The sequence below is a fragment of the Macaca fascicularis genome, chromosome 10 (assembly GCF_037993035.2).
Source record: "Macaca fascicularis isolate 582-1 chromosome 10, T2T-MFA8v1.1".
NCBI lineage: Eukaryota > Metazoa > Chordata > Mammalia > Primates > Cercopithecidae > Macaca > Macaca fascicularis.
The window spans coordinates 36,836,877-36,908,965 of record NC_088384.1 but is presented as its reverse complement, the minus strand read 5'-3'; the positions used below and the strand labels follow the sequence as shown (position 1 = coordinate 36,908,965).

Below are 72,089 nucleotides of genomic sequence, written 5' to 3'. Positions count from 1 at the left end.
AAATAATTAAATTACATGCTTATTTTTTTGAAAGGGGTAGATACTTTGGCTTTTCTCATTGAGGTATAAGATGTAAGCCCCTTATAATTTTCTCCCTTCCTCCTTTTCTTTCTTTCTTTTTCTTTCTTCTTTCTTTCTTTCTTTCTTTCTTTCATTCTTTCTTTCTTTCTCTTTCTTTCTTTCTTCTTTCTTTCTTTTCTCCTTCCTTCCTTCCATCCTTCTTTCTTTCTTTTCTTCTTTCTCCCCTTCCTTTCCCTTCCCCTCTCCATCCCCTTCCCTCCCCCTCCCTCTCTCCCTCCCTTCTTTTCTTTCTTTCTCTCTCTCTTTTTCTCTTTCGAGTTTCACTCTTGTTGCCCAGGCTACAGTGCAATGGCATGATCTCTGCCCACTGAAACCTCCACCTCCCAGGTTCAAGTGATTCTCCTGCCTCAGCCTCCCAAGTAGCTGGGATTACAGGAATGTGCCACCATGTCCAGCTAATTTTGTATTTTGAGTAGAGACAGGGTTTCTTCATGTTGATCAGGCTGGTCTCCAACTCCCATCTTCTGGTGATCTGCCTGCCTCGGCCTCCCAAAGTGCTGAGATTACAGGCATGAGCCACCATGACTGGCCATAATTTCTTTTCTTTTAAACCTTAGATTTGAATAATTTTTGTTGGATTCTTCAAACATGAAGTATTTTTTTAAATGAAAACTAAGTGAATGACTCTAACTGGGAAGTGGAAGTCTTAGACCATTGACTAAAAGCTAAGGCCAATCTTGACCCTGCAAAAGGAGGCCACTGAAGGCCCAGTTGATTCTTTCTGGGGGTCTGACCTGCAGGTGTCCAAGCCTGATCACACCAACCATGGAAGGAACCTTTGTTACTGCCAGAAGATGCAGAGCCTTGGAAAGTTGGAAGTTCACAGGCAGATGTAGTTGAGGTTGAGACAGAAAAAATGTTGGGAGACTCTTTCTAGAATGGAATTGTCATTGTCCTGAGACTGTTTCTAGAATTTGTCAAATAAAACTAATTTCGATTTACTTAAGAAGTATTGCAACAAAGAAAAAGTACAAATGATAAGATCTTCTCAAAAGTTAGGTGGGAAAGGGCTTTATTTCATAGGGAGGAGAAAACAAGTGTACCAAGAAAGTTGGAAGGGAAGCACAGGATAGAGGGTAGCAAAATCAGATCCCAGATAAGATAATGTTTCACGTTGAAGTCAGCCTGTTCTTAGAGGGGTATGTATAAATATAGGTAGTAGGTTTGCTCAGGCTGTGAGTGAGTCAAAGTTCAGGGACTGGTGGGAAGAAGAGAAACAAGCAAAGTTTTGTTAACAAGTACTTTGTTTTGACCACTGAAGACTAAATTACTGACCTGGTTGTTCTTTTTTAAAAATGAAAAATTTCAATTTGTGTCCAACTTTGTGATAGGTGAAAAAAAGGGGGCATTCTCAAAGTCATAATGGGAAGCACATTTCTCTTCACTAAGAATGGGAGAATTTCTTCAAATATAGCTATTTCCAGGATTACATTCCCCCACCACTGTTCCTTGCCCTAGACATCTCTTCCATTTGTCTGTTTCTGAGTGGTATTTTTATAATAAATTGGTAAATATAGTTAGAGTTATTTATTGAGTTTTTTTTTTTTTTGAGTAGTTCTATCAAATTATTTAACTTGAAAAGGGGTGTATGGGAGTCTCAGATTTATAGGCAGTAGCTCAGAAGTAAAGACGGGATTCCAGGACATGTGACTCACCTCTGCAGTGAGAGCGGTGATGTGGGACTGAGCCCTGATTTTGTGGGGTCCATGCAAACTCTAAGTTGTGTCAGAATTAAATTTTTGGGCAACATGTAGGTGTTGGAGAATCAGTTGGTTTCCAGGAAACTTTACACATTTCATTTAGAGTCAGAAGTATTGTAAGAAGAAAGACATTATTGGGGCCTGGGCTACAGAGAGACTGCAGATTCCTTGGGAAAGGTAGGCTCTGCTCTGCACACAGGCTGCTACACCTTGCATTGCCCTGTGGTTCCAGCTGTCCTCCCAGGGTGAGAAGGACTGAGGACTCTGAGGGAAGAAGTCCTGAGAACAGATGCCTTCTACCCTCCTGCAACCTGTGGCCACCACATGGTTTTCACCCACTGAACATACCCACTGCTGTTGATGTGGTCAAGTCCCTCCCAGGACAAGGTTTCGGCATCAAGATTGTTGCCCACGCTACCTTTCCTCATAGACTTTCACACCAAAAACCCACACACGTGCCTATAAGACTCCTGGCATATGCTCTACCTCAGACACCGAATCTGCAGTAGCAACCTGTTTTTTTTTCACCATCACAGGCTTCTGTGCCCCCTGATCATAATCTCATCTTCCTGTGTGGATATAGAAATGGCAGAGCAAAGTCTCAGCTGGGTCAGCATCTGTAGCATGAACCAGTCCTTCCACCAACCCTGTACTGTCTCCCACTTGTGAGTTCTTAATAGCACCTTCCCCTCTTTTGCCTTTTAGTTCCCCACAAACCCTTTTTTTATGTGCACACAGTGTTCCCAAAACTGCTTCTCAGTTGCCTGAATCCAGCACCTACTAAAATTCAGTTGTCCAGTAGTTCAAGACCATGGGCCTAGACCTAATTTTTGCAGAACCAAATACAAATTAGAAATGAGAGTCTCTATTCTCCCATTTGAAAATAAGAGAAGAGATTTTTTCTTTTCCCTTTTCTTAAACAATGTACTTTAGAAAACTTTTATTATTAATTAATTTTTTGAGACAGAATCTTACTCTTTTACTTAGCCTGAAGTGCAATGGCACAACCATAGCTCACTGTAACCTTAACCTCTGGGGTTTTAGCAGTCCTCCTGCCTCAACCTCTCAATTACCTAGGACTATAGGTATGCACCACCATGCCTGGCTAACTTTATATATATATACATTTTGAGACAAAATCTTACTCTGTGGGCCAGGCTGGAGTGTAGTGGCATGATCTCGGCTCACCGTAACCTCCACCTCCCAGGTTCAAGCAATTCTCCTGCCTCAGCCTTTTGAGTAGCTGGGATTACAGTCACACACCACCATGCCTGGCTAATTTTTTTTTATTACTATTTTTAGTAGAGACAGGGTTTCACCATTTTGGCCAGGCTGGTCTCAAACTCCTGACATCATTATCCACCTCCCTCAGATTCCCAAAGTGCTGGGATTACAGGCATGAGCCACCTTGCCCAACCAGCTTTATTTTATTTTTTTTGTAGTGACAGAATCTCACCATGTTGCCTGTACTGGGCTTGAACATTTGGTTTCAAGAGACCCTCCTGCCTTGGACTCCCCAAGTGCTGGGATTACAGGCATGAGCCACTGTGCCTGGCCTGAAAAACTTTTATATGTACCTTTTTTCTCTGCTTCTTTGATTTCTTTGAAATCATTTTAACAGCTAAATAGTCTTTTGTCATTATTTGTGACACAAAATTGTCTTTATCTAAGACCTGGAAACTATTGCTTTTTGTTTTTTAATTTGGCAAAGATTTATTTATTTTTTTATTCTCAGTTTTTTAAAGTAGGCGCAGCTAAGCACAGTGGCTCATGCTTTTAATCCTAGTACTTTGGGAGGTTGAGATGAGAGAATTGCTTGGGCCCAGGAATTTCAGACCAGCCTTGGCAGCATAATGAGACTCATTCTTTACAAAAAATTAAAGGCAACTAGCCAGGCATGGTGGCACAGGAGGCTGAGATGAGAGAATCATTTGAGCCAAGAGTTTGAGGCTGCAATGAGCCATGATCACACCACTCTACCACTCTACTCTAGCTTGGGAGACAGAGGGAGCCCCTGTCTCTAAATAAATAAATAAATAAATAAATATATGTGTGTGTGTGTGTATATATATATATATATGTTTTTCCATACATCAAGATAAGTAAACAGAAAAATAAAATAGATAAAATAGACATGGGTTTGCTTACAATAAAGGTAATTATAAGATAACAGAAAAGTGAGCACCAAGGATGGGGTTCACCCTAGCAAATGATTCTAGACTACTAGACATTCACAGAATATTCCCTGCAGCATGATGGACATGAAAGTAGGATGTCATCATCTCAGACTGTACCAGCATCAGAAGGCTAAACACTGTGGGGAAGAATCTCCCTTATGGAAAATTATGAAAAGGTGAGAGCCCAGCTCCTGTCCTGATGGGCTACAGGGAAGAGTTCCTGAGATAACACATTGCAGAAACATGCATAGAGTAGTTCAACCTTTCTTTGTGTGTGTAACCCTTTCTCCATTTTCATGCAAAATCCTCTCTAGTAATAGAGTTAGATTTTAAGTTTTGAGGGTCTGGTAGGACTGGAGCTGTATGCTGCAGGGGATACCTGGGGCAGGAAACTAATACAAACTCCAGCCACATGTATAAATACGAACTAATATAAAGTGAAAACAACACAAAAGTCTTGACTGTTATTCGCACAAGTATGTGAACAGAGACACCACTGAGACTAATGAAGGTCAGATTCCATTGGAACAAGACTATGAGTTACTTATGGGAAGGCCGTAGGACAAAGCCCAGAGAGTTTTCATATTTGAGTCTGGTTCCTGGGTCTGTCCTGGTCTTCTTGGGTTTCTGTCTATAGAGACCCCTATGTGACTGCTCTCACCACAGCTCAGTGCTGACTGTGGTTGCTGGTGGAGTGCACCTGCTCTTTTTCCAAAAACAGGGAGGAGTTGGCCTCATCAAACAGCTCCTTATTAATCTGAATGCAGCTCTGTAAAAAGTGTCTAGAAGCCACGCAAAGAAAAAGCAGTGGTCTGCCTTGTTTTCATCATATGTGACACCTCCATTAGAAATTCTGCTTTTCTCTGCACTCCAGCCTGGGTGACAGAGTGAGACTCCATCTCAAATAAATAAATAAATAAAAATAAGTAAAATAAAGAAAGAAAAGAAATTTTGCTTTTCAGATTAGGCACATAAGGAGAATCTGTATAAAGTCTCTAGTAAGGAAGGAAACCAGAGGACAAGTTAAAGTCTTGAAATTCACATCTGAGTACACAGACTTAGTCTCCAACTCTCTTCTTTTTATTCTGCCAGCTATGACCTGGGTATAAATATGACAGATACACAAGAGTTCCAGCACCTGACAATCTGCTTCAGTCCAAGAAGAGTGTCCTCCCTCTTGTTCCCCCTACTACTCATGGTACTAAGATGTGGCATGAGACTGCCCAGATGAGTTGACAAGAGAGGCCTGGCCTGGAGGGGCCTGGCCTGGGCTGCCCTGTGTTATCTGTAAGTGCACCCGGCCAATAGCTGGGGCATCAGAGATGAGGGCTGAGTTGATATCTGTGTTATCAGATAAGGCTTTTACATTAAGCCTTTGTAAGGCTAAACTCAGAAATGTCAAGGCACAATGAAAGAACACCTTACTCTCTTGAGCACCTCTCATCAATGTAGGTGGATACAGAGCTGTCTCAAGAATGTGGGTTCCTGGTTTCTTAACTGCTGTTGGGTTCTGTCACCAAGGAAGTGTGTTAAACTCTTCAAGGTTCCATCCACTGGGCCCCTTCTTTTTATAAGACTTACCCAAAGGCCCTACTATGCTACTGATTACTAGTCTCCTCTCCTACATCAATTCTTTATTTGTACACAATTATGAAAACACAACTTCCCCTTAATTCCCTGGAAAGACCTGAATGCAGCCTGGGTTCCAGGATAGAAGAGATAGCTAAGCCATAACCCGTTTTTCTGACCATCTCTGGGACCCAAGGAAAGCCATTGTGTATTTGAGGCTTCCCCAGCCTCCTAGTAGGCACAGTGGGGATGATGCTAACATCTGCTTCCTAGGGAATGTATCAGGTGTATATAAGATAAAACATAAAAACCATGGTGTGGTGTCACCTGTAGATAATGCACACCCTTAGAGATGGAAGCATTAGGAGAATAGGTGGGAGGTAGCCTGGACCACAACTCAAACAGGCCTGAGGTCTGGCAAGGTGATCTTGGGAAAGTCACTTCTCCACTGGGCCTCACTTTCATTCTGCTCCAGTAAGAAGTTGAAAGTAAATGTAGATATTGTCCTCTGGCATTCATATAGTTTAGCTGTGTGTCCCCACCCAGACCTCATTTTGTATTATAACCCCCAGATGTTAAGGGACAAACTTGAGAGGAGATGATTGGATTATGGGGATGGGTTTTCCTCATGCTGTTCTTGTGATAGTAAGTTCTCACGATATCTGACGGTTTCATAAGCATCTGGTATATCCCCTACTCTCACTCACTTTACTTGTCAGCCACCATAATTGGAAGGTTTCTGAGGTGCCCCCTCATTATGCGGAACTGTGAGTCAATTAAACCTCTTTTCTTTATAAATTACCCAGTCTCAGGTACTTTATCATTGCAGTATGAGAATGGACTAAAACAGGCATTCACCTTTCTAGTGCTTTCTCTTTATATTTAGAATCATATCCATGCGCCTTATCTCACCTATGTCAGGGGAAGTCTTCACAAAGTCTCTCAGCACTAGGTGGTTAGTGACTCTGTTTGTTATTGAACAAAAAGTGCCTATTGCCTGATGGCAGTAGTATGGCACTTGGGTTTTGAGGAAAATATCATCTTGTGGGTTGGCCAACAAGGAGATAGGAGTCCAGCTCAAATTTGTTTTCTTATACTGACTTTAAGGCAGTGATTAGAAAAGGCATAAGAGGTGGGTTCTGTAGGGGATTGCTGGAAGGAAAGTAGGAATATAAAAAGTCATAAGACATGCACAGTCACCTCTTCTTGCTTCCTCACAAGTCACATTCAAATTCAGGGAGAGTTAGTATGAGACACACAATGGAAATTTGGGGTCTAACATCAGCAAACTCATTCTTCATGGACTTCAGTTGGCCATATTGGTTCCAACCAATTTCAGCCAATTTTTAAAAATCTTATAAGCAGAGAAAATTTTAGTGTTTCAACAAGCCATTTCTTATTTTTCATTCTGAAAATCCATTTTTAAGTCATTTTTTAACAGTGTAGGGACACAAATTCAGCTTCCGTCCAATGAAATACAGAAAAAGGTATCACTTTTGTATTAGTTCAGGATGCTATACCAAAGAACCATGGATAGGCAGCTTGTAGACAACAGGACTTAATTTCTCACACTTCTAGAGATTCAAAATTTGAGATCAGGGTTTCAGAATGGTTGAGTTCTTGTGATGACTCTCTTCTGAATTTCAGACTGCACACTTCAGAATTTATCCTTATTTTGCAGAAGGAGGATGAGAGCCCTCTGCAGTTTCTTGTGTAAAGCCAGTAATCTGCATTATGAAGGCACCACCCTCAGGAGTTAATTACATCCTACCTTCTTATAGCATTACACTGGAGGTTACAATTTTAACACAAATACAGGAGAAAATTTATTGTAACTCTCAAGTTTTTGTTTGTTTGTTTGTTTTTTGAGATAGAGTTTCACTCTTATTTCCCAGGTTGGAGTGCAGTGGCACGATCTCAGCTCACTGCAACCTCCACCTTCCAGGTTCAAGTGATTTTCCTGCCTCAGCCTCCCAAGTAGCTGGGATTACAGGAATGCACCACCACACCTGGATCATTTTGTATTTTCAGTAGAGATGGGGTTCACCATGTTGGCCAGGTTGGTTTTGAACCCCTGGCCTCAGGCTGTCCACCCGTCACGGCATCCCAGTGCTGGGATTACAGACATGAGCCACGACGCCAGGCCAAGATTTTTTTTAAAGCTGTAATTTTTCTCCTTGTTGGGAAAAGCTGAGTGGAGAAGCTGAGGCAGGGCGTGCATGTCTGACATAATGTAAAAGTCTTGGAACATGTCCGGGGTCCAGGATCTAAAACCCCTTGTGGCCTTTGTAACACCAAGCTTTGTGCTAAAGGGTAGAGGGCTACCCTGATGCACCATAATGTAAGCCCAGGGCATAAAATCCCTCATGGCTTGGATAGAATCCAGGGCTGGTGGCTCTGGAATGTGTCTAGACTGGCTGGCTCCTTCCTCCTTGCTCTCCCAGGATCCATTGTATCTTGAGTTTAAAGAACCTGCTCTCCATTATCTCAAGTAGCAGAGCAAATGCTAAACCGTCACAGCTGTAAATCATATGCTTAAGGCAATGCGCCCATTTGACTTCCACATTCTCACCACCTGTTTCTTTGTTGGGCTACCAATAAATAGCATGGGCGCCCAGAGCTCGGGGCCTTGGCAGCTTCCATAATCGTGATGACCCCCTAGTCCCTCTTTACTTCTCAAATTATCTTTTTCTCAATCCTTTGACTCCACCAGACTTTGTTGCCCCCACGACCTGGTGTTGGGTCTGATCACCACAACATTCCTGACACCCAACGTGGGGTGACAAAGACCCCAGTGAAGGAACGCTAGAGTGTGTGAAAGCGGAGGGCCCATCACCAAAGGACACTCAAGGACGTCTAAAAGAAGCTAGGTAGGAAAGCTGAGAGCTCGGAAGAACCAGGGTAACAATGGGACTAAGTGAAAGCAGACATCCTGCTTATTTAAATTTCTTTTTTTATTTATTTATTTTTATTTTTATTTTTATTTATTTATTTTTTTATTATTATACTTTGAGTTCTAGGGTACATGTGCATAACGTGCAGGTTTGTTACATATGTATACTTGTGCCATGTTGGTGTGCTGCACCCATCAACTCGTCAGCACCCATCAACTCGTCATTTACATCAGGTATAACTCCCAATGCAATCCCTCCCCCTCCCCCCTCCCCATGATAGGCCCCGGTGTGTGATGTTCCCCTTCCCGAGTCCAAGTGATCTCATTGTTCAGTTCCCACCTATGAGTGAGAACATGCGGTGTTTGGTTTTCTGTTCTTGTGATAGTTTGCTAAGAATGATGGTTTCCAGCTGCATCCATGTCCCTACAAAGGACACAAACTCATCCTTTTTTATGGCTGCATAGTATTCCATGGTGTATATGTGCCACATTTTCTTAATCCAGTCTGTCCCTGATGGACATTTGGGTTGATTCCAAGTCTTTGCTATTGTGAATAGTGCCGCAATAAACATACGTGTGCATGTGTCTTTATAGCAGCATGATTTAGAATCCTTTGGGTATATACCCAGTAATGGGATGGCTGGGTCATATGGTACATCTAGTTCTAGATCCTTGAGGAATCGCCATACTGTTTTCCATAATGGTTGAACTAGTTTACAATCCCACCAACAGTGTAAAAGTGTTCCTATTTCTCCACATCCTCTCCAGCTCCTGTTGTTTCCTGACTTTTGAATGATCGCCATTCTAACTGGTGTGAGATGGTATCTCATTGTGGTTTTGATTTGCATTTCTCTGATGGCCAGTGATGATGAGCATTTTTTCATGTGTCTGTTGGCTGTATGAATGTCTTCTTTTGAGAAATGTCTGTTCATATCCTTTGCCCACTTTTTGATGGGGTTGTTTGTTTTTTTCTTGTAAATTTGTTTGAGTCTTCTTAAGGTGCTTATTACAAAGAGGGGGAGTGAAAGTTAGTACTCAAAATTTGTTATCACTCACTCTTTAGTGCAATAAAGCAGTTTTGCCCATGGTTCCCAGAACAAGGGACTATGGTGTTAGATGAATGGGAGGGAATTAGCGGAGATTTTAAAAAGCATATAAAGATGGAGCAAAAATTCCAGTCTAAGTTTGGTCAATGTAGCCGCTAATAAAAGCAGTTCTGGAGCCATTTCAAACAGATGAGGAGGCAGACTCAGATGAGGAAGAGGAGGACGAGTGTAAAAAACTAACTTCAGATTCTGAATGTGAGGAACAGAAACCAGAGGAAATTAAAGAAAGGGAAACTGAAAGAAGTATGTTTTACTAGCCTGTTGGTTCCACCTGCTGAACTAAGTGAATGGCCACTTCCTCCTTCTCCCCTTACTGGGTGAGAATATGAATTAGCTACAAAACTTACCACTCCTGTAGTTGCAACATTAAAACCTGGAGCAATTGGTAGTACTTAGACCTAGTGGAATTTGAGACTTGTTTATTGAGAGACACCTCAACAAACTGAGGTATACCTGGCACACACAGTGCCCTTAAAAACACAACAATTGTCCTCTGCCACAGCAGGCAGTGCTGCTGTAGACCTCTGCAGCACAATTCCCATCTCCTTACTTCCTGGGCAGTCCCCCAAAAATGTCCCTACGAGAGTTACGGGACTCTTGCCCTCAGGAACAGTCTATTACTTGAAAGATCTAGAGATGTCACTCTGCATATGGGAATCATTGGTTCTAATTATACCAGAGAAATTCAATTATTAGCTCCTCAACTCCGTGGTCTGCTTCCCTAGGAGAAAGAATTGCTCAGTTGTTGATATAAAGCTGGGAAGCAGCACAGTGAAAAGAACAGGAGGCTTTGGCAGTACTAATCCAACAGGAAAGGCAGTATATTGGGTTAAGTGTCTGCCAAAAGACCTATTTGTACAGTAGACCTGCTGTTGCATGCTTACAGATTGACACACAGGCCTGATTGGCAGTAGTCCCCAGAAAAATCATGGGCTGCTTTACATGGGGCATGTAAAGTCATTTTGAAGCTTCAGTTTCATGGTTAACTTGCCTCTGCTAGAGAAAAACAGATATAATGAGCACACAGGCATGACATGGGCTGAATGTGTTCATTGTGGTGTTTGTGGCTTTTATGATGGGAATGTTCAACCTCTACTACTACATTGGTGCAAAAAAAAAAAAAAAAAAAATGAAGACTTCACGACAGAGTTGTAAGACACTGTTCTGCGAAGAACAATTCTTTCTCCTAGGGAAGCAGACCATGGAGTTGAACTAATAATTGAACTTTTCTGGTATAATCAGAACCAATCATTCCCATATGCAGAGTGACACCTCTAGATCTTTCAAGTAATAGACCAACTGTTCCTGAGGGCAAGGGTCCCCTAACTCTCATGGGGACCTTTTTTGGTGACTCCCCAAGAAGTAAGGAGATGGGAGTTGTGCTGCAGAGGTCTACAGCAGCACTTGCCTGCTGTGGCAGGGGACAACTATTGCGTGTTTTTAAGGGCACTGGGTGTGCCGGGTATGCCTCAGTTTGTTGAGGTGTCTCTCAAGAGCTAAGGAAGAGTTAGAGTGAAGGAGATAGAGAGAGAAATGGAGATAGGTAGGAAAAGACAGGGACAGATAGGGATATATGAAGACAAGCAATGTAAGATCAGTGCCCTAGCGAGGTACAAAAGTAGAGACTAGCAAAGACTAGCAGAGATTTGCAGGGACAGACAAGAACATTCTGAATTATGGAAATTAGCTATGGCAAAAGGGCAAATATAAAAGGAATAGTGGGGAGGGAGGCAAGGATAAAAAATACTCTTTATTTTCTCTCCAACAGGAACGTTGGGTCCTTTAAACTTAAAGGGTGGGCGTATTGGTCTGCGGTCTTTGTTGATACACAAGCATTCCATTCTCTAACTCATCTTAATGCCACAGACCTTTAGAAAAAGATACGGTCACATACAAAGAACTGGGAAAAGGGAAAGATAATTATATGGGGAAGAGGATTTGCTTGTGTCTCTCCAGGTCCACCGGTACCTGTGTGGGTACCCACCAAACATCTGAAGATCTATCATGAGCCACACCATCTAGTGGGCCCATCTCTGCAGTGCGAATTGAAGGTTTTAAAAACCTCAATTTGCTTCCCCTGTGCCTTCGGTTAGAAGGGGCTTCTTTCTCATTATCAGTGGCCTCCTGGCTACAGTCACAAGATTTTTCTTCTGTTTCATTAGATTTACTAACGTGGGGGTGAGGGTATGATTGTGGTTTTGCAGGGGATGAACCGTGTGGGTGCAACCCCCGCAACATGGGGACAGATCAAGAAAACAGCACAGGAAGCTGAAAAACTGCTGGAGCGCCAGGGTTTTACCTACAGATGTTTAACAGACCAACGCTTTCTGACTGAGCTCCTCTCTATCCTGAATACAAGAGACCCTAATAGTTAGGAATATCATCGCCCCTATTCCACATGAAGTTAGAGAAGATGGACCTTCATCCTTCTGCAACCCCTAGGATTAAGGGTCTTATAAAAGGGACAGGGGAGGTATGTGGGAAGCATTCAAACCAGAGCGACTCCAGTTTGAATAAGCGCTAAGAAAAATGAAGCTGGATCACCAACTGGCAATTAAGGGCTGCACAGCCTGCAATCGCCTTGCTCAATTAAAGGGGCCACCTTTTATGCTAGTAATAATGATACCTTCTCTTTTACAAAAAAGAGAATGGGGGGGCATGTTGGGAACAGTTGAGTGTTGGGAGAAGCTGAGGCAGGGCTTGCATGTGTGACATAATGTAAAAGGCTCTGGGTCTAAAACCCCTTGTGGCCTTAGTAACACCAAGCTCTGTGCTAAAGGGTGGAAGGCTACCCCGATGCACCATAATCTAAGCCTAGGGCATAAAATTCCTTGTGGCTTAGATAGAATCCAGGGCTTGTGGCTCTGGAATGTGTTTAGAGTTGCTGGCTCCTTCCTCCTTGCTCTCCCAGGATCCATTGTATCTTGAGTTTAAAGAACCTGCTCTCCATTATCTCAAGTAGCAGAGCAAATGCTAAACCATCACAGCTGTAAATCGTGTGCTTAATGCAATGCGCCCATTTGACCTCCACATTCTCACCACCTGTTTCTTTGCTGGACTACCAATAAATAGCATGGGCTCCCAGAGCTCGGGGCCTTCACAGCCTCCACGATTGCGGTGCCCCCTTGTGCCACTTTACTTCTCAAACTTTTTCTCAATCTTTTGACTCCGCCAGACTTCATCACCCTCACAACTTTGTGTTGGGTCTGATCACCCCAACATCTTCTACTGGGTTTTTCCTACTTGCTCCCTCAATCTTTTTGTGTGAACCTTTTTGTCTAATTCTGTCTCTCTATTGTATTCCTCAAATGAGGAAGCAAGCTCCAATGCTATGAGATGCTCCATGTAGAGACCCACATAACAAAAAGCTGAGGGAGTGCTTAGGCCAGTAGAGAGAAGGGAAGTCAGGCTCTCTGTCCATGCTAACACCTGCCAATTTTCACATGAGTGAGCTTAAAGGCAGATGCTTTCCCAGTCTAGCTTCAGTTGAGACCACAGCCTCAATCTCATAAAAGACCTGAAAGCAGAGGTACCCAACTAAACTGTGTCCAGATTCTGGTCCACACAAATTGTGAGATAGTATACGTTGTTGAAAAGTGCTCAGTTTTAGGGCAATGTTGTCAGAAAGGAACAGATATCTAGATTCATCTCCCAGGCCCCAGGATTTGCCATCCCTCTGCTTATCTCTTCCTCAGGCTGTCTGCAGCCAAACTAGTCCCTTTCTAATCTCTGCCAAGTTCACATCTGTGAGTCTCTTCTCCAAGGTTGACTTCTCCCTAACACATTCTTGTGCAGGGATGCCTCCCTGTTGTCATTCTCATCATGGATTAAAAGTCACCTCAGTGAGGCCCTGGGTCCCCCATGCAATAATTTTTCAGCTCTTCTTCTCAACGTTCTACTTTATATTATAGTCCTTGCTCTTTTATTTCACATATACATGCTTTAGTGCCTTTGTCCAGCTGTCCTCACACTGTTTGCTTCTGGGTGGGGTGGTGCAGACATAATGCAATAATTTTCTGTACCACGTGTTGGGCCCACCAGAGTAGCTGGCAAAGGGTGAGTGCAAGGGAAAAAAAGACTGGCTAAGTGATTATATGGGGTATCTCTAATATCCCTTCCTCTTTTGACCACTTGATAATATGCAGATCATTGATAACATGAGGTGTGTGACTCTTACTTGCTCCAGCAAAGCTCAGTGGGCACCAGAAACACAGCAGGCTGTAACCACCTCCAGGTCATCACTAACACTACAGCCCCATGCAGGAGCATCATGGAACAAATCGGGTACCTTTATTTTTGTGTCCTCAAGACACTGGTTCTCCAAGGTCCTAGGGAACAAGGTAGCTGGATCTGAAGGCTCCAAGTACAATGAGTGACCTTGGCATCCCCCATTGCCTTCTCTTTGCCTCTACCTTTTGGCATGTGATATTTATGAGGAATCCTCCCCTTATCCAGTGAAACTTTCTACCACTTTCAAATGAGGACCTTGAGAACCCAACAGGAGCTGAGATTTTCCCTGGACTTCAGACTCTGAGTCCAATGCTCTTGCACATTTAGCTTTATTCCATCTTCATCTGCCCAAGATGCCTCTGGAGTGGCCATGCCACCCTCTGATTTGAAGGACCTGCAGAGAGTGGACGCATTTTTTCGCAGTCTCAGAGCAAAGTGTCTTGGTTCACTAACGAAGAACCAAGGCTGGCAGACACTTATGAGTATGTGAAATCATTGAGGTCACCCACTTCAAGTACCCTATTTGTGAGGAAGAAAACAGGCTTTTTTGTAGCCATTATATTAGGCTGAGGTGGAGCATAGCTCACTTTACTTCCAGGTGCCCACATAGGTGGATGGCAGAACCCCAGTCCTGTCATCTTGAAACTGACATGGAAAGGGCCCCATGTGAAGCAAAACCCTGTATCTGCTCATTCTCTGTTCCCCTAAATGTGTAGCTATGGACTGTAATTTCCAAAGCAAACCTGTTAGGTGAGATAGAGCCAAGGCATAGGAAGCTGGACTCCTCCCTAATGCTCTGGAGCCTGCCCAACTCCTGAGATCTGGACCAGTCCCTGCCTCTTTGGGTGCCTCAGTTTCCCAATTGTAATGATAAATGTAAAACTGCATAAGCATATTCTCTGTGAGAATTTGGTGTCATAGTCCTCAATACTGGATGATATATTGGGGTGGGGTGGGTTTGGGTCCTCATGGGTGCTCAGGCCTCCTGATATGCCCAGGGCAAATAGGCATAGAACTCTGGACAGCCAGGTCTTCTTCCTGAGCCAGCTGATTACAATACAATGGACCAAGGGCTCTGATCTTAAAGCCGGTTTCACAGGATACCCCACCTTCAGCCACCAACTGCTCTGTGCTTCCCATATCCTGAGGGGCCGATGACAACCCCCATTACAGTGAGGGGGCACAAGAAACTGGACTTGTGGGCCTGGATAAAAGAAAAACACTTTTCCATTTCAAACTGTAGAATTTGTTGTCAAATATTTAATTTTGATTATATCTGAGCTTGATAATATGTTCATGTGTTAACAGCTGTTTAAATTTATATTTTCTGTGAAGTGTGGGATAATGTGTTTTGCCGTATTTTAAATCAACTTCTAAAAGCTCTCTTTAGACTGGAGATGTGAGCATCTCTGTAATATAAATTACACATATTTGTTGCCAGCTTGTTCTTTTTGTTTTTATTAAAATGTTTTAGTCTAGTTTGGATGTTTTTTGGGGTTTTGTTTTGTGGCTATGTATTACTACAATGTAACTTCCCTCCCAATTGACTTACAGGTTTGTATATTCTCAATAAAATATTTTGGCAAAAACTGTGTAAAAACTGTGTAGTCAATTTTACAGTTTACATAAACATAAAACAGTAAAGACTACCCTGATGAAAAACAAAGGTTGAGGGCTTAAAATTTAAAATATGACACACCTAAAGTAGTGTGTAGAGGGAAATTTACAGCATTAAATGCCCGCAAGAGAAAGCCGGAAAGATCTAAAATCGACATCCTAACATCACAATTAAAAGAACGAGAGAAGCAAGAGAAAATTCAATAGCTAGCAGAAGACAAGAATTAACTAAGATCAGAGCAGAACTGAAGGAGATAGAGACATAAAAAATCCATCAAAAAAAAAATCAATGAATCCAGGAGCTGGTTTTTTGAAAAGATCAACAAAATAAATAGACTGCTGGCCAGACTAATAAAGGAGAAAAGAGAGAAAAATCTAATAGATGCAATAAAAAAATGATAAAGGGGATATCATCATTGATCCCACAGAAATAAAAACTACCATTAGGGAATACTATAAATACCTCTACACAAATTAGCTAGAAAATCTAGAAGAAATGGATAAATTTCTGGACACATACACCCTCCCAAGTCCAAACCAGGAAGAAGTCGAATCTCTGAATAGGCCAAGAACAAGTTCTAAAATTGAGGCAGTAATTAATAGCCTACCAACCAAAAGAAGTCCAGGACCAGACGGATTCACAGCCGAATTCTACCAAAAGTACAAAGAGGAGCTGGTACCATTCCTTCTGAAAATATTTCAAACAATAAAAAAAGAGGGAATCATCCTTAACTCATTTTATGAGGCCAGCATCATCCTGAAACCAAAACCTGGCAAAGACACAACAAAAAAGAAAAATTTCAGGCCCATATCCCTGATGAACATCGATGTAAAAATCCTCAATAAAATACTGGCAAACCAAATCCAGCAGCACATCAAAAAGCTTATCCATCAAGATCAAGTGGGCTTAATCCCTGGGAAGCAAGGCTGGTTCAACTTATGCAAATCAATAATGTAATCCATCACATAAACAGAACCAATGACAAAAACCACATTATTATCTCAATAGACGCAGAAAAGGCCTTCCATAAAATTCAACACTTCTTCATGGGTAAAAACTCTCAATGAATTATGTATTGATGGAACCTATCTCAACATAATAATAGCTATTTATGACAGACCCACAGCCAATATCATATTGAATGGGCAAACACTGGAAGCATTTCCTTCGAAAACCGGCACAAGACAAGGATGCCCTCTGTCACTGTAGCAGGGCGAGCTGCAGACAAAACTCCTAAGACACCGGATTAAAGAAGAAAGAGGTTTTTTATTCAGCTGGGAGCATCGGCAGACTCGCGTCTTAAGAGCCAAGCTCCCCAAGAAAGAAATATTTGGTCTTTTTAAAGGCTTACCACTTTAAGGGGTCCATGTGAAAGGGTCGTGATAATTCGAGCAAGCGTGGGAAATGTGACTGGAGGGCTACATGCATCAGCTAACAGAACAGAAAGTTTTACAATGTTTTTTTTCATACAGTGTCTGGAATTTACAGATAACACAAGTAGTTTAGGCCAGGGGTTGATGTTATTCTTATTACTTTGTTTAACTCCTAGGACTGGGTGGTGGTGCCAAGGTTGTCTGGCTATTTATCTTACTTTTGTTTCTTCTCTCTTTTCTCCTGTCTTTGAACTAGGCAAGGTGGGGGGAAGAGGGCAGCAGGAGTAGTAGAGGTCTCTTCCCTTTTCCCTCCCTTTGAGAATTTTCACTAATTAGTGGGAGTTCTCACTTTTATTTTTACTTTCTGAGTCTCTTTGCAAGACAGAAATATAGTGTTTTATGTAATATACTTGTGCTGAAGTTTTCTGATGAACTGTGGTAGCTACAAAACCTTTTATCATTTGAAGGAACAAGTGTAATACACAGGGGAGCAGCAAGCAACTTTCTATTACCAGCAATATACTTATAATGGGGGTTTTAAATTTTTATAGCTGGAAACTATTTTCTAAATGAAGACCTAGGATCAAACCTGTGTTAAACTTGTACAGGCACACGTATCAACTTTGTCATGTCCTAAGCAGGTTGGTTTTGTCACTGGGTCTGAAAAGCTTTTTCTTAGTGAGTAACACAGTATTTTTTAATAACAGAAGTTTTTCAGAGCCAGATACTTGAACTTGAGGCATCTGTTTGGGGAAAGAGTTAAAGTTATCTTGAGGCATTAACTCTTTTGCTTCTCAAGGCCATTGATCTCTTATGTTAGCCTTTTAATAAACATAACATGAAGAAATATCTAGGCTGCCAGTAATGTTTTCAGCCAACTGAGCAAATAGGCTTTTTCTGTTTTCACTAAAGAAAGAGGTTCTGGTAACTTCTGGTTTATATGTTTAAAGAATGACTGTAAGACCCGGAATTGTTGCTGGGCTGGACAGGTCTGGGTTTCCTAAGTAGTATGTGTAGAGTGGGGACACCTTATATAGGTGTTTCTTCTAGCATGGTTATCGGGGGTAGTAACAACAAAACAATGTACAGCAAGGACAAAAGAGGTCCTTACCTGGGAAAAAGGTGAATACAGCAACAGAACAATAGGAAAACTGTATTACAGGAAAACTATTAGTCTTAAGATTTTTAAGTATATTTACTCGCTTGATGAGTCCTCAAGCTTCGGCTGTGCATAGACTAGTCAGCTGCCAGTGTGTGACTAGAGCAGGGCTTGTTGTCTCCTTAAGCTTCAGCCATGCGTAGACTGGTCAGCCTCCGGAGTGACCAGAACAGGGCTGTCATCCTCAGCAGCAGCTTAGTCTCTTCTCAGAATCAGTCTGGTTGCATGATCTGTGTCCTGCTGGCTGGTTCACTTCTCCTGAGCTGCCGGTGTTAGCTGACTGTGGTGGATCCAAGACACACAACACCTGTAACTTTAACAGCAGTGGGAGTAGACAAGTTTATAGTATAAAGCCCATCCTATATGGGTCTTACAAAAATTAGATTTTACACAGTCACTAGATTTAAAGGGGTGTCAGGCTTATAGGTATTTTCATTTATTTAATTATGAACACTTTGTATGGCTATTTTTAAAGCCTGCATTTGCTTTCTTAAGGTTAATTTCTTTAGTTTCTGGAGGTCACCTTTAATTTAACTTATGATTTGGGGATGGCAGACAGAACAAAATCTTATAGGGCAAATACCTACTTTGTTTGGTGGGGGTGCATCTGACTCAGAGAAGGACCATAGGCAAAAACCTGATTTTATTTTAAATGAGCAAACAAGCGCTAGCATGTACAATAGTTTCCAGCATAGGGCAGTTCTGTAAAGTCTATAAGCAAGTTTTCACAAGGTATGGCTCTTTTTCTTGTTTAAGTTTCTTAGAGGAGGGGTTTTCTGCCCACCCCCGCTTTGTAACTCTATCTAGTGGCTTAGCCTTCAGTGAGAAATTGGAATCCAGATACGGCAGAATCTTGCTGCTTTTAACTTCTAATGTGACCATGGGCTCCTGGGAGCCTAATGAGAAGGTGCCTAGTCTGCCCTAGTCTTTACATTCTTCAGCTCCTGTCAGTCTGATCAGAGCAGTATCTGGTTCCTTCAAGGTGCGGCAGTCGTTGGCCATTTCCTTTGTTGCCTTTTTGAACATTTATCCTTCTAGTGTCCTTTTTTTTTTTTTTTTACATCTCGCACATTAATATCTCTCTAGCCTTGTCCGGCTCTTGAATCCTTGCCTAACTTGACTTCCTTCTCATTTACATCCATGTCCACGTCTTCTCACATGGCTAATTTCTCTTTTTTTACACTTACTCTTACTCTTTCTTTTCCTTTTTGCTCTTTTCCAGTCTACTGATGCCCAAGGCTGGTCCCAGAGGTCAGGCCTGCTAGAGTAAACTGAGTCCAACATTTCTACACAGTCATGCTTGACAGGGCTCTCTGATACTGGGAGCAAGGTGGTGAGTTCAGGGTGCTATAAACTTCAGTGGTTATACAGGGATTTTCACAGAGCAAGCTTTGGTACTTGGTGAGTCTAGCATTAGTTAACCAATGATGTCCTTTAGTATTCGTTAAAGTCACCACAGCATGGGGGGCCTTTATGTTCAAGTTTTGCCCAAGAGTCAGCTTATCTGCTTCTTGTACTAGCAGGGCAGTTGCTGCCAAGGCCCTCAAACATGGGGGCCATCCTTTAGAAACCCCGTCTAGTTGTTTAGACAGGTAGGCCACCGGGCTCTTCCAGGGACCCACAGTTTAGGTTAAAACTCCAACTGCCATCTTTTCTCTCTCTGACACATACAATGTAAAAGGCTTTGTCAGATAGGGTAGCCCCAAGGCTGGGGCTGACACAAGTTTTTCCTTTAACTCATGAAAGGCTTGCTGTTGTTGGGATCCCCATTTAAAAGGTTCCCAGTCCCCCACTTTGTGACCTCATACAAAGGCTTGGCTAATATTGCAAAGTTTGGGATCCACGGTCTGCAAAATCCCACAGCTCCTAAGAATTTTCTCCCCTGCCTTCTGCTCTTAGGCTCCGGTAGATTGCCAATGACCTGCTTTCTTTCTGATCCCAGGCTGCCCTCCCCCTGTCGGATAGTAAATCCCAGGTAACATACCTGCTGTCAGCAGATCTGAACTTTTTTCTTGGACACTTTATACCCACAGTCCTCCAGGTGCCAAAGTAGGGCATCCGTTCCCTTGGCACACCCGATTGCCGTGAGGTGTCCCAGCAGAAGGTCATCAATGTACTGGAGCAACACGCAGCCTAGGTCTCTGGTGGGAAACTTCTGGAGGTCTCGAGCCAATGCCTCCCCAAAGATGGTGGGGGAGTTCTTGAACCCTTGGGGAAGCCGGGTCCAAGTTTACTGAGTAGTGACACCTGACTCCAGATCTTCCCACTGAAAGGCAAACAGCTTCTGGCTCTCAGGGTCAAATCTGACGCTAAAGAAAGTGTCTTTCAGGTCCAAGCAGGTGAACCAGGTGTCCTCAGCTGGCAGCAACTCCAACAATGTGTACAGGTTAGGTACTGTTGGATGTAAAGTCACTGTAGCTTGATTAACCAAGTGCAAATCCTATACCAGCCTGTAGTCCTTGGTCCCTGGCTTGGGAACCGGCAGGAGGGGAGTATTCCATGGAGACTGACAAGAAACTAATTCCAAGGGTTCTTAGGAGCTTGAGATAGACCTGGATACCTTCAAGAGCTTCTCTGGGGACCGGGTATTGTTTTTGCCTAACCGGCTGGGCCCCAGGCTTAACTTCTATAAGTATGGGGAATTGGTTGACTGCCAACCCTGGAGGGTTGTCTTCCACGCACGCTTTTGGCCACCACTTAGCCAGAGCTGGTCTTATCTCTTGGCCCGGCTCAGTTAAGAAAAGTCTCCATTCCTCCTCTCAGGGTACCATAAGGGTCATAATGACTCCCATTGAAGGTAAGTTTAGCAGCAAAGAGCGGTGCTCTGTAAAAGAGATAGTGGCTCTCAGCTTGCTAAGCAAGTCCCTTCCCAACAAGGGCAAGGGACAGTCAGGCATGTACGAAAACTGGTGAATCACTCTATGTCCTCCTACAGTACAAATCTGAGGCAAGCAGAAAGCTTGCTTTGCTGAAACCTCCGTGGCTCCAATTATGTGAATAATCTTTTTGGATAAGGGGGCAATGGGGTAGTTACTACAGAATGTTCAGCACCGGTATCTACAAGAAAATCAATGTCTTTCCTTGTTTTCCTTTTAGCTGAGGGCATTTGTTCTTCCAATGTCCCATTTCTTTACAGTAAGCACACTGGTTACTCTTAGGGGCTTTTGTACCCCAGTTTTGGGTCGTAAATGAGCTGCCAAAGGAGGGGTTTGTCCTGATGCTTCACCTCTTCTCTTGTCTACTCTGGGTGGCCTAGGGATATGTTTGTCTTGCAGAGGCACAAGCACTGTGGGCTCAAGAGTGGGGAGCCTCTCTCCCTGGTAAAGGGAGGGGACGACTGGGATCACTGGTGCCATCTCCTGTAATGGATCTTCTGATGTTGGGTCAAACAACTTCAGGAGTTGATTTTCCTTGGCGAGTGGAGCAGGATCCTTCCTTGGCTATCTGTCCCTTTGCTACTAACACTGCTGCTGCCTGCCCTCTTAGCCACTGTGGGGGGTCTAGCACCAGCTGTAACCAAGTGTCTATGTATGGGAACTGGTCTGAGTGTCCTGACTTACCAGTTACCTTGTGCCATACCTTAGAAACAAGGAACCTGTCCAGGCTTTCTTCTGATGGCCAACCCACTTCTAATGTTGGCCAATCTCTTTCACACAAAGTTCTACGTTTTTCTGGTGTCAGAGTAACCTCATAGTCTCCATTAAATCCTTTCTTAAAATTTTTCAACATAGTTCCTAGCAGAGTGGGCTTACTTTGTGTCTAACCCATGTCTCCTCAAGACAAAACACCACGCTCACACCACACACACACCATAAAACAAAGAACGGGTAAAAAGGGCACACACACATCTTTTCAGTTTATACCAAACCAGAATCAAAACCAAAATCAGACTATCCAGAAATCAGAGCCAGGTCAAAACCAAAACCAAAGTATCAAACAATTCAAGTCAAGTCAAAAACTAAAACCAAAGTATCAAGCAATCAATTCAAGTCAAAAACAAAAACCAAAGTGCTGGTACAGGCACGCCGTGGGTGATCAGGCCACGCTTCCACTCAAATGGAGTGGGCAAGTTCCAAAGACTAGTCTTACCAAGTTTCAGATGTCTGGACTTAAAGTGCCAGTTCCTTCCCCGTATTCAGCCACTGTGTTGATCCTCCACGGGGGCCTGCTGTGCACTGCTTTGATGAGGCATTCCACCAGGCCAAATGCCTACCTGGAAGCGCTCTCAGGATCCACATCACTCAAGCTGGACAGAGTCCCCCGAAGGGATGCTCTACAGGGCAGGCATAAGCTGCCTAAGGGGCTGCCTCGACCCTCCGTTAATCACCTCACTTTCCAGTTAGGGAACCAAGAAATGTAGCAGGACCAAGAAATGTAGCAGGACGAGCCATGGACAAAACTCCTCAGACACTAGATTAAAGAAGGAAGAGGTTTTTTATTCAGCCGGGAGCGTCGGCACACTCACGTCTTAAGAACCGAGCTCCCCGAGAAAGAAATAGTTGGGCTTTTTAAAGGCTTACAACTTTAAGGGGTCCACGTGAAAGGGTCGTGATAAATCGAGCAAGCATGGGAAACGTGACTGGGGGGCTACACGCATCAGCTAACAGAACAGAAAGTTTTACAATGCTTTTTTCATACAGTCTCTGGAATTTACAGATAACACAAGTAGTTTAGGCCAGGGGTTGATGTTATTCTTATTACTTTGTTTAACTCCTAGGACTGGGTGGTGGTGCCAAGATTGTCTGGCTATTTATCTTACTTTTGTTTCTTCTCTCTTTTCTCCTGTCTTTGAACTAGGCAAGGTGGGGGGAGGAGGGCAGCAGGAGTAGTAGTGGTCTCCTCCCTTATCACCATTCCTATTCAACATAGTATTGGAAGTTCTGGCCAGGACAGTCAGTCAAAAGAAAGAAATAAGGCATATTCAAATAGGAAGAGAGGAAGTCAAATTGTCTCTGTTTGTAGATGGTGTGATTGTATATTCAGAAAACCCCATCATCTCAGCCCCAAATCTCCTGAAGCTGATAAGCAACTTCAGCCAAGCCTCAGGTGTTGGGGTCCACGTGTTTTCTAAACAAAAGAATGAACACACAAGACAACACAGGACAAGACATACATGGCGGCCGTGCCAAACAGCACACACTGCTTTATTTTATCCAGCCGTTTGTGGAATGTTGCCAAGTCACGGGACATGTGTTGCTTCTCTGACCTTTCCTTGACTCGCAAGATCAGTAAAACATTGACCAGTTCCCAGAGCAGGGCTTATTGGGAACTTCTTGTTTGCGAGCACACAGTCCTCTACATCTCCCCCTTCTTATTTACAGGTTTGAATTTTTTTCAAAACCATCATCACATGTTGGGCTCGTTGGGATTTGCTGTTTGCCCTTTGACACCATTTCCAGTAGACTGTGAAAATGACAAAGGCAAAAACAACAATCAATACATTACTAGAAACAGAAGTCAGCAAGGTTTTTACAGGACACATAGGGTTTAAAGATTTCAAGCTTTGCACAATACCAGTCATTAAATCTGCACCAGTCAACAATGGTAACTGATTATGAAATGTTTCAGAAATATTGTGTGTTAGTTCTTATATTTCCAGGGAAAGATTGTTATGACCAATTAAAAGCCTTTTTATCTCTGTCCAATTATGTACAGTGCTGTTAAAAGGAACAGGGGTAATACAAAATTGAGTAGTATTCCAGTCACATTTTAACAAGGCTCGAGTATTTAACACTATCAGCTGATCCCCTATCCAAGAAACCACTTGTTCTAAATTATCTACTCGTTCAGTCAAATGAGCATCTATGTCTCGTTGTTGTTGCCACAACAAGTGAGATTGTTCATGCCATTGTTGCACAAACTCTGCATTCTGGATACTCTGATGCAACGCCAGTCCAGCAACAGCGGCAGTGGAAGCAATGGCCACAAGTCCCACTACTGCTGTTATGACGATCCCAACCGCTCTCCGGCTGCGGTGGACAAGATCTTGCATTACTTAGTAAATTTGAGTAACCCCAGCAGATTTACTCCAGACGCATGTCAAGTTCATAGGTAACCAGGTTTCTTTTCTAGCTCTTAAAATATATATATCGGAGTGAGTCTCATTCCAATTATTATGCCACCAAGTAGTATTTATACAGCTTAAAAATGTACAATTGCCAATACAGTTAACTACTCCTGTATTATTATCCCATTTAAAGATTCCCGCTAACAACACTTAAGGTTTTTTAACACAAGCAATGACATATCTAGATCTGTTTTGATGTAAAGATATATGGAAAGGATTAGAAGGATTAGTGATATCTAAGGACATGTTTCCCGTAAAAGTAGACATTGGTTTGCCAGCAGCTAGTAACTTCCATATATGACTTTGTATTTGTGAGGTGTTGGCCAAATGTGGCATAGGGGGTGACAAGCCACCATCATGCCAAATAATAGTTTCGTTACCATCAGCATAAATGTTGTGATTATTTTTATGCCATCGTAGGCTAAAGTGGCTAAACTTAGTCTGAAAATTTCCATGCACCCTCTAGTCAGTGACAAGGTATCTATAATGTCTACCTTTTACCTCTAACAATAATCGTGGTCTACTTCTTTTACATCTAGTCCACTTTAATTGGGAAACACCTCCGGACACGTCAGGAATAGGACATAAGGATAATGTAGTAGGCAAGGTTTTATTAAGTAGAGCAGTATGATTATATTTAAAACTCTGAGTAACAATAATCATAGTAAATGCAGCAATGTGACTATGATTTTAGCGCACAGCCCAAGCCTTATGAGAAGGATGTAAACAATGTGGACTGTTCCCAAGACACATAGGTAACCCTTCCACCCCAAATTGATATGAACTGTTTACTGCACCTGTGTCTAACTCAGGATCCTGATTTTAAAAAGGTGATGGCATCCAAGTAGTATCATTAGTAAATACTAAGACTTCTTTGTCTCCCTAGGCTACACCTTGATATAAGGGAGGAAAGGGAATATAAGTCCAATATGTGAATTCTCCACCTGTTACCTGGCAATTCACTACAGCTAGCATAGCCAGAAATAAGGTCAGTGAGGTTTTGGGCTGTCCAGCTTGTTGAACAACCCCTTCAGCTTCTTGAGTAAGTTTTTTCAGTTGACCCCATGTCGGGGGTTCTGCTTGACGAGTTTCATAGGTGAAGGTTTTCTGAGTACTCAGATTTAATTTTTGAAATGCCACCAGGAAGTGGTCCGGCCGGCTCCTCTTCACCATAGCACTGCTTTAACCGTCGGGATGGAAACCACTCATCTCCGGCACCTGTACGAATGAGAGTATAACCTTGACCCCACTGTAAAACTTTTCCTTTTAAATATTGGCCTTGTAATGAAGGATAGTACACCCACAAATTGTTAGCTTGTGGCTTTTCTAATGGTTGTTGAAAATGTTTCACTGCTGCAGATTGCTGTAATTGGCGCCAATAGTTAAGACAATTTAGAGTAAAAAGAGCTTTCAGAATTTGATGTTTTGGGGAATCTCGTCCATTTCCCCCTGTTTGTTTTGAAAGTTGTAATTTTAAGGTAGCATTAGCTCTTTTAACAATTGCTTGACCTTGACTGTTAAATGGAATACCAGTGGAATGACGAATGTGATATGAAGAGAGGAAGGCAGCCAATTTACGAGAGCAATAAGCAGGAGCATTGTCAGTTTTTAATTTAGTAGGAATTCCCATAACTGCAAAGTAAGTAAGTAAATGAGTAATAACAGAATCAGCTTTTTTAGAGGGTAATGGTGTAGCCCATTGGAAGTGTGACCAAGTATCAATTGTATGATGAACATATTTTAAACGACCAAAAGAAGAAACATAAGTGACATCCATTTGCCAAATATGATTTTGTTGAGTGCCTTGGGGATTTATACCTGGACTAAAAAGGGTGCAATAATAGGAGCACAAGATGGACAGGTTTTGACAATAGTTTGGGCTTGACGGCGTGTTATAGAAAATCGCCATTGTAATTTTAAACTGTTAGTATGATGTAATTGATGTTTATCTTGAGTTTGTTGGACATTATTAACAAGTAAAGAATTAATTTGGCTATTACCAAAAGTTAAAGGTCCTGGTAAAGTTGAATGTGAATGAATATGAGTGATAAAAAGGGGGGTTGTACAGGAGGTAAGAGTCAAGAACAATAAGGAAAATAGTTTTTGTAAAGGGGTTTTTGGGAGTAACGGTAAAGAAGTTTGAGAAATATACTTAGTCACATATACAGCATATTGGGAATCACTAACTATATTACAAGAGGTTTGAGGCCAATCTTGTAGTACCATAAGAATGGCAAAACGTTCTCCCTGTTGTACAGATTTAAATGGATAATGAGAAATTTTTGAATTATCCAGTGCCCAGTATCTAGCTTTTCTATTGCTAGAAGCCTCAGTAAAAAAGGTGGGACCTTTAACCGGAGTATCAGAAATAGGATTATAGGGCAGGAAAGAATATTGTTGTAGAAAAGCAAATAATCCATGACTGGGATAGTGCTGAGAAAAGGAACCAGTATATTCAGCGCAAGCCACTTGCCATCCTTCATGAGTTTCTAGTAAAGATTCAATGTATTGATTAGATAATTGGGTAATGATTTTTACAGGGTCATTTCCAAGCAATTGACGAGCTCTATGTCGCTCCTTAATAATCAATTCAGCCAATTTATCAATATAAGGGTGAATTTTTTAAATGGCTTTATTAGCCAAAAATAGCCACTCCAGAATATTATTATCCTGATGTAAGATGGCTGTTGGTGAATGAGGAGTATGAAAAAGACATAAAGAGAGTGGAAGATCGGGTATAATATAATCAAAGTGAGCTTTACTAATTTTATGTTTTATAAAAGACTTTTTTTTTTGTAGTAGGGGATAATTGTCAAGAACTGTTTAAATCTGAATTTCCTTTTAAGGTAGCAAACAAATGTTGTAATTTTTAAGTAGGAATATTTAAGATGGGATGAAGTCAATTAATATTTTCCAACAATTTTTGAAAATTATTAAGGGTCACAAGTTGATTTCTCCTAATTTGAACCTTTTGTGGGCGGATTTTTTTTTAGCCAATAGACACCCCAAATATTGAATGGGGAACTGAGTTTGTACCTTTTTAGGAGATATTTGTAAATTTTAATGAATTAACTGTTGTTGTAAAACCTTAAAAAACTTGATTTTGGAGGGTTACATCAGGGGTAGTCAATAAAATATCATCCATATAATGATAAATTAGCACAGTTGGAAACTGATTTTTTACAGGATTTAAAGTCCTATGTACGAATTTTTGACATAAAGTAGGGCTATTAAGTATACCCTGGGGAAGAAGCTTCTACTGATATTTTTGAATGGGCTGTCCATTATTATATTTAGGAATAGTAAAGGCAAACTTTTTACAATCTTGAGGTTGTAATGGAATAGAGAAAAAACAATTTTTGAGATCTATGACCATTAATTTTTAACTTTGTGGGATAAGGGCAGGATTAGGAAGACCAGGCTGTAAACTTCCCCTAGGTTGAATGTAAACATTTATAGTTTTAAGATTAGTTAATAAACGCCATTTTTCACTTTTTTTTTTTAACATGACAAAGACAGGGGAATTCCATGCAGAAGTACTTGGCTTTATATGCCCCTCGGCCAATTGTTTTTTGACTTACTCTTTTAAAGCCCTAAGTTTTTCTTTAGATAATGGCCACTGTTTCACCTAAACAGGAGCGGTAGTTTTCCACTTTAATTATAAAACTTGAGGCTGGTGAACAGTGGCTATGAGTTTAAAGGATCGTAGCCCATTTTGAACATCATATTTTTGGCAGCTGAGGAAATATGAGGAATGTTTAAAAAAGCACCAAATTGTTGTGAAAGATCTTGTCCCCAAAGATTAATATTGATAGGAACAATATAAAAAAAACTTGACCTTGTTGACCTTTAGGACCGACACAGGTTAAAGGTTCTACGTTTTGATAAACCACAGAAGCAGCACCCAAGCCAGTGAGTATAACTGAAACTTGTCTTTTTTCCCATTGTATAGGCCACTAATTTAAACAAATGATAGACACATCCACCCCCGTATCAATTAACCCTTCAAAACCTATTCCATTAATGTGCAATGAACATAAGGGCTTTTGATTAGAAACTAAAGTTTCCCAAAAAACAGTTTTTCCTGTGCTACCCAACCCTCCCTGTCGAGATACCTCTCTAGATAGGAAGGCGAAAAAAGGCAATAAAAGTAATTGTGCAATATGCTCCCCTGCCTCTAGGCATATAAATTGTAAGACTTGCACTATAATAAGAATTTTATTAGTAACATCAGGATCAACGATTCCTGGAATCACCATTAACCCCTGTATAGCACTGTTGTTTTGACCTAACAAAAGTCCTACATGTCCTTTTGGCAAAGGGCCACACACTCTAATAGCTAATTTATATACTCCTCTATTAGGAGACAAGGTATAAGGCTGAGTAATAGCTAAGTCAGCAGCGGCGCTCTGCTTAGTTGCCTCATAAAGCTGAGAAACTGGGGTAAGGTGTGGAATCCTTAAGGAGGACTTGAATTCATTCCTTGATGTTGTAGGCCATTGCTCACTGGGTATTGTAGTAGACTTGTACTGTAATTGTTGGGGCCCCAAGCCTGTGGGCCCCGGCTCCCGTTTCCTGGGAGAGGAGACAGTAAATTTCCACTTTTATCAGTTTTGGAAAGACATTCATTTGTCCAATGTCGACCTTTACTACAACGTTTGTACACCTCTGAAGGTAGCTTTCTGCCTTGAGGGATAAAAGTGTTCAATTTTTTACAACATTCTTTCTTGAAATGTCCAGGTTTACCACACTGAAAGCAAACACCTTGTTTGTTATTTCCTTTTAAGGCTTTAGACAAAGCTCCAGCAAATAACTGAGCGTTATAAATAGCCCCTCCAACACCAGCACAAGTTTTAATATATTCATCTAAATTGGCCCTACTGGCCTTTAACGGTCTCAAAAATTTTTGACAGTCAGCATTAGCATTTTCAAAGACAATGTTTGTAACAAAATTTTTTAAGCAGGGCCAACACCCACAATTTTCAAGACAGCATCCTGAAAATGGGCTACGAAATCTGGATATGGTTCATTTGTGCCCTGTAAAATCTTCACAAAGGAAAGGGAAGATTTTCCTGCTATCTCTACCTTATTCCAGGCCCTTAAAAACAAAGTCTTGATTTGAGTAAGGGTGAGTTCATCTAGGCCAGCCTGAGCATTAAGAGTAGCATATTGGCCTGTGCCTGTGAGTTGTTCCTCAGTGGGTCCTGGGGGATCACACGTAGCATTTTTTCTAGCCTGTACATGCACCTTGTCCATCCACCAGCTGTGCAATTGTAACCACTGAGAACAATCAAGAAAAGCCTTTCCCAAAGTCTCCCAGCCTATAGGAATCATCAAATTTTCTGATGAAAAAGCATCAAGAAGACCAAGGATAAAAGGAGATTGAGGTCCATAGTTAGAAATGGCAGCTTTCATTTCTTTCAAAAATTTAAATTGTAAGGCATTAAATTGGACATTATTGCCACCATTTGGAAACTGAGCATTAGGAGCAAAAGAAGCATGAATAATGGGAAACAGATGCAGCTCCTTAAATTTTCTTTTTTTTTTTTTTTTTTTTTTGATTTCTAGGTTCTTTTTTTTATTTTTGTTTTTTTATTTTTTATTATTATTATACTTTAAGTTCTAGGGTACATGTGCATAACGTGCAGGTTTCTTACATATGTATATTTGTGCCATGTTGGTGTGCTGCACCCATCAACTCATCAGCACCTATCAACTCGTCATTTACATCAGGTATAACTCCCAATGCAATCCCTCCCAACTCCGCCCTCCCCCCATGATAGGCCCTGGTGTGTGATGTTCCCCTTCCCAAGTCCAAGTGATCTCATTGTTCAGTTCCCACCTATGAGTGAGAACATGCAGTGTTTGGTTTTCTGTTCTTGTGATAGTTTGCTAAGAATGATGGTTTCCAGCTGCATCCATGTCCCTACAAAGGACACAAACTCATCCTTTTTGATGGCTGCATAGTATTCCAGGGTGTATATGTGCCACATTTTCTTAATCCAGTCTGTCACTGATGGACATTTGCGTTGATTCCAAGTCTTTGCTGTTGTGAATAGTGCCACAATAAACATACGTGTGCATGTGTCTTTATAGCAGCATGATTTCTAATCCTTTGGGTATATACCCAGTAATGGGATGGCTGGGTCATATGGTACATCTAGTTCTAGATCCTTGAGGAATCGCCATACTGTTTTCCATAATGGTTGAACTAGTTTACAATCCCACCAACAGTGTAAAAGTGTTCCTATTTCTCCACATCCTCTCCAGCACCTGTTGTTTCCTGACTTTTTAATGATCACCATTCTAACTGGTGTGAGATGGTATCTCATTGTGGTTTTGACTTGCATTTCTCTGATGGCCAGTGACGATGAACATTTTTTCATGTGTCTGTTGGCTGTATGAATGTCTTCTTTTGAGAAATGTCTGTTCATATCCTTTGCTCACTTTTTGATGGGGTTGTTTGTTTTTATCTTATAAATTTGTTTGAGTTCTTTGTAGGTTCTGGATATTAGCCCTTTGTCAGATGAGTAGATTGCAAAAATTTTCTCCCATTCTGTAGGTTGCCTGTTCACTCTGATGGTAGTTTCTTTTGCTGTGCAGAAGCTCTTTAGTTTAATGAGATCCCATTTGTCAATTTTGGCTTTTGCTGCCGTTTCTTTTGGTGTTTTAGTCATGAAGTATTTGCCCATGCCTATGTCCTGAACGGTACTACCTAGGTTTTCCTCTAGGGTTTTTATGGTATTAGGTCTAACATTTAAGTCTCTAATCCATCTTGAATTAATTTTTGTATAAGGAGTAAGGAAAGGATCCAGTTTCAGCTTTCTACTTATGGCTAGCCAATTTTCCCAGCACCATTTATTAAATAGGGAATCCTTTCCCCATTTCTTGTTTCTCTCAGGTTTGTCAAAGATCAGATGGCTGTACATGTGTGGTATTTTTTCTGAGGACTCTGTTCTGTTCCATTGGTCTATATCTCTGTTTTGGTACCAGTACCATGCTGTTTTGGTTACTGTAGCCTTGTAGTATAGTTTGAAGTCAGGTAGCGTGATGCCTCCAGCTTTGTTCTTTTGACATAGGATTGTCTTGGAGATGCGGGCTCTTTTTTGGTTCCATATGAACTTTAAAGCAGTTTTTTTTCCAATTCTGTGAAGAAACTCATTGGTAGCTTGATGGGGATGGCATTGAATCTATAAATAACCTTGGGCAGTATGGCCATTTTCACGATATTGATTCTTCCTATCCATGAGTATGGTATGTTCTTCCATTTGTTTGTGTCCTCTTTTATTTCACTGAGCAGTGGTTTGTAGTTCTCCTTGAAGAGGTCCTTTACATCCCTTGTAAGTTGGATTCCTAGATATTTTATTCTCTTTGAAGCAATTGTGAATGGAAGTTCATTCCTGATTTGGCTCTCTGTTTGTCTGTTACTGGTGTATAAGAATGCTTATGATTTTTGCACATTAATTTTGTATCCTGAGACTTTGCTGAAGTTGCTTATCAGCTTAAGGAGATTTTGGGCTGAGACAATGGGGTTTTCTAAATATACAATCATGTCATCTGCAAAGAGAGACAATTTGACTTCTTCTCTTCCTAATTGAATACCCTTGATTTCTTTCTCTTGCCTGATTGCCCTAGCCAGAACTTCCAACACTATGTTGAATAGGAGCAGTGAGAGAGGGCATCCCTGTCTTGTGCCAGTTTTCAGAGGGAATTTTTCCAGTTTTTGCCCATTCAGTATGATATTGGCTGTGGGTTTGTCATAAATAGCTCTTATTATTTTGAGGTACGTTCCATCAATACCGAATTTATTGAGCGTTTTTAGCATGAAGGGCTGTTGAATTTTGTCAAAAGCCTTTTCTGCATCTATTGAGATAATCATGTGGTTCTTGTCTTTAGTTCTGTTTATATGCTGGATTATGTTTATTGATTTGAGAATGTTGAACCAGCCTTGCATCCCAGGGATGAAGCCCACTTGATCATGGTGGATAAGCTTTTTGATGTGCTGCTGAATCCGGTTTGGCAGTATTTTATTGAGGATTTTTGCATCGATGTTCATCAGGGATATTGGTCTAAAATTCTCTTTTTTTGCTGTGTTTCTGCCAGGCTTTGGTATCAGGATGATATTGGCCTCATAAAATGAGTTAGGGAGGATTCCCTCTTTTTCTATTGATTGGAATAGTTTCAGAAGGAATGGTACCAGCTCCTCCTTGTACCTCTGGTAGAATTCAGCTGTGAATCCATCTGGTCCTGGACTTTTTTTGGTTGGCAGGCTATTAATTATTGCCTCAATTTCAGAGCCTGCTATTGGTCTATTCACGGATTCAACTTCTTCCTGGTTTAGTCTTGGAAGAGTGTAAGTGTCCAGGAAATTATCTATTTCTTCTAGATTTTCTAGTTTATTTGCATAGAGGTGTTTATAGTATTCTCTGATGGTAGTTTGTATTTCTGTGGGGTCAGTGGTGATATCCCCTTTATCATTTTTTATTGCATCTATTTGATTCTTCTCTCTTTTCTTCTTTATTAGTCTTGCTAGCGGTCTGTCAATTTTGTTGATCTTTTCAAAAAACCAACTCCTGGATTCATTGATTTTTTGGAGGGTTTTTTTGTGTCTCTGTCTCCTTCAGTTCTGCTGATCTTAGTTATTTCTTGCCTTCTGCTAGGTTTCGGATGTGTTTGCTCTTGCTTCTCTAGTTCTTTTAATTGTGATGTTAGAGTGTCAATTTTAGATCTTTCCTGCTTTCTCTTGTGGGCATTTAGTGCTATAAATTCCCCTCTACACACTGCTTTAAATGTGTCCCAGAGATTCTGGTATGTTGTATCTTTGTTCTCATTGGTTTCAAAGAACATCTTTATTTCTGCCTTCATTTCGTTATGTACCCAGTAGTCATTCAGGAGCAGGTTGTTCAGTTTCCATGTAGTTGAGCGGTTTTGATTGAGTTTCTTAGTCCTGAGTTCTAGTTTGATTGCACTGTGGTCTGAGAGACAGTTTGTTATAATTTCTGTTCTTGTACATTTGCTGAGGAGTGCTTTACTTCCAACTATGTGGTCAATTTTGGAATAAGTGTGATGTGGTGCTGAGAAGAATGTATATTCTGTTGATTTGAGGTGGAGAGTTCTATAGATGTCTATTAGGTCTGCTTGCTGCAGAGATGAGTTCAATTCCTGGATATCCTTGTTAACTTTCTGTCTCGTTGATCTGTCTAATGCTGACAGTGGAGTGTTGAAGTCTCCCATTATTATTGTATGGGAGTCTAAGTCTCTTTTTAAGTCTCTAAGGACTTGCTTTATGAATCTGGGTGCTCCTGTATTGGGTGCATATATATTTAGGATAGTTAGCTCTTCCTGTTGAATTGATCCTTTTACCATTATGTAATGGCCTTCTTTGTCTCTTTTGATCTTTGATGGTTTAAAGTCTGTTTTATCAGAGACTAGTATTGCAACCCCTGCTTTTTTTTGTTTTCCATTTGCTTGGTAAATCTTCCTCCATCCCTTTATTTTGAGCCTATGTATGTCTCTGCATGTGAGATGGGTCTCCTGAATACAGCAGACTGATGGGTCTTGACTCTTTATCCAGTTTGCCAGTCTGTGTCTTTTAATTGGAGCATTTAGTCCATTTACATTTAAGGTTAATATTGTTATGTGTGAACTTGATCCTGCCTTTATGATATTAACTGGTTATTTTCTCGTTAGTTGATGCAGTTTCTTCCTAGCCTAAATGGTCTTTACATTTTGGCATGTTTTTGCAATGGCTGGTACCTGTTGTTCCTTTCCATGTTTTAGTGCTTCCTTCAGGGTCTCTTGTAAGACAGGCCTAGTGGTGACAAAATCTCTAAGCATTTGCTTATCTGTAAAGGATTTTATTTCTGCTTCACTTGTGAAACTTAGTTTGGGTGGATATGAAATTCTGGGTTTAAAATTCTTTTCTTTAAGAATTTTGAATATTGGCCCCCACTCTCTTCTGGGTTGTAGAGTTTCTGCCAAGAGATCTTCTGTTAGTCTGATGGGCTTCCCTTTGTGGGTAACCCAAACTTTCTCTCTGGCTGCCCTTAAGATTTTTTCCTTCATTTCAACTTTGGTGAATCTGGCAATTATGTGTCTTGGAGTTGCTCTTCTCGAGGAGTATCTTTGTGGCGTTCTCTGTATTTCCTGGATTTGAATGTTGGCCTGCCCTACTAGGTTGGGGAAGTTCTCCTGGATGATATCCTGAAGAGTGTTTTCCAACTTGGTTCTATATTCCCCCTCACTTTCAGGCACCCCAATCAAATGTAGATTTGGTCTTTTTACATAATCCCATACTTCTTGCAGGCTTTGTTCATTTCTTTTTCTTCTTTTTTCTTTTGGTTTCTCTTCTTGCTTCATTTCATTCATTTGATCCTCAATCGCTGATGCTCTTTCTTCCAGTTGATCGAGTCTGTTACTGAAGCTTGTGCATTTGTCATGTATTTCTCGTGTCATGGCTTTCATCTCTTTCATTTCGTTTATGACCTTCTCTGCATTAATTACTCTAGCTATCAATTTCTCCACTTTTTTTTCAAGATTTTTAGTTTCTTTGTGCTGGGTACATAATTCCTCCTTTAGCTCTGAGAAGTTTGATGGACTGAAGCCTTCTTCTCTCATCTCGTCAAAGTTATTCTCCATCCAGCTTTGATCCGTTGCTTGCGATGAGCTGCGCTCCTTTGCCGGGGGAGATGCGCTCTTATTTTTTGAATTTCCAGCGTTTCTGCCCTGCTTTTTCCCCATCTTTGTGGTTTTATCTGCCTCTGGTCTTTGATGATGGTGATGTACTGATGGGGTTTTGGTGTAGGTGTCCTTCCTGTTTGATAGTTTTCCTTCTAACAGTCAGGACCCTCAGCTGTAGGTCTGTTGGAGATTGCTTGAGGTCCACTCCAGACCCTGTTTGCCTGGGTATCAGCAGCAGAGGCTGCAGAAGATAGAATATTGCTGAACAGCAAGTGTACCTGTCTGATTCTTGCTTTGGAAGCTTCCTCCCAGGGGTGTACTCCACCCTGTGAGGTGTGGGGTGTCAGACTGCCCCTAGTGTGGGATGTCTCCCAGTTAGGCTACTCAGGGTTCAGGGACCCACTTGGGCAGGCAGTCTGTCCCTTCTCAGATCTCAACCTCTGTGTTAGGAGATCCACTGCTCTCTTCAAAGCTGTCAGACAGAGTCATTTGCATCTGCAGAGGTTTCTGCTGCTTTTGTTGTTGTTTAGCTGTGCCCTGTCCCAGAGGTGGAGTCTATAGAGACAGGCAGGTTTCCTTGAGCTGCTGTGAGCTCCACCCAGTTCGAGCTTCCCAGCGGCTTTGTTTACCTACTTAAGTCTCAGCAATGGTGGGCACCCCTCCCCCAGCCTCGCTGCTGCCTTGCGGTTAGATTGCGGACTGCTGTGCTAGTAATGAGGGCGGCTCCGTGGGCGTGGGACCCTCCCGGCCAGGTGTGGGATATAATCTCCTGGTTGCCCGTTTGCTTAAAGTGCAGTATTGGGGTGGGAGTTACCCAATTTTCTAGGTGTTGTGTGTCTCAGTTCCCCTGGCTAGGAATAAGGATTCCCTTCCCCCTTGCTCTTCCCAGGTGAGGCGATGCCTCACCCTGCTTCAGCTCTTGCTGGTCGGGCTGCAGCAGCTGACCAGCACCAATTGTCCGGCACTCCCTAGTGAGATGAACCCAGTACCACAGTTGAAAATGCAGAAATCACCAGTCTTCTGTGTTGCTTGCGCTGGGAGTTGGAGACTGGAGCTGTTCCTATTCGGCCATCTTGCTCCACCCCCTAAATTTTCTTATCTTTTCCTTTTCTCCCTCCCCCAATGGCGGGAAAGGCAATGAGAAAACTTTGCCAGACAAAGGTAAGGAAGCTGGGGGGGGGGGGGTGGAGGCACTGGAAAATCCTCTTCTAACAGGGCAGAAGGAAAAGAAACAGGGAAAGCTCGTAAAGGTGAATTAGAAGAATGTATCTGTAATATCTGTTGAAGCATTCCCATAATACTCTGCATGTCAGAATTCTCCTTAGAAGAAGGAAGAGCTGGCTCTTCCTCTTCTCCCCCTTTTGCTATCCCCCCCATCCTCTGTTACCCTGGCAGAAATGGGCTCCATTTCAGATTTATTTTTTCCCAAATCCTCAGATGCCTTTCCTCCTGTGGCTACATCACCACACTCTGAATCAGTCTCAAGTAACTCTAATGCCTGAGTGATAGAGTTACACAAGGTCCACAAATTTAGAGGCATAGTATCCCCTAACTGGTGAGCTCTAAGCAAAGCTTTTACTACCTGTAACCATTCTCTCTGATTCAGCTGCACTTTAGTCGGATACTGAAACCAGTAACAATGTTGTTCAACATGGGCAAACAATTGCTTCAAAGTCTTTTTCTTTCACTTCTACTCCTATAGACAGCAACAGTCCTTGAAACAGCCATAAATATTCTGAGGCCAGAGAGGTGGAGTTCCTTATAATTTTCCCGTGGGTCCCCCTTTTTTTATTTTGCTTACAAACCCGGGGTGCTTCCTCTCCAGTTCCTTGCTCTCTTGGAGCCATGGACCCTGCTCGCTGCGCCAGTTGTTGGGGTCCGCGTGTTTCCTAAACAAAGGAATGAACACATAAGACAACACAGGACAAGACATACATGGCGGCCGCGCCGAACAGCACACACTGCTTTATTTTATCCAGCCGTTTGTGGAATGTTGCCAAGTCACGGGACATGTGTTGCTTCTCTGACCTTTCCTTGACTCACAAGATCAGTAAAACATTGACCAGTTCCCAGAGGCCACTGCTTACAGCTGGCTCCTTTATCCTTCTTGTTTGCAGAGAAGGAATGTCCTGCTTTGTTTGCAAGAGCAGGGCTTATCGGGAACTTCTTGTTTGTGAGCACACAGTCCTCTACACTCAGGATACAAAATCAATGTGCAAAAATCACAAGCATTCCTATACACAATAGTAGACAAACAGAGAGCCAAATCATGAGTGAACTCCCATTCACAATTGCTACCAAGAGAATAAAATACCGAGGAATCCAACTTACAAGAGATGTGAAGGACCTCTTAAAGGGGAACTACAAACCACTGCTCAAGGAAATAACGGAAGACACAAACAAATGGAAAAACATTCCATGCTCATGGATAGGAAGAATCAATATTGTGAAAATGACTATACTGTCCAAAATAATTTGTAGATTCAATGCTATCCCAATCAGGCTACCATTGACTTTCTTCATAGAATTAGAGCAAACTACTTGAAATTTTATATGGAACCAAAAAGAGCCCGCATAGCCAAGAAAATCCTAAACAAAAAGAATGAAGATGGAGGCATCATGCTACCTGTCTTCAAAACTATACAAAAGGCTACAGTAACCAAAACAGGATGGTACTGGTACCAAAACAGATATATTGACCAATGGCACAGAACAGAGGCCTCAGAAATAACATCACACATCTACAACCATCTGATCTTTGACAAACCTGACAAAAACAAGAAATGGGGAAAGGATTTCCTATATAACAAATGCTGTTGGGAAAACTAGCTAGCCATATGCAGAAAACTGAAACTGGACGTCTTCCTTATATGTTATACAAAAACTAACTCAAGATGGATTAAAGACTTAAATGTAAGACCTAAAACCATAAAAACCCTAGAAGAAAGCCAAGGCAATACCATTCGGGACATAGGCATGGGCAAAGACTTCACGACTAAAACACAAAAAGTAACGGCAACAAAAGCAAAAATTGAAAAATGGGATCTAATTAAACTAAAGAGCTTCAGCAAAGCAAAATAAACTATCATCAGAGTTAACAGGCAACCTACAGAATGGGAGAAATTTTCTGCAATCTATCCATCTGACAAAGGGCTAATATGCAGAATCTACAAAGAACTTAAACAAATTTACAAGAAAAAAAAAAAAAACCATCAAAACCGGGCAAAGGATATTAACAGACCCTTCTCAAAAGAAGACATTTATGCAGCCAGTAAACATATGAAAAAAAGCTCATCATCACTGGTCATTAGAGAAATGCAAATCAAAACCAAAATGAGATACCATCTCACACCAGTTAGAATGGCGATCATTAAAACGTCAGGAAACAACAAATGCTGGAGATCATGTGGAGAAATAGGAAAACTTTTACACTGTTGGTGAGAGTGTAAATTAAAGATATTGTCATATCTTTACCAGGAGGTAAAATATCTGTACAAGAAAAAACTACCAAACACTGCTGAAAAGAATCATAGATGACACAAACACATGGAAAACATTCCATGCCCATGGATCGAAAGAACCAATATGTTAAAATGGTCATACTGCTCAAAACAATGTACCCATTGAATGCTATTTCTATCAAACTACCAATGTTATTCTTCAAATAATTAGAACAAATTATTCTAAAGTTCATATGGAGCTACAGAAACAGCCCTAATTGCCAAAGCAATTGGATAAGCAAACAGAAAGAAGCTGGGGGCTTTACATTACCTGACTTCAAAATATCAGGTACAGTAATCAAAAACAGCATGGAATTTGTAGAAAAATTGATAAATAAACCAATGGAATAAAATAGAGAATGCAGAAATGAAGCTACCCATCTACAACCATCTGAACTTTGACAAAGTCAGTAAAATAAGTTATAGGGGAAGGATTCCCTAGTCAATAAGTGGTTCTGGAATAACTGACTAGAAATATAAATAAAAATAAAGCAGACCCTTGCTTTTCACCACATTAAAAAGAATTAACTTGAGACGAATTAAAGACTTCAATGTGAGACCTCAAATTATATAAACCCTAGGGAAAAAAGACCTAGAAAACACCATTTGGACATTGGCCTTGGTAAACAATTTATGGCTACATCTTCAAAAGCAGTTGCAACAAAAACAAAAATTGACCTGTGTGACCTGGTTAAACTAAAGAGTTTCTACAGAGCAACAGAAGCTATCCAAGAGTTTAAACAACCCACAGAATGGGATAAAATATTCATAAACTAAGTACATTTGAAAAAGGTCTAATATTCAGAATCTATAAGGAACTTATATAATTCAAACAGGATAAAACAATCCCATCAAAAAGTTGGCAAAGGACAAGAGCAGGTATTTTTCAAAAGAAGACAATGCAAGAATGGTGTAACATACAAAATGGTATAACATATACAAATTTGATGAATCAGGGTGATTAGTACTTAGTAACCCCTACAATGTTTCAGAAACTATTCTAAGTCATTTACACACACTATACTTAATAGCTAAGAGTCTAAAACATAGAATACAGAAATTTGTGAAAAATGACAAATTGAAATATTTACAATCATATTAAATAACATTAAGATCACCATAAATTAAATGTTTAACATATGGTAGCTAAATGAACACAAGGAATGATAACTTTATTAGAAAGTTTGTCTACCAGTGAGAGAGAAAAATTGGTAGAATTTTTCAGCTGTAAACAGAAGATACACACTGTATTCCAATAACAGAGGGGTAAATATAAATGGCAAAGTTTTAGGTCTGACAATATCGTTAATTTTATAAAAGCAAAAATTCAAGAGGTCATATATTTTAGGACACTAAAATGACAGTAGAAATTATAAATTTTAATCAACAAGTAATATTTACTCATATACAAATTGTATTTTAATTAATTTATAAAATAAATAAAAAATCCCACAAATTACTTTTATGAGGTAAGGGAAATACTAAAGGAAGCATAGTGACTCGAGTCAAAAGACGTGAATAAGATAAATCATTCTATCAACTTAATGTTATACAAAAACAGTGATTCTGTTTCTATCTAGGTCAGTTCTGTTCACTACAGTTAAGTATATGTGTTCAAAAATGCACATAAAACAAAATCCTAAGTATCAAAAGAACTACCGTTTACAAATGACGCTTACTACACATTTGAGAGAGATGTTTTTTGTTGTTGTTGTTGTTGTTTTTTGTTTTTGTTTTTGTTTTGTTGTTGTTGTTGGCAGAGCTAGCTGAGGTTTTATTTTGGATCGAAAAAAGAAGCAATTGAATTGTTTTATAGCTGGAGGCATGGGCAAGGGGGGTCCCCACGTAGTAAACTCCCCTGTGGGTGGGCTGAAGGCCCTCAGTTGGGTCTCCTGTTCCCAGTGGTACCCTACATAGCGGTCTCCCTCCCAGGCTCTGGGGCAGCACAGGAGGGGTAGGCTGGGAGGGGGTGCCGCAGCTGTTCATTTGGGCAGGACGTCAGAGGACTCGGACACCAGCTTCCCATCGCGTGTCTCGATCTTCTTCACAACCATGGCCCTGGAGGAGCTGGGGCGGCTGAAGGAGCTGGAGACCGCACCAGAGCCAAAGCTGCAGCCTAGGCCGTAGCTGAGGCCCGGGCTTGTGAAGCCCCCATAGGCCAAGCTCAGACCACATCCAGAGCCGCTGGTGGTCTTCGTATGAATACTCATGTTCTGCATCCCGGACTCCAGCCGGCTCTCCTCGCCCTCCAGCAGCTTCCTGTAGGTGGCGATCTCAATGTCTAGGGCCAGCTTGACGTTCATCAGCTCCTGGTACTCACGCAGCTGCCGCGCCATGTCTTGCTTGGCCCGCTGCAGGGCGGCCTCCAGCTCGGACAACTTGGCGTTGGCATCCTTAATGTCCAGCTCTCCACGCTGCTCGGCATCTGCAATGGCGGCCTCCAGGGAAGCCCTCTGACCTTTGAGGCCCTCAATCTCAGCCTGAAGCCGGCTGATGTTTCGGTTCATCTCGGAGATCTCAGTCTTGGTGCGCCGCAGGTCATCCCCGTGCTTCCCAGCCAGGCTCTGTAGCTCCTCATACTTGATCTGGTACATGCTCTCAGCCTCAGCCCGGCTGCGGTTGGCGATCTCCTCATACTGTGCCTTGACCTCAGAGATGATGCTGTCCATGTCCAGGGAGTGGCTGTTGTCCATGGACAGCACCACAGATGTGTCCGAGATCTGGGACTGCAGCTCCCGGATCTCCTCTTCATACAGCTGCCTGAGGAAGTTGATCTCATCAGTCAGCCCTTCCAGGGAGACTCCAGCTCTACCTTGTTCATGTAAGCTTCATCCACATCCTTCTTGATGAGGACAAATTCATTCTCCATCTCTGTACGTTTATTGATCTCATCCTTCTTGAAGTCCTCCACCAAGCCCCTGCATGTTGCCAAGCTCTGCCTCCAGCTTCAGCTTCTCCTGGCCCAGAGTCTCCAGCTGCCGCCTAAGGTTGTTGATGTAACTCTCGAACATGTTGTCCATGTTGCTCCGAGCCGTCTTCTGCTGCTGCAGGAGGCTCCACTTGGTCTCCAGCATCTTGTTCTACTGCTCCAGGAACCGTACCTTGTCTATGAAGGAGGCAAACTTGTTGTTGAGGGTCTTGATCTGCTCCTTCTCCTGGGTGCGCAAGGCCTGGATGTTGGGGTCCACCTCCAGGTTAAGGGGGCTCAGCAGGCTCTGGTTGACCGTGACTGCGGTGATGTCTCCCATGCCACTGGCTCCACCATAGCCGCCGCCCAGGCCACCCCGAAAGCTGTTGCTTCCCACTCGGGAGAAGCTTGAGGAGCTGATGCCGGCACCGGGCCCACTCGTGTAGGAGCGGCTGCTGAAGGTCCGGGGGCCAGAGGTGGACACCTTGTAGGACTTCTGGGTCACCCTGATGGACATGGTGGAGGCAGGAGTGGAGGCAGGCGGGCCGAACCAGGAGGAGATCCTAGAAGGAGGGGAGATGAGAGAGATGTTTTGAATGAAAAAATACAATATCTCATAGGATGATGTTGTATGCTGCTCAATGTCTATGAAATATTCTACTTGTGTACACTGTGGATATTTGTGCTTTCAAGAAAAAATGGCTACATATTTTTAAATATTTTAATGTAGACAACTAAAAACCTTCAAGGAGTTACAAGAACACTAAAAACATTGAATAGAGTTTAAAAATATATAAGGACTTGATGAGAGCAAAAGCAAATCAAGAGAATGAGCCAGAGAAGTAATCAAACTGGAAAAAAAGTGATCCCTTCAGATACTGATTGATAACAAGGATGTCAAATCTGCCTGTTGTCCGCCTTCCTCCAAAGAAAAATGGAATAAGCACAGAACACGACTACAGACATCTCAAATGTGATATTTCCCAAATATTGGAACCAAGTTAAAAACTGAAGAACACAAGCAATTAAAACCAAATCTCTGAAGAAAAACTATGCCACCACTTTCCATATTAAAATTATGTTTAAAATGTTAAAATACAACAAAAAATAGAAGAATATATTATTTTGGTGAAAAAAACAAGAGACTATAAAGTTTAAAAGCACATTTGAATAACAGCCCAGTAGAATGTAAATAATAATAAAATTAAGACAATGTATAGGTTAACCACTAAATTAAACAGAGATAAAATGATTAGTAAACCTGAATATCGAGTAAAATGAATATAGCCAAATATAGTAAAGACAGGCAACATTTTATAAGATATAATTTTAACTAGATAGAGGTTGGAGAGAAGCTAACCATTTCTAATTATTTATTAGAACAAAAAGTATGAATGAGGCAGAGCAAATAAGGCCAGCCAGATCCAAGATTTGGGAAAAGAAAATCTTTCCCTCCACGGAAGCAGCCTCAAGGGCACATTGCAGAGAGCCCGGATCAGACAGGAATGATAAATGGTTGTCATTCTTGCAATCAGTGTTATTATTTTTCTTGCAGCTCAGGTTTATATAACTGTTCTAAGTCAAGTAAATTGTCTAAAGCTGCACAGCTACTAAGAGATTAGGATGGCAGTCCAGACCAACTCTGTTAAATGTTCATAATCTCCATAGACTACACTAACTTATGCAACTTCCCTGGATCTTAGAGGCTCTGGAGAGTGACAGTTCTGCAAGTAGAGGCAGAATGTATTTGAGATTTTTATCCATCTCTTATTACCCTTTACCATTAGGAATAATCTCCTCTGAAAAATGCTTCTGAACCATCTTGGAAGGTCTTTTAATAATTTAAGAAAATGGCTGAGGGCTGAGAAATCCAAGGTACCACATTATACTATTTATTTTACATCATAGGAAAAATTTGAAAACACATAGAATGCACTCCACACACACACACATATATATATATATATATATATATATATATATATATATATATATATATATATATATATATATATATTTGGTATTTGCAGGCTATTTATGTTTTCAACATAGATTAAATCAAATTACTGTGCCAGAGACAGTCTCTTCTCTAAAAGCAAGTGACATAAAAACAGATCCTCAAAGAGACATTTTCTCCTGCTGCAACTTAACTAAACAGCTGAGTATGTCTTCAAGTCGTACTTTGAGTTTAATAGAATAAATTTGTTTTCCAAGACCCCTAATCTGGCAGTACCAATGGGTCAAATCCCTGCAACAGACATGAAAATCACAAACAGCTAATGCATTCCTCATCCTGAACCAGTGCTTCTGAACCCTGGCAGCATATTAGAATCACCTGGGAAGGGGCTTTAAGCATTCTTCAAACCCAAGTTGCAGCACAGCAATAAAATCAAAATCTCTGGAGTGAAACCCAGACAGCAATAGTGTTTAAAGTTCTTCATTTGATTACAGTGTGTGGCCAAGCCCAAAAACCACTTCTTTAAACCAGGACCTTTTGGTGAACTAGTTACAAATTATCTTTCAAATGCATATAAAATATTTTCTACTGAGACGCTGAGTTAAAATTTCTGAGCAAATATAAAATATTTAATTGTTTATTGATATGCAACATACATACAGAAATGCACACAGAAACATTCATGTAAGACTTGATGGATTATAACAGAGCATTAACTTTAACAACTGAGAAATTAAACTAGCTTTACTCATACCAAGAAAATAACTTACTCCCTCTCTCCCTTTTCAAAGGTAATCAAGTTAACATTACAGACAAATTTTGTCTATTTATGCAAGTTTTAACAAAAAAACTATTTTTAACATATAAAAATAAAATAGTATAGTAGATCTGTTATCCAGCTTCAACAACTACTAATCAGGTGTGGTGGCTCACACCTGTAATCCCAACACTTTGGGAGGCTAGGGCAAGTGAATCACAAAGTCAGGAGATCAAGACCATCCTGGCCAACATGGTGAAACCATGTCTCTACTAAAAATACACACACAAAAAATTAGTTGGGGTTGGGGGTGGTGGCATGCACCTGTAGTTCCAGATACTCAGGAGGCTGAGGCAGGAGAATCTCTGGAACCCAGGAGGCAAGAGTTTCAGTGAACCGAGATCACACCACTGAGCTCCAGCCTGGAGACAGAGTGAGACTCCACCTCAAATAAATAAATAAACTCAAAATGAACTAATTTTTGGTTGTTATTAAAATGGAATTTTAAATTTTATTTTTCAGATAGTTTGCTATTAGCATACAGAAAGCTACTACTTTGTTGATTTTCTACAACTTTACTGAATTCGTTTAGTAGTTCTAATAGTTTTTGCTGTAGTGTTTAGAGTTTTTCACATATAAGATTATTTTGTCCAAAATCAAAGACCATTTGACTTCCTCCTTTCCAATTAGTATAGCTTTTATTTCTTCCTCTTGCCTATTTTCCTTTGCTAGGACTTCCTACATTGAGTAAGAAGGATGAAAGTGGGGATGCTTTGTCTTGTTCCAGATCTCAGAGAGAAAGCTTTCAGCTTTTCCTTACTCAGTATAATGTTAGCATTGCTTTGTCATAAATGGCCTTTATTGTGTTGAGGCACATACCTTCTATTCCTAACTTGTTGAGAGTTTTCATCATAATGTTGATTTTCATCCAATGCTTCTTCTGCATATGCAAAAGCTACAAAAATTAAAATACCTAATGTAGTGGTTAATACTGGGTGTCAACTTGATTGGATTGGAGGATAGAAAGCATTGATCCTGGGTGTGTCTGTGTGGGTGTTGCCAAAGGAGATTAACATTTGAGTCAGTGGGCTGAGAAAGGGAGACTCACTCTTAATTGGGTGGGCACCGTCTAATGAGCTGCTAGTGAATAGAAAGCAGGCAGAAAAACATGAAAAGGAGAGACTGGCCTAGGCTCCCAGGCTACATCTTTCTCCCGTTCTGGACGCTTCCTGCCCTCAAACATCAGATTCCAAGTTTTTCAGCTTTGGGATGTGGACTGGCTCTCCTTTCTCCTCAAATTTGCAGACAGCCTATTGTGGCATCTTGTGATCTGTAAATTAAAACTTAATAAACTCCCATTTACATATGTGTGTATATATATATTCTCCTATTAGTTCTGTTTCTCTAGGGAACCCTAATACACCTAGCAACAAACTTAACTAAAAAGGTAAAAGATCTCTACACTGAAAACTACAAAATGTGGATAAAAAGTATAAAATACAAATGAATAAATAAAAAATATTTTGTTTATAGACTGGAAGAACACTGTGAATACAGCTACACAGAGTGATCTATGGACTTAACATGATTTTTATCAAAATACCAATGACAATTTTTCACAGAAATAGAAAAAATATTCTATACTTATGTGGATCCACAAAAAACTGTGACTAGACAAAGGAACTTTCAGCAAAATAAGCAAAGTTGAAGGCATCACTTTATCAAACTTAAAAACTTGCTGTAAAGCTATAGTAACCAAAACAGCACTGTACTGGTATAAAAACAAACACGTAGACTAATGTGCCCAATAAGCCCAGAGTTGATTTATGCACCTAAAGCCAATTGATTTTCAACAAAAGTACCAAGAATACACTTTAAGGAAAAGCTAATCTCTTCAATAAATGTTACAGGGCCATTTAAATATTTATATGCAGAAAAATAATACTAGACCCTTGTGCCTTGCCATATATGAAGATCAACTAAAACTAAAGACTTAAATGTAATACCACAAATTATGAAACTCTTAGAGAAAAATGTAGAAAAAATGCTTGATAACATTGGACTGGGAAAGGATTATTAAAATAAGGCTTCAAAACATAGGCAACAAAATCAAGAATAAGCAAACAACATTATGTCAAACTTAAATACTTTTTCATATTAAAAAAACAACTAAAAGATTGAAGAGACAACTTAGGTGATGAAAGGAAATGTTTTCAGGCTATACATCTGACAAAAGGCTAATATTCAGAATATATAAGAAACTTCAAAATCTCAAAATAAAACACACATAATCTAATTAAAAATATGCAAAAAATCTTAATGATGTTTGTCAAAAAGAGACGCAAAAATGGCTAACTGCAACATAAAAAGAGGCTCTACGTTACTAATAATCAAGGAAATGTTAATCCACACCACAATGGGGTACCACCTCACTCCCATTAGAATGGGTGTAATAAAAACAAATAAATAAATAAATAAAACAAGTAGTAGTGAGGATATAAAAAAAGAGTGGACGTATACATTGTTGGTGGAATTGTAAGTTAGTATGGCCATTATAGAAAACAATATGGAAGTTTCTGAAATAAATTAAAGATATATCTATTATATGATCCAGTAATTTTACTCTTGGGTGTATATCCAAAAGAAAGGATATCACTGTGTCAAAAAGGTATTTGCATTCCCATGTTTATTACAGAACTATTTATAGTAGCTGACATATGGAATCAATTGAAATGTACAGCAACAGATAAATGGATAAAGAAAATGTGCTATATATATATACAGTGAATATTCAGCCATAAGAAAGGATAAAATTCTGTCAGTTAAAACAGCATGGATGAACCTTGAGGATATCATGTTAAGTAAAATAAGCCACATAGAGAAACACAAATACTTTATGATCTTATTATCTCACTCATTTGAGGAGTCTGAAAAAAAGGGTTGATATAAGCAAAGAATACAACAGGGGTTACTAGAGACTGAAGCAGAAGGATGGGGAAAGGCTGTTTAACAGGTATTGGGTTACAATTACATAGGAGAAATAAGTTTTTGTTTTCTATTACACAGTAGAGTAATAATAATTAATGAAAAGTGTTGCATATTACAAAATAGCTAAAAGGGACCAGTTATGGTGGCACATTCCTGCAATTCATACCTTTTGGGAGACTGAGGTAGGAGAATCACTTGAAGGCAGAGGTTCAAGACCAGCCTGGACAACAAAGTGCAACCCCATCTCTATGAAAAATAAAAACATTACCCAGGCATGGTGGCAGGTTCCTGCAGTCTCAGTTAATTAGGAAGCTAAGGTTCAAAGATGGTTTGAGGTTACAGTGAGCTATGATTGCACCACTGCACTCCAGTCTGGGTATTAGAGCAAGATCCTGTTTCTAAAAAAAATTAACAAATAAAGATAAAATAAAATAGCTAGAGAAGAAGCTTTTGAATGTTCTCACCACAAAAATAACAAATGCATGAGGCAATAAATATACTAAGCACTCTGATTTTTATCATTATACAACATATATATATATAATTGTTTCCCCAAAATATGTACAATTGCACGTGTCAATTTTAGAAAATGAATGAAGACTATAATGTAAAACCTGTAGCTGTAAACTTCCTAGCACAATACAGAAGGGTGAAGCTTCATGACAATTGGTCTTGACAATAATTTGGGGGAGGTAATATCAATGGATCAGACAACAAAAGCAAGGGAATACACATGGTACTGAATCAGTGTGTCAAAAATATCCCAAACAGGCAAAGCAGAACATGGAATAGATATTTGCACATTTATGTACATTGTAGTATTACTCACAAACTTACTACCTGGAAGCAAATGTGCCTTTAAGAATGAGTAGATTCAAAAAACAGTGCACTTATCTGCACTGGGATAGCATTCAGTCTTAAAAATAAGGAAATCTTGAAAAGTACTACACTAAGGACAAATCTTGAAAACATTCTTAACGTAAAATAAGACACTCAAAAAGGAAGACTGCATAATTACACTTATGTAAAATATTTAGTCAAACTCATAGAAACCACGTGTTGTAGTCTCAGCAGTGCACCAAGATGTCACAGTCTCTCATCTGAGATAATACCCAGAGTCCTTTGTTCTACCTCTAAGGAGATTAGGGAGCGTGAATACGAAGGTGAGGTTAGAGTGAAAGTTTAATAAGCAAGAAAAGAAAGTTCTTTGACAGCAGAGATAGATGTCTGAACGGGGTACCCTCTATAAGGCTGGGGTCCAGGGTTTTTATGGACTGGGAAGGGAAGGGAAGGGAAAGTGCCTAGTTCACAGGCTGTCTTGAAAAACAAGTGGCTCAGCTTGGCCCAGGACTTTGGCCTGGGATCAATCAGGAGCTGAAGGGATGATTCATAGATTCTGCTTAGCTTGACCCAGGACTTATCAGAAGCTAAGGTGAAAACTTGGCCCAGGAGCTTGGCCCGGGAGCAATCAGAGGCTGAAGTTAATATTCACAGAGGTCAGACTTACAGTCCAAATAAAGGAGAGTGTTGACCGGAATGCTTCAGAGCCCACTGTGGCCATGCCCACAAAAGGAGAAGAAACTATTGCCTGGGAGCCCACTGACTGTACAAAGGACAAAGGCATTTCTTTTTTTCTTTTCTTTTCTTTTTTTTTTGGGGGGGGGGATGTAGTTTTGTTCCTGTTGCCCAGGCTGGAGTGTAATGGTGTGATCTCAGCTCACAGAAACCTCCGCCTCATGGGTTCAAGCGATTCTCCTTCCTCAGCCTTCCAAGTAGCTGGGATTACAGGCATGCAGCATCATACCTGGCTAATTTTGTATTTTTGGTAGAGACAGGGTTTCCCCATGTTGGTCATGCTGGTCTCATACTCCTGACCTCAGGTGATCCACCCACCTCTGCCTCCAAAATTGCAGGGATTACAGGCATGAGCTGCTGTGCCTGCTCAAAGGCATTTCTATGCCAGGTTGATTTTGTTACTTTATCTGAGTGAGCTGGAGGTTTGTGCAAGTTTTTAACCAAATGGGCCAGAGGTTTTTCTATCTGTGCAGCCGTGGGCATGACTTCAAGCACAACACCATGTACTAGTTCCCTTGTTAGTGCCTGCTGCTTGATTTTTTCCAGGCTTTTTTTTTTTTTTTTAATGTTATGCAGGGATGAGGCACTGACCCAAGGGCCAGGGACTTTCCATGGACCCTTCTCTTGCTATGTACCTAAGGCAAGTTAACTAAGTTCCTTCAAAAGTAATGAGTATTCACTTTTGCTTTAGTGAGACAAAAATTATCTGAAACCTATTGCAAAACAATAGAACTATACTTACCACTTCTAAACCATATACTTAAAATGTTAGACATGACAATGACATGTTTTTAACTACAATTAGAAATTTAAGACTACCTAAAATGCACAGTTACAAAATCTTTCAAACATCACCTTTAAATAACAAAAAGTTCTTCTCACATAATTATATAGATTTAAACTATAAGTAGATTGTGAATTTAAGATTATTTCCTGGACTACTCACTTAGACAGAATAACCACTAGAAACCAAGAAAAGAGGGAAATTTATAGCACTAATATCCACATCAAAAAGTTAGAAAGGGCTGGGCATGGTGGCTCATGGCTGTAATTATAGCACTTTGGGAGACTGGGGCAGGCAAATCACTCAAGGCCAGGTGTTCAAGACCAGCCTGGCCAACATAGCAAAACCCCATCTCTACAGGAAATACAACAATTAATTGGGTGTGGTGATGTACATCTGTAATCCCAGCTACTCGGGAGGCTGAGACAGCAGAAATCACTTAAAACCAAGAGGTGGAGGTTGCAGTGAGTCGAGGTCATGCCACTGTACTCCAGCCTTGGTGACAGAGTGAGACTCTGATGAAAGGAAAAAAAAAAAAACTAGAAAGATCTAAAGTTAACAGCCTAACATCTCAATTAAAAGAACTAGAAAACGAAGAGAAAATGAACCTGAAAGCAAGCAGAAAACAAGAAATAACCAAGATCAGAGTTGAGTTGAAGGAGATAGAGGCACTGAAAACTCTTCCAAAAAAAAAAAAAAAAAGTCAACCAATCCAGTAGGTGGTTTTTTGAAAAATAAAATAAAATAAAATAGATGGAAAACTATATAGGCAAATAAATAAGAAAAGAGAGAAGAATCAAACTCAATTAGAAATAATAAGGGAGATATCACTGATCCCACAGAAATATGAACAACCATCAGAGAATACTAGAAACACCTCTATGCACATAAACTAGAAAATCTAGAAGAAATAGACAGTTTCCTTGCAAAATAAATCCTCCCCAAGACTGAACCCTGAATAGATCATTAATGTGTTCTGAAATTGAGGCAGTAATAAATAGCCTACCAACCAAAAAAAAAGCCCATGACTAGATGGATTTGCAGCTGAATTTGACCAGAGTTACAAAGAGGAGATGGTATCCTTTCTCCTAAAACTATCTAAAAAATATTGAAGACAAAGAAGTTCTCTCTAACTCATTCTATCAGGCCAGCGTCATCCTGATACCAAAACCTAGCACAGATACAACAACAACAATAGCAACAAAGCATCGTGCCTATATCCTTGATGAATACTGTGCAAAAATCCTCAATATAATACTGGCAAATCAACTATAGCAGCACATTAAAAAGTGCATCCACCACAATCGAGTTGGCTTTGTGCCCAGGATGCAAGGTAGGTGCAACACACGCAAATCAATAAATGTGATTTATCACATAAAGAGAACTAAATACAAAAACCACAAGATTATCTCAATAGATGCAGAAAAAGCATTCAATAAAATTCAACATTCCTTCAGGTTTAAAATTCTCAATAAACTAGGAACTGAAGAAACATACCTCAAAATAATAAGAGCCATATACAACAAACCCACAGCCAACATCATACTGAATATGCAAAAGCTGGAAGCGTTCCCCCTGAAAACTGGCAAAAGAAAAGGATGCCCTTTCTCACCACTCCTGTTCAAAATCGTATCAGATGCCTTGGCCAGGAAAATTAGGAAAAAGAAATAAAGAGTATTCAAATAGAAAGAGAGGAAGTCAAGTTATCTTTGTTTGCAGGTGACCTGATCCTATATTTAGAAAATTTCATTGTCTCAGCCCACAAGCTTCTTAAGCTGATAAGCAACATCAGCAAAATCTCAGGATATAAAATCAATGTGTAAAAGTAGCTAGCATTCCTATACACAAACAACAGGCAAGCAGGGAGCCAAATCATGAATGAACTTTCATTCACAATTACTGCAGAGAGAATAAAATACCTAGGAACACAGCTAAGAAGGAAAGTGAAGGACCTCTTCAAGGAGAACTACAAACAATTGCTCAGAGAAATCAGAGTGGGCACAAAACTAATGGAGAAACATTCCATGCTCACGGACAGGAAGAATCAGTATCATGAAAACGACCATATTGCCCAAAGTAATTTATAGATTCAGTGCTATTCCCATTAAATTACTATTGACATTCTTTACAGAATTAGGGAAAAAAAAACTTTTAAAATTCATATGGAACCAAAACAGAGCCCAAATAGCCAAGCCAACCCTAAGGAAAAAAAAAAAAAAAAAAAAAAAAGCTGGAATCATCACTCTACCTAACTTCAAACTATACTAGAAGAGTACAGTAACCAAAACAGCATGGTACTGGTATAGAAACAGACAGATAGACAAATGAAACAAAATAGAGCCACAAACCTGCAACAATCTGATCTTTGACAAAGTCAACAAAAACAAAGAATTAGGGAAAGGGCTCCCTATTCAATAAATGGTGCTAGGAGAACTGGCTATCCATATGCAGAGAATTAAAACTGGAACCCTTCCTAACACTATATATAAAAATTAAGTCGAGATGGATTAAAGACTTAAATGTAGAACTCAAAACTACAAAAACCCTAGAAGAGAAAATCTAGATGATACCATTCAGGATATAGACATGGGTAAAGATTTTATAACAAAAATGCCAAACGAAATAGCAACAAAAGGAAAAACAGACAAATCAGGTCTAATTAAACTAAAGAGCTTCTGAAGAGCCAAATAAACTATCATCAAAGCTAACAACATAGAGAATGGGAGAAAAATTTTGCAACCTATCCATCTGACAAATGTCTAATATCCAAAATCTACAAGGGACTTAAACAAAATTTACAAGAGAAAAACAACCCCATTAAAAAGGATATGAAAAGACATATCTCAAAAGAAAACATACATGTGCCCGACAAACATGAAAAGCTCAACATCACTGATAATTGGATAAATACAAATCAAAACCACAATGAGATGCCATCTCACACCAATTACAATGGCTATTAATAAAAAGTCCAAAACAACAGATGCTGGTGAGGTTGTGGAGAAAAGGTAACACTTTTACACTGTTGGTGGGAGAGTAAATTATTTCAAGCATTGTGGAAGAGAGTGTGGAGATTCCTCAAAGACCTAGAAGCAGAAATACAATTTGACCCAGCAGTACTATTACTGGGTATACACCCAAAGGAATATAAATCATTCTATTTTAAAAAATACATGTACACACATATTCACTGCAGCACTATTTACAATAGCAATGTCAGGTAATCAATCTACATGCCCATCAATGATAGACTGGAAAAAGAAAATGTGGTACATATACACCACGGAACACTATGAACCCATAAAATATAATGAGATGATGTCTCCTTCAGGGACATGGTTGGAGTTTGAATCCATTACTCTCAGAAAAGTAATGCAGGAACAGAAAAACAAACAAACAAACAAAAAAACCACTTATTATTCTCACTTATTAGTGGAAGGAGGTCAGTGAGAACACAGGGACACATCAGGAAGAACAACACACACTGGGCATCTGTTTCATGGCATGGAGGAGGGGAGGGTGAGCATCAGGAAGAATAGCTGTGGATGCTGGGCTTGGTACCAGGGTGATGAGATGATCTGTGCAGTAAACCACAATAGCACACGTTTATCTATGTAAGAAATCTGCATATCCTGCACATGGACCCCTAAACTTCAAATAAAAGTTGAAAAAAAATGCCTATCTGGTGTATTCTCTATGTTAGACCAAAACTGAGGATCCAGAAGCTGCCACTGGGGGAATCAGGGCTGGGGGCACCCTGGGAAGCCACTCCGTACAGGCCGCCTCCCTTCCTGGCCAGTGATGGAAATGAGAGGGGGAATGTGAACAGCGGTGGAAGTCAGACTCTTGGGAACTAAAGCAGGCCCTGGCCCATGTCCCCCAGCCCAGCCCAGACAGTGTGCCCACCAGTCTTCCCCACCCAGTCAGCGCAGCCATCAGGATTGTTAGATGGAACATGGCTCCATCATCACCTAGGCATGTAGGGAAGATGCCCTGGTCCTTACCAAGCAAGGCCTGGTTTCCAAAGTCCTCTCCTAAGAGCCTTCATGTTTGTCACATCTTACAAGGCCCCTTTCTTGCACCCAGCATGTTGGCCAGTCAAGTTCCCTGACTGAGCTCTCCACACATAAGGAGGAAGCCAACACCACTGCTAAATCAGATCATCTCCAGGGTCTCCAGTATCAGTTATATCAGATCCCAGGAACTTACCTGCTCCCAAGGTGACAGAGGAAGATCAAGGAAGGATCTGTATGGTCACTGACCTGGATGAAACCCTTGTGCATAGCTCCTTTAAGCCAATCAGCAATGCTGACTCCCTAGTGCCTGTAGAGATTGAGGGGACCACTCACCATATCCACGTGCTGAAGAGGCCTTATGTGGGTAAGTTCCTTAGATGGGTAAGTTCCTGAGATGAATGGAGGAACTCTTTAAATGTGTTCTCTTCATTCCAACCTGGATAAGAATGCAGATCCTGTGACAGGTCCGCTGGACTGGTGTGGGGTGTTCTGGGGCTGCCTATCCCATGAGTCGTGTTTGTTCCACCAGGGCTGCTATGTCAAGGACCTCAGCCAACTGGGGAGGGACCTGAAGAAAACTCCCATCCTGGACAACTCTCCTGCTTCTTACATCTTCCACCCAGAGAATGCAGTGCCTGTGCAGTCCTGGTTTGATAACACGACTGATATCAACTGCTGAACCTGTCATCAATCTTTGAGGAGGTGAGTGGAGCAGAGAGCATCTACATTAGCCTTGTACAGCAGTGGGCCCTAAGCCTTCCCTGCTTCCCAGCAGTGACCATCACAATGGGGGACTTTCACACCCTATGCCTTTATGATCAGCCTGACAGAGTGGAAGATGGAGCACCTAGCCTCATGGGCATGGAAAGAATGAGAAGTGATTGAAAAGAGCTTTAGGACAGCTTAGATGCTGAGTGGGTGAATGCCAGACCAAGGATGCCCAGAGCTACCTGCCAACAAATTGTTGGGTTCCCGAGATGTGTGTGTGAGAGAGAGAAAGAAAGCATGCCTGTTTTGCCATGAACTGTGGCCCCACATGTAGAGTGTTTCAGTGGGGGAGAAACGGCAAGACCAAGACTTTTCTCAAGTTAGCTTGTCTCCTCTCCTGTCACCCTACGAGCCACTGAGTTCCAAAGGGATGAAGACTATTGAACACTCCATTGCAAATCTGGTCTTTCCTCAGTGTTGCAAGGCCTATGCCAAGGAGAAAGGAAGGGTATGCCTTTTGGTGTTCCAGTCACACATCTTTCTGAAATATTTCTCCAGCCAGTTGTTGCAGACAAAAGTTGACATTTCAGGGAAGATGGAGACTTATGTCCAGGCCAGTACTCAAGTCATCAAGTCTTGTGGCCCAAAGGCTATGCTTACTTACCTCCAGCCAAGTGCCAGAGATGGATCATTTCTGCATCTCCCCAAGGCTCAGGTTGTCTCCCTGCCCTACAAGAGAACAGATAAATGATTTCTGTTCTTTTGACTCTGTTTCAAAATTATCTTTCAACTACAAAAAGACTATCCAAAACTGAAAAAAAAAAAAAGGAAAAAAAGATGTCATACTTACATAGTTGAAAAACACATAGATATGTCTATAAGCAACATACATGGTTAATTCACATATAAATTAAACATCACATTGTTGTAAAGTGTACCGAGTTAAAAATTATCATTCAACTCATAATATCAAGCTTTAAAAGCAAAAATACAATTCACCGATCTGAGAAAACATACCCCCTCCAGAAAAGAAACAAAATAACACAGAATTGAAAATAAGAGGAGACTTTAATGCATAAAATCCTGAATACAGCATAGATATACAATGAAAAGTAATTCTTTAGATATCTACAGCTATTAACTGTGTGTACTCATGAAAAGCAGACATTTCAAGTCATTGGCATTTAATAAATTGCAGTACAATTATACAGAAAATATATTACAATCATTAACAACAGGTTCTAATGAGAAGATTTTAATAAATAAGCACTAAAAAGACAGGTGAATTTTATTATGTTCTCAATATGTTGCTACTATTCTTACCACAAAATGTAATAAAACTATATGACTATAATATAGCTTTCAGGAGCTAAAAAGTTTTATATTTTCAATTAAAAGAACAACATAAATTTTGCAAAAAACGAGCATTACTGAGGTATAAAGTAAATATTTGGAATTAAAATATAACATCATTTAGATACAGACTAAAAAAAGAATATAAATTTTAATGATTCCTTTCTGCCTACAGTGGGCTTAAAATTACAACGAAAAATTTTAATAAATATGTAGCACCTACAAGAAATTTTATTTACAACTTACATAATGTGTAAATTTGAACAATTTATTTTACAACTTTTGAATCTAAAAATCACAAGCTTGACATGCATTTCAGAAAGTGAAACATAAAGGAGAGTAACATAAGCAAGAGGACAGAATGGGAGGTCCTGCATGCACATCCCACACAACATAATGCGACAGCCACAGCAAACATAAGTGCATTTATGAAAACCTTGGGATCCAGTTCAGAGTTTGTGACACCCAGATGGAGGCAAAGACCAAGGAAGACATCTTCAGAGGGTAAGCACTTGACTGTAGCAGGACGAGCCGCAGACAAAACTCCTCAGACACCGTATTAAAGAAGGAAGAGGTTTTTTATTCAGCCGGGAGCCTCGGCAGACTCACGTCTTAAGAGCTGAGCTCTCCGAGAAAGAAATATTTGGCCTTTTTAAAGGCTTACAACTTTAAGGGGTCCACGTGAAAGGGTCGTGATAAATAAAGCAAGTGTGGGAAACGTGACTTGGGGGCTACATGCATCAGCTAACAGAACAGAAAGTTTTACAATGCTTTTTTCATACAGTGTCTGGAATTTACAGATAACACAAGTAGTTTAGGCCAGGGGTTGATGTTATTCTTATTACTTTGTTTAACTCCTAGGACTGGGTGGTGGTGCCAAGGTTGTCTGGATATTTATGTTACTTTTGTTTCTCTCTCTCTTTTCTCCTGTCTTGTGAACTAGGCAAGGTGGGGGGAGGAGGGCAGCAGGAGTAGTAGTGGTCTCCTTCCTTATCCCCCACTTTGAGAATTTTCACTAATTGGTGGCAGTTCTCACTTTTATTTTTACTTTCTGAGTCTCTTTGCAAGACAGAACAATAGTGGTTTCTGTAATATACTTATGCTGAAGTTTTCTGATGAACCATGGTAGCTATAAAACCTTTTATCATTTGAAGGAACAAGTGTAATACACAGGGGAGCAGCAAGTAACTTTCTATTACCAGTAACATACGTATAATGAGGGTGTTAAATTTTTATAGCTGGAAACTGTTTTCTAAATGAAGACCTAGGATCAAACCTGTGTTAAACCTGTACAGGCACATGTATCAACTTTGTCATGTCCTAAGCAGGTTAGTTTTGTCACTGGGTCTTAAAAGCTTTTTAGCGAGTAACACAGTATATTTTAATAACAGAAGTTTTTCAGAGCCAGATGCTTGAACTTGAGGCATCTGTTTGGGGGAAGAGTTAAAGTTATCTTGACGCATTCACTCTTTTGCTTCTCAAGGCCATTGGTCTCTTGTGTTAGCCTTTTAATAAGCTTAACATGAAGAAACGTCTAGGCTGCCAGCAATGTTTTCAGCCAACTGAGAAAATAGGCTTTTTTTCTGCTTTTACTAAAGAAACAGGTTCTACTAAGGAACCTCTAAAGGAAGAGGTTCTGGTAACTTCTGGTTTATATGTTTAAAGAATGACTGTAAGACCCGGAATTGTTGCTGGGCTGGCCGAGTTTGGGTTTCCTAAGTAGTATGTGTACAGTGGGGACACCTCATATAGGTGTTTCTTCTAGCATGGTTATGGAGGGGTAACAACAACAAAACAATGTACAGCAAGGACAAAAGAGGTCCTTACCTAGGAAAAAGGTTGAATACAGTGACAGAACAATAGGAAAACAGTATTACAGGAAAACTATTCGTCTTAAGATTTTTAACTACATTTACTTGCTTGATGAGTCCTCAAGCTTCGGCCGTGTGTAGACTAGTCAGCTGCCAGTGCGTGACTAGAGCAGTGCTTGTTGTTTCCTCAAGCTTCAGCCGTGCATAGACTTGTCAGCCTCCTGAGTGACCAGAGCAGGGCTGTCGTCGTCAGCAGTAGCTTGGTCTCATCTCAGGATCAGCTGGGTTGGATAATCTGTGTCCTGCTAGCTTGTCCACTTCTCCTGAGCTGCCAGTGTTAGTTGACTGTGGTGGATCCAAGACACAACACCTGCAACTTTAACAGCAGTGGCAGTGGACAAGGTTACAGTATAGGGCCCATCCTATATGGGTCATAGAAAAATTAGATTTTACTTTAAACAGAGTCACTAGATTTAAAGGGGTGTCAGACTTATAGGCATTTTCATTTATTTTATTATGAACACTTTGTATGGCTACTTTTAAAGCCTGCATTTGCTTTTTTAAGGTTAATTTCTTTAGTTTCTGGCAGTCACCTTTAATTTGACCTACGATTTGGGGGTGGCCAACCAAACAAAATTTTATACGGCAAATACCTAGTTTGTTTGGTGGGGGTGCACCTGACTCAGAGGAGGACCATAGGCAAAAACTTAATTTTATCTTAAATGAGCAAACAAGCACTAGCATGTACAATAGTCTCCAGCATGGGGCAGTTCTGTAAATTCTATAAGCAAGGTTTCACAAGGTATGGCTTTTCTTACTGTTTAAGTTACTTAGAGGGGGTTTTCCTCCCCATTCCCCCTTTGTAACTCTATTTAGTGGCTTAGCCTTCAGTGAGTTACTGGAATCCAGATATGGCAGAATCTTGCTGCTTTTAACTTTTAATATGACCATGGGCTCCTGGGAGCCTAATGAAAAGGTGCTTAGTCCGCCCTAGTCTTTATATTCTTCAGCTCCTGTCAGTCTGATCAGATTAGTATTTGGTTCCTACAAGGTGCGGCAGCCCTTGGCCGATGGCCTCTTTGAACATTTACCTTTTTAGTGTCCTTTCCTTTTGCATCTCGCACATTAATCTCTCTCTAGCCTTGTCCGGCTCTTGAATCCTTGCCTAACTTGACTTCTTTTACATTTACATCCACATCCACGTCTTCTCACATGACTAATTTCTCTTTTTTTTTACACTTAATGGTAGTCTTTTTCTTTTTGCTCTTTTCCAGTTTACTGATGTCCAACCCTGGTCCCAGAGGTCAGGCCTGCTAGAGTAAACTGAGTCCAACAGTTCTACACAATCATGCTTGACAGGGCTCTCTGATACTGGGAGCAAGGTGGTGGGTTCAGGGTGTTACAAACTTCAATAGTTATATGGGGATTTTCACAGAGCAAACTTTGGTACTTGGTGAGTCTAGCATTAGTTAACCAATGATGTCCTTTAGTATTCATTAAAGTCACTACAGCATGGGGGGTCTTTATGTTCAAGTTTTGCCCAAGAGTCAGCTTATCTGCTTCTTGTACTAGTAGGGCAGTTGCTGCCAAGGCCCTCAAACGTGGGGGCCATCCTTTAGAAACCCCTTCTAGGTGTTTAGAGAGGTAGGCCACCGGCCTCAGCCATGGACCCACAGTTTGGGTTAAAACTCCAACTGCCATCTTTTTTCTCTCTGACATATACAATGTAAAAGGTTTTGTCAGATCGGGTAGCACCAAGGCTGGGGCTGACACAAGTTTTTCCTTTAATTCATGAAAAGCTTGCTGTTGTTGGGATCCCCATTCAAAAGGTTCCCGGTCCCCCCCTTTGTGACCTCATACAAAGGCTTGGCTAATATTGCAAAGTTTGGGATCCACAGTCTGCAAAATCCCACAGCTCCTAAGAATTTTCTCACTTGCCTTCTGCTCTTAGGCTACGGTAGATTGCCAATGACCTGCTTTCCTTCTGATCCCAGGCTGCGCTCCCCCTGTTGGATAGTAAATCCCAGGTAATGTACCTGCTGTCAGCAGATCTGAGCTTTTTTCTTGGACACTTTATACCCACAGTACTCCAGGTGCCAGAGTAGGGCATCTGTTCCCTTGGCACACCCGACCGCCATGGGGTGTCCCAGCAGAAGGTCATCAACGTACTGGAGCAACACGCAGCCTAGGTCTCTGGTGAGAAACTTCCGGAGATCTCGAGACAATGCCTCCCCGAAGATGATGGGGGAGTTCTTGAACCCTTGGGGAAGCCAGGTCCAAGTGTACTGAGTAATGACACCTGATTCTGGATCTTCCCACTGAAAGGCAAACAGCTTCTGGCTCTCAGGGACTAATCTGATGCTAAAGAAAATGTCTTTCAGGTCCAAGCAGGTGAACCAGGTGTCCTCAGGTGGCAGCAACCCAAACAATGTGTACGGGTTAGGTACTATTGGATGTAAGGTCACTGTAGCTTGATTAACCAAGTGCAAATCCTGTACTGGCCTGTAGTCCTTGGTCCCTGGCTTGGGAACTGGCAGGAGGGGAGTATTCCATGGAGACTGACAAGAAACTGTAATTCCAAAAGTTCTTAGGTGCTTGAGATGGACCTGGATACCTTCAAGAGCTTCTCTGGGGACTGAGTACTGTTTTTGCCTAACTAGCTGTGCCCAGGCTTAACTTCTATAAGTACGGGGACTTGGTTGACTGCCAACCCTGGGGGGTTGTCTTCCACCCACACTTTTGGCCACCACTTAGCCAGAGCTGGTCTTATCTCCTGGCTCAGCTCAGTTAAGAAAAGTCTCCATTCATCCTCTCAGGGTACCGTAAGGGTCATAATGACTCCCGTTACAGGTCAGTTTAGCAGCAAAGAGCCATGCTCTGTAAAAGAGATAGTGGCTCTCAGCTTGCTAAGCAAGTCCCTTCCCAACAAGGGAAAGGGACAGTCAGGCATGTACAAAAACTGGTGAATCACTTTATGTCCTCCTACAGTGTAAGTCTGAGGCAAGCAGAAAGCTTGCTTTGCTGAAACCTCCGTGGCTCCAATTATGTCAATAGTCTTTTTGGATACGGGGGCGACTGGGGTGGTTACTACAGAATGTTCAGCACCAGTATCTACAAGGAAATCAATGTCTTTATCTCCGACTGTCATCCTGACCATACGCTATTTGGGGGCACTTGAGCCGGGTCCCCCTCAGTCCAATAACCCTTCTGCCAGGTTGAGCAGGGCCTCTTCCTCCTTGTCTAGGGCCTCCTGCTCTGAGTCTCCTTGTTTTCCTTTTAGCTGAGGGCATTTGTTCTTCCAATGTCCCATTTCTTTACAATAAGCACACTGGTTACTCTTAGGGGCATTTGTACCTCAGTTTTGTGCCATAAACCAGCTGCCAAGGGAGGGTTTTCTCCGGAGACTTTACCTGCTTTCTTGTCTACTCTGAGTGGCCTAGGGACATGTTTGTCTTGTGGAGGCGCAAGCACTGTGGGCTCAAGAGTGGGGAGCCTCTCTCCCTGGTAAGGGGAAGGCACCACTGGGATCAATGGTGCCATCTCCTGCAATGGATCTTCTGATGTTGGGTCAAACAGAACTTCAGGAGTTGATTTCCCACAATGAGTGGAGCGAGATCCTTCCTTGGCTGTCTGTCCCTTTGCTACTAGCACTGCTGCTGCTCGCCCTCTTAGCCACTGTGGGGGTTCTAGCACCAGTTGTAACCAAGTGTCTATCTATGGGAACTGGTCTGAGTGTCCTGACTTACCAGTTACCTTGTGCCATACCTTAGAACAAGGAACCTGACCAGGCTTCCTACTGATGGCCAACCCACTTCTAATGTTGGCCAATCTATTTTACACAAAGTTCTAAGTTTTTCTGGTGTCATAGTAACCCCATAGTCTCCATTAAATCTCTTCTTAGAATTTTTTCAACATAGTTCCTAGTGGAGTGGGCTTACTTTGTGTCTGACCTATGTTTCCTCAAGACAAAGCACCACGCTCACACCACACACACACCACAAAACAAAGAATGGGTAAAAAGGGTGCACACACACATTTTCAGTTTATACCAAACCAGAATCAAAACCAAAATCAGACTATCCAGAAATCAGAGCCAGGTCAAAACCAAAACCAAAGTATCAAACAATTCAAGTCAAGTCAAAAACTAAAACCAAAGTATCAAGCAATCAATTCAAGTCAAAAACAAAAACCAAAGTGCTGGTACAGGCATGCCATGGGTGATCAGGCCACACTTCCACTCAAATGGAGTGGGCAAGTTCTAAAGACTAGTCTTACCAAGTTTCAGATGTCCGGACTTAAAGTGCCAGTTCCTTCCCGGTGTTCAGCCACTATGTTGATCCTCCATGGGGGCCTGCTGTACACTGCTCTGAGGAGACGTTCCACCAGGGCAAATGCCTACCCAGGAGTGCTCTCAGGATCTGCATCACTCAAGCTGGCCAGAGTCCCCCACAGGGACGTTCTACAGGGCAGGCATAAGCTGCCTAAGGGGCTGCCTTGACCATCTGTTAATCACCTCACTTCCTGGTCAGGGAACCAAGAAATGTAGCAGGACAAGCCACAGACAAAACTCCTCAGACACTGAATTAAAGAAGGAAGAGGTTTTTTATTCAACCGGGAGTGTCAGCAGACTCACATCTTAAGAGCTGAGCTCCCCATGAAAGAAATATTTGGCCTTTTTAAAGGCTTACAACTTTAAGGGGTCCACGTGAAAGGGTCGTGATAAATTGAGCAAGTGTGGGAAACGTGACTGGGGGGTACATGCATCAGCTAACAGAACAGAAAGTTTTACAATGCTTTTTTCATACAGTGTCTGGAATTTACAGATAACACAAGTAGTTTAGGCCAGGGGTTGATGTTATTCTTATTACTTTGTTTAACTCCTAGGACTGGGTGGTGGTGCCAAGGTTGTCTGGCTATTTATGTTACTTTTGTTTCTCTCTCTCTTTTCTCCTGTCTTGTGAACTAGGCAAGGTGGGGGGAGGAGGGCAGCAGGAGTAGTAGTGGTCTCCTTCCTTATGACCAAGTGGCAGACTTGCCAATCATGGTCCCGGCTTCAAAACAGAACACTGCCACATCTTACTTTAGACTTGGCTATAACTTATTTGGCTTTGGTCCGGCCACTGCAACAATCTGCCAAAAACCCAAGAGAATTCATACTCACATGAGATTTCGGTGACAGGCTTGCAGAACTTTGTTGTTTCTGTGTCCCTGAATCAGGCAAAACACACATTCTTTATTTCTCTAGCCATGGTCTGCAAGAAATCTTCACATTGATATGATGAAATGCTAACTAACTATATGAAAAATAATAAAATATACATATCACTAAAAATGGTAAATACATACTGAAATTCAGAATACTTTAAATTGTTATCATCTTAAACTGGACTGTTAAAATACAAGATGTTTTATGTAAGTCTCATGATAACCACTAGAAAAAAAAATGTAGTAAAGAAAAAGAGAAAGGAATTAAAACATATAAAAACAAAACATTGGATATGGTGGCTCCTGCTTATAATTCCAACACTTTGGGAGGCCAAGGTGGAAGAATCATAAGCTCCAGAGTTTGAGACCAACCTGAGTAAAATGAGGAAACCTTTTTTCTACAAAAAAAGTTAGCTGGGTGTTGTGGTACCCATCGGTAGTCCAAGCCACTTGGGTGGCTAAGGTGGGAGGATTGCTCCAGCAGAGGAGGTTGAGGCTACAGTAAGCTGTGATGTGCCACTGCACTTCAGTCTGAGCAAGAAAGCATAAGTTTGCCTCAACAAAAATCAACAATACCACAGGAAAGACAGAACAACAAAATAAGAAGCAAATGTAAAATGGACAGAAAACTACATACAATAGTAACCGCTTACCTATCACTACTTTACATATAAAAAGATTAATTTATCTACTAAACAGATACTGTTATAGACTGAATGTCATCTCCAAAATTTAGGAGAAAATTTAATAGCCATTGTGATAGAATTAAGAGATGGAACCCTTAAGAATTAATTAAAATATAAGCACTTTGCCCTCATGAATGGATTAATGGTCTTGTAATGGGAATGGGCTAATTATAACGAAAATGGGTCTGTTATAAAAAAAAAAAAACACACAAAACAAAACAAAACTCTCTCTCCCTGACATCTTTAGCCAAGTTATTAACCAGCAACAAGACTTTCGATACATAGTAGTGTCATGTTCTTTTGCCTTCCCAGCCTCCAGAATCATGACTCAAATAAATTTCTATTGTTTATTAATTACCAGTCTGTGATATTCTGCTATTGCAGCAGAAAAGAGACTAAAACAGACAGGGTGGATGAATGAATCTTTTAAACCCTATAATATGCTGCATACAGGAGATTCACTTCTGAATTAAGAGCATTGGCTAAAAGTGGAAGGATAGAAAACGATATTCCATGCAAATAATAACCAAGGGAGTGCATTGGTAGTTAAGCTTAAATTAGACAAAATAGACTTTCTAACAACATCTGTCACAAGTATGAAATGAGTTTACCATATAATAATAACAGAGGTTAATTTGTCAAGAGAATATTACTATATATATTTATACATCCAAAAGTGAGGCTTCTAAATATAAAAAGCAAATATTGACAGAACTGTAGGGAGAAGTAGAAAGAAATCCAATAATAGAAAACCTTAATGAAATATACAATAAAGGACAAATTGTTGATAGCATTGTAAATTGGCAAGGGGAAGTTGGCCTCATTTGTTGCATTTGAGAATGTGACAAAGTAAGTGGGAACTTATACAGCAAGCCTGAGTTAAGCTGGAAATCAGGGTGGTCGATTAGAGGTCCCGCTTACCATATATTAGAAAAACACAGGGGAAAGTCATACCTCCTCTGGAGTGTTAAAATAATTAAAGAGCAGAAAATTAGACTAAAGTTGCTGTAATGCCCTGTGTTCATAGGTTTAAAAAAAAAAATCTAAAACCTAACTCAAATACCTTTCTTAAAAATCACTATTCAGGCTGAAACAAAATGCAGTCTTAACCAATTATACACCTGCAATTAACCTCTGATTATATCACCAGGAAATTTCCATCTGGATAGTTCAAATAGGGCGACTACATAACTGTAACCAGTTTTTGAACTTGGGTTGCTTTCTTACGCACCTTATAAAAGCCTTTCCTTCATGCCCCTTGGGTGGACCACAAATCATGGCTGGGTGCTTTCCATTTCACCAATCGCTGTTTGCTCAAATAAACTGGTTAACGTTTTAACACGGATTCCCGTTAAGTTTTAACAAGAGAGACTGGGGACCTCATGGGCTGCAGCTCCTGCCAGGCACACACCCAGCGGCGGCCCTGATGACCCACCTGGCATCCCTGAACACTCTGGGAAATTCTCAGGGCTGTGGGCGCAGAGCAGGGCGCTGCCGAAAGACTGGACCGGACAAGAGGGACGGGTCGCGGGGGTCCCCGCTGCTGGCCCAGAGGCCATCTTGCAGCCACAGCGGACTGAGGGCTAAGCTGCCGGAGACCCGGATCTGACTGTGGGGAGGCCAGTAACGCCGGTTTCACAGATCACTTTCCCCTCTCGGGATGCCTAGCTCTGCATACTCACCATTTCCCAGCTTCCGGGACGTCCGGGCAACTTAACTATGCGTCCCCAAGGATCCACAGCACACAGGGCAACAGGGACTGTGAGGGAGTTTCCCGGGGCTCCCAAGGTGCAGGAGGCTCAAGAGTGGAGACGGAACCCAAGCTCCTGCGCCAGCACCAGAGAGAGACAAAGGCCCCGCCAAACTCCAGAAGCGACGCCCTCCTCTCCTCTCCAACTGCGCACCTGATTGGGCGGTTCCCACACCAGCGCCACTGATTGAATAAAACACCAGGACCCACTCACCCCTGCCCCACCCCTGCCTCTACCCCCGCTCACCCTCAAGGATAGTGTATTTTTGTTTCTTTGTTTTACTTTAAGTTCTGGGATACCTGTGCAAAACGTGCAGGTTTGTTACATAGCTTTACATGTGCCATGGTGGTTTGTTGCACCTATCAACCTGCGGTCTAGGATTTAGGCCCCGCATGCATTAGGTATTTGTCCTAATGCTCTCTCTCCCCTTGACCCCAAATCCCTAACAGGACCCAGTGTGTGATGTTTTCTTCCCTGTGTCCATGTGTTCTCATTGTTCAACTCCCACATATGAGTGAGAACATAAGGTGTTTGGTTTCCTGTTCCTGTGTTAGTTTGCTGAGGATAATGGTTTCCAGCTTCAATCACCTCCCTGCAAAGGTCATAAACTCATTCTTTTTTATGGCTGCATAGAATTCCATGGTGTATATGTGCCACATTTTCTTTTTCCAGTCTATCTTTGATGGGCATTAGGGTTGGTTCCAAGTCTTTGCTACTGTAAGCGGTGCTGCAATAAACATACATGTGCATGTGTCATTACAGTAGAATGATTTATATTCCTTTGAGTGTATACCCCAGTGATGGAATTGCTGGGTCGAATGGTATTTCTGGTTCTAGATCCTTGAGGAATCACCACACTGTCTTCCACAATGGTTGAACTAATTTACACTCCCTCCAGCAGTGTAAAAACATTTCTATTTCTCCACAGCCTCACCAGCATCTGTTGTTTTCTGACCTTTTAATAATTGCCATTCCAATTGTCTTGAGATGGTACGTCATTGTGGTTTTGACTTCCATTTCTGTTTCTTGGCCACATAAATTTCTTCTTCCTCCTCCTCCTCCTCCCCTCCTCCTCCTCCTCCTCCTCCTCCTCCTCGTCCTCCTCCTCCTTCTTCTTCTTCTGCTTCTGCTTCTTCTTGTTTTTCTTCTCCTTTCCTCTTCCTATTCTTCTTCTTCTTCTTTTTGAGACAAAGTCTTGCTCTGTCACCTAGGTTGGAGTGCAGTGGCAGGATCTTAGCTCACTGCAACATCTGCTTCCCAGGTTCACGTCATTCTCCTCCCTCAGCCTCCCGAGAAGCTGTGATTACAGGCACCTGCCAACACACCCGGCTAATTTTTTGTTTTTGGTAGAGACGGGCTTTCACCATGTTGGCCAGGCTGGTCTGGAACTCCTGAACTCGTGATCCACCTGCCTCCACGTCCCAAAGTGCTGGGATTACAGGTGTGAGCCACCATGCCCAGCCACAGTGTCTTCTTTTGAGAAGAGTCTGTTCATATCCTTTACCCACTTTTGATGTTTTTTTTTTTTCTTGGGAATTTGTTTACGTTCCTTGTAGATTCTGGATATTAGACCTTTGTCCAATGAATAGGTTGCAAAAATTTTCTCTTATTCTGTAGGTTTCCTGTTCACTCTGATGATAGCTTCTTTTGCTGTGCAGAAGCTCTTTAACTGGATCTCATTTGTCAATTTTGGCTTTTGTTGCAATTGCTTTTGATATTTCAGTCATGAAGTCTTTGCTCATGCCTATATCCTGAATGGTATTGCCTAGGTTTTCTTCTAGCGTTTTTATAGTTTGGAGTTTTACATTTCAGACTTCAATTCATCTTGAGATAATGTTTGTATAAGGTGTAAGGAAGGGATCCAGTTTCTGTTTTCTGCATATGGCCAAGGAGTTTTTTCAGCACCATTTGTTAAATATGCAATCCTTTCCCCCATTGCTTCTTTTTGTTAGGTCTGTCGAAGATCAGATGGTTGTAGATGTGTGGTGTTATTTCTGAGGTCTCTGTTCTGTTCCATTGGTCTATATATCTGCTTTGGTACCAGTGCCATGCTATTTTGGTTACTGTAGCCTTGTCGTATACTTTGAAGTCTGGTAGCATATTTTGTGCTGTTTTGGTTACTGTAACCTTGTAGTGTAGTTTGAAGTTTGGTAGCATGATGCATCAAGCTTTGTTTTGTTGCTTAGGATTGTCGTGGGTGGACAGGAAAACAGGCTCAAATAGTTGGGGTCACATGCCCAGAGTATCACAGCTAATTAAGAATTGAGTTGAGACTTGAAATGCACATGTTCTTTCCCGTACCTGGGTCTGTTGTGTAATGCATCTTAGCAGCTATTTAAGGATAGGAAGTAGAATATTTGGACATCTTTTAAACGACTTTTAAGCGTTTTGATAATGCAGGAAAGACCCTCATCCCATCCCTGAGCCCCTTTCTCACCATGCTGCACCCCACTGCTGACCACATCATGGGGTGGCCATTAGGAATCAGGTGGGCAGCAGGGGCTGGGAATAAATAAGCAAGAATTACGTTGCCCAAATTTACTCATCTTAGAAATGTTCTACAACCATACTCTGTGAAGTGATTAATCCAGGGTAATTGTGCCCTGACTGCGTTGCATCTCAGTCTGACTTGTCTTTTTGAAAATCACTGGATTACTGTCATCAATGGGGGTATTTCTCTATTTGAAAACAGCCACTGTCCTCTCAGGTGTCCTGATTTGATTTGCTAGTTTAGACCCAGAAGGTAGCAGTGAGAAAATGTTTGGGCCACATCAGAATACCTATTTCCAGCTGGAGAACATATATAAATTTCTTAATAATATCTAACCGTATTCTCAATAACCATTATATTTAACAGTGACAGCTTGGAAGGCAGGGCGGGACACTGATGACACAATCTTCAAAGTTTAATTTGGTTATAAGGTTTTTTTTTTCTTGTTTTCTTTTGTTTTGTTTTTGGATACAAGGTCTTGCTCTGGTGACCAGGCTGGAGGGCAGTGGTGCAATCATAACTCATAATTTCATTGTAACAGTTCTTTAAAAACTATTTTTGGCTGAGTTTGGTAACTCACAACTGTAATCTAAACACTTTGGGAGGCCAAGATGGGATGATCGCTTGATCCCAGGAGTTCAAGAAGAGTCTGGGCAACATAAGTAAGCTCAGTCCCTAGAAGAAATTTCAAAAATTGACTGGGTGTAGTGTTGAATGCCTGTAGTCCCAGCTACTTGAGAGGCTGATATGAAAGGATCTCTCAAGCCTAAGAGAGGCTGCTTTGAGGCTGCAGTGACCCATGATTCAGCTACTGCACTGACAGAGTGAGATGTGTGTGTGTGTGTGTGTGTGTGTGTGTGTGTGTGTGTGTGTGTATAAACAATATGAATGTGAAAAAAACTCAAGTGTGGGAGAAAAGTAGAAGCCCATGGTGGGGGATGTGGAGAAAGGTGAGTGTGGTTCTAGCAACTCAGTGAGACTTGGTTTTCCATCTTGAAGAACTGCCCATCCGCACTGGAATCATAGCCTAGCACACACCAGTTCTCACACTACACCTGCTGGGATACCACTATGTACCATTTTTTTAAAAATAAAATCTTTCACCTAAGATGAGGAGAAGAGAAAATGAGGGTTTCACATCTAAAGCCTTCATTTTCTTTATGAAACCACAGCCACTTGTCATTTCAGTTTTCCAAAGGCGACTGATGGCACTAATAATCTTAATGAATCAACCAGGAAAAATGGGCCTCTCAAGTGAGGAGGAGGCACAATGGTAACTAACCCCAATCCATTCTCAGTTTTACGTGGTGCCTGTATCTCAAGAACTGGAGTTAGCCATGTGAACCATGTTCACTAAACAAGTCCAGAAGAAAGAATATTTAGTACAACACAACCATGAGGCTGCAAATCAAACTGGTAGTGGAATCATGCATGAGGATTCAGTGCCAAGACACTGGTGGCTACCCTTGGGTGTCACTTAAAACTTCGAGGTGAAGGACATTTTTTTTTCCAGTTGGCTCAGGGAAACTAATAAACATTAGAATTGAAATTTGTTTTCCTTTTCAAAATTTCTAAGACATAGAGGACTCTCTAAACACTCCAAAAGACATTCAGATATACATGCAGGAGAGGGCCTGCCTGCTCTGCAGAGGGATGACTGAGCAGCAGCCACCAGCTGTAATAGCTTTAAACTCCTCCTCTCATAGGGACAGGTCACCCCCCACACACACACCCTTAATTCATGGGCTCTGGCTGTCAGGTGCACCTGGGGGACCGCCTTCCTCCCATCTCATGAGCTCTCCAACAGAGTCCAGCTCACTCTAAAACCTACCCTAGGATGGTACGTCGTAGACTCTCCTCCATTCTCCCAGTGCAGTGTGACTTCAAGAGAGTGCCCCCCCCATCCTCTTACCTCAACTGATGTGAAAAGGCATGGTGCCCAGGCAGTTAGATGTTCAGTGACACTCTCATGAGCCTGGTAAGTGGCAGCTGGGTAAACCCCAGCTGAGTGCCTGTGACTCTACCCTCTTACCTCCCACTCAAGTGACATTATAAGCATAATTTTACATTTGATCCAATTTACACATATTCTTCTTTTCATAACATTCCTAACAACAGCCCTCACAACCAAATGAGTCTAGGTTACAGAACACATGGGCGAGCTGGGGTAACAGGTTTCACTTATTTTATTCCAATGTGAAATGAAGAAGTGATGGTTTAAAACCAAGACAAAGCTGTTTATCAGCTGTGGGGTTGCTACACTCGCTAGCTCATGCTCACTTCCTTTCAAACAAGGTATCTGGACAAACCATATTCATAAGTAGCTGTTTGCAAAACCCCAGGCAGAAGGCCCAGTCAGACACAGCTCCCTCAGGCTTACATGGTGGCGACTTCCTCCTCCATGTTTAGGCTCTGACAGCAGGTAAGGGAAGGAGCACAGGCAGCGGGGGACTGGGAGCCACCAGGGACCGTATGGATTCCCAAACTCTCCGGAGCTATTCTCTGTAGAAGGGGTTGTGTGGCAAGGACCAGGTATGGAGCTGGGTTCCACAGAGAGGTGACAACCACTTCTGTATCTCTAAATTTCCCCCAGGATCCATGATCCAGCCCTGCTTTACCCCAGGCCCTTCACCCGTGCTACCCCCACTCTGTGTTAGGCAGCTCGGGTTAAAATGGGAGAAAAATGCATTCAGACTGTGGCCTCCAAATATTCCCATCTAGGGTGCAGAGAGTAGGGAAGGAAGTCGGGGCCTGTGGCAGTGTGTTTTGCTGTGCCTGAGGGTAGGCAGGCCAGGGCTGGGCGTGTGGATGTCTCCAGGACCACCACTGCTCACTCCCTCCCCCTCACCTGGAACTACAACCTGGACAGGCTATCATGATTAATACAACCACGTCAAGCTCTCATCCTGTCAGAAAACGAATGTGCACCTAATCCTAGTCCTATGCAGATCTCTGGTTCCTATCCCAGGACACAGAAAAGCCTCTTATCTTTTTTACTTAAAACTTGGAACTTAAGCCAGATGGGGCCTGGGTATAGTGGCAGCAAAAGGAGCAGCCAGATATATACACTCCAGATGTATACACTCATGGGCACGGGCACATTCCACACTTGCTGGAGGATGAGAGGCCTGACAGACACCTGTTTCCCAGCTGCTAACTGATGTCCACACACCCCATTCAAGTGTCTTCATTTAGGTCTCTGCACACTATATTCGTTCAGCCAGTGCAAACACGTCTTCTGTGGGGGCATCATTAATGGCAGCACCAGCCCCACTTGTTCTGGAAGGGGGTCAGGAGGAATCCGGACAGCTCCTAATCCCCCAGGACAAAGGTGATGCCCCCTTTACAGCACTCACATCCAACAGCACCATTTCTGGATACTTTTTTCAGACATAAGCAGCATGAGGTAGCAAACATGGTGTTACAGACTCAAGGCCATGGAGAGCCAGCTGCTGGAGAAGCAACAGAGGCCAGACACATCTGTGGGTGCCATCATGACAAGCCAAGGCAGCCACAACCCCTACTCCCAACAGCCCCAGCCCAGATGGCATTCAAATCTTCCCGGAGAGGATTGGGGTACCCGATGTCAATCACTCACATGCTCATTAGCACTGCCTTGTGTTGGTTACTCAGGGACTAAGGAGAGGGAGTGGGAGATGTAGATCCAGGGTGGGCACCACCTCGCAGCCAGAGTCCACCTGACTGCTGGCCAACAAGCAAGCCCAAGCAGCTCAGCTCTAGCTGGGTGTGGTGGCTGGCGCCTGTAGTCCCAGCTACTAGGGAGGCTGAGGCAGGAGAATGGCGTGAACCCGGGAGGCAGAGCTGGCAGTGAGCCGAGATCATGCCACTGCCACATCCCAGGAGCCTGCGAGGGACTGGCAGAGACTTACTGGTTCCAGTAAAAGCCCCATGTGGATGCAGTAATGCTGCGTGCTGGTCCTTGACTGTAATTACAAAGAGACACATGAGGTCCCCATGCATCTTGCAGCTCTCAGGGAGTGGGTTCCAGCTGCTTATGGTAGGCGCTTTTAGTCACTGGACATGCCTGAGGAATGGCCAAGCTTCATTAAGCCAGGCATCTTGCTATGAGGTCCTCCACCCCACTGAGGACCCGCTTTCTTGCTCTCCCTGGCAGTTTCACCTTCCAGTTCTGGTTCTGGAGACACGATGGCCCCTCCTGGACCCCTGGCAGAATGTGCTCAGGTGACACACAGTCGACGGGCCCATTTCCAAGCCTTTCTTCCATTTCCAACTGTTTGAGGGACCCGAAGCTGCTGGTGAGCACAGGGCCAACCAGGGCCAGCTGTCTGCACCTAAATGTGATGCTGGTCTAGGTGTCTCAGGGCCAGAACACTCCAGGTGAGGTGGCCTGGTCCTCAGCCCCAGCCTCCATGCTCCCTTTTCCTCCGTTCAATCCTGGCCCCAATGCCTCCTGCAACTCTCAGGTCATGATTGCAGAAGATGCTCAGGAAGCAAAAGCAGCTGCAGTCAACCCTGCTGAGGGTGGCAGATGGGTCCAGACTCTTGAGCTGGTCTTCGACGTGGTACATATGGTACATGTGGGGCAGGCTTTGAGCAGTATGTGTAGCTCTTTTAGGAAGGAAGGGAAAATGGTGTTACCAGGGCCCTACACCCTGGAATGAACCATCTAGCACAGAAAATAGTTTGCAGGGTGCTATCATACATGATTTTAATTTTCAACTTTAGGCTTCCATTTTCAAATTCCACAATAAACACATAAGGTGGGGTTCTTGTTTCAAAACACACACACACACACACACATTCTCTCTGCCTCTCTCTCTCTCTTTCTCTCTTACTCTCTCCTTCCTGCTGTGGGCAAGGATTATTGTTCACAAAAAAACCTTCTGCCAAATGGGTCTGAAGCACAGGCAGGTCTTGGAGAGCCACAAGGCCACTTCCTCTTTGTGCGCTAGTGTCTTGGGTAG

The 72,089-nt window shown here is 41.6% G+C and overlaps 1 long non-coding RNA gene and 2 pseudogenes across 1 annotated transcript; 1 reads left to right on the top strand and 2 right to left on the bottom strand.

Annotated features, from left to right (window-relative positions):
* Positions 1 to 22,321: 22,321 nt before the first annotated feature.
* Positions 22,322 to 25,001, bottom strand: LOC141407790 (uncharacterized). Its single transcript, XR_012418414.1, has 2 exons — positions 24,925 to 25,001; positions 22,322 to 23,309 (listed from the first exon to the last, which is right to left on the bottom strand). It is a non-coding gene; the product is annotated as an uncharacterized lncRNA (long non-coding RNA).
* Positions 25,002 to 36,576: 11,575 nt separating this feature from the next.
* On the bottom strand, positions 36,577 to 64,756 carry LOC102128825 (keratin, type II cytoskeletal 8 pseudogene; annotated as a pseudogene).
* LOC123567085 (carboxy-terminal domain RNA polymerase II polypeptide A small phosphatase 2 pseudogene) lies at positions 52,938 to 54,049 on the top strand (annotated as a pseudogene).
* Positions 64,757 to 72,089: the final 7,333 nt, after the last annotated feature.